Source organism: Populus euphratica, unplaced genomic scaffold (assembly GCF_000495115.2).
Source record: "Populus euphratica unplaced genomic scaffold, PopEup_1.0 scaffold66.1, whole genome shotgun sequence".
In the NCBI taxonomy this organism is placed as follows: domain Eukaryota; kingdom Viridiplantae; phylum Streptophyta; class Magnoliopsida; order Malpighiales; family Salicaceae; genus Populus; species Populus euphratica.
Genome location: NW_011499944.1, coordinates 104,253 through 174,155, shown reverse-complemented (window position 1 = coordinate 174,155; position 69,903 = coordinate 104,253). Strand labels below are relative to the sequence as shown.

Here is a 69,903-nt window from a genome sequence, read left to right as displayed (position 1 = left end):
AATTTGATAAAATTTGGAGAAATGAAAGGGATTGTAAGTTTTTACAAAATTTTGTGCAATGTTTCTTGTAATATTCATTTGAATCTAGTTCCTTGTCCTAAATGCTATTCCTTTTTCGGCTTTGGTGCAGCTCATAAGTGACCCGATGGATGTTCTTGAAGAGAATGCTCAGTTTCGACGGGCACCACCTCCAGTTCGAGTGGATAAGATGTTTGAACAGATACAAACAGCTTTTCCAGATGCTCCTCCTCGCTTTCTCATGTGTCTTCTTCCTGATAGGAAGAACTCTGACATATATGGTTAGCTGATTTATCATCATACATGATCTTTGCCATTGTGTGTATTGTTCTTTTGATTGATAAAACTAGTTAATGCTATGTGCAGTAATTTCTGTTCTTGATAAATTTGGTAAAATTGTATTTTAAGGTCCTTGGAAACGAAAGAATCTTGCAGAATATGGAATTTTCAACCAATGCCTGGCACCCACTAGAGTTAATGATCAGTATATATTGAATGTTCTCCTGAAGATAAATGCTAAGGTGAGATAGCATGCCAATATTGATCATTTGAAATATTCTTCCTTTCTTTTCTACTTACTCACAGCAAATGCAGCTTTTTTTTCTAACATGCCAAAATTTTTCACGTCTGGATAGCTCGGTGGTTTGAATTCTTTGTTGGCTATGGAGCAATCACGAAACATCCCTTTTGTTTCAAAAGTTCCTACAATAATATTTGGGATGGATGTATCACATGGCTCGCCTGGTCAGTCTGACATCCCATCCATTGCTGCGGTAGGGCATATCTGGGATGAATTCTTCTCAAGAGATTGTCTTTTTATTACAACCACCCCTTCAGTTTGTTCAAAGTCACAAACTATTATGTGATGCTTCAATTTTTTTCCTTTTCAATTCCATAGGTTGTCAGTTCTAGAAACTGGCCTCTACTTTCTCGTTATAGAGCTTCTGTGCGTAGTCAGTCACCAAAAGTTGAGATGGTAGATTCTCTTTTTAAACTAACAGCAGATAAGAAAGATGATTGTGGGATTGTTAGGTGAGCAATGCATGCCAATTATATTTTAAAAAATGTTTTCCTATACTACATTGTTGGACCTGGTCTTTTTTCTGTACCTGAATGCCCCTTTGTATAAATAGAGATTTGAAATCCCTTCAATTTCAGGGAATTGTTGTTAGACTACTATAAGAGTTCTGGCCAAACAAAGCCAGCTCAGATAATCATATTCAGGTCAGTTTCCTTATCTTTGAACTGACTTTCTTGGTCCTTGCACTGTTGATTATTTATCTTTCTTCTGTATTCTGTCACACCTGCATTTTGCTAGTTTTGGTCTTAATGGATGTTGCAAGCAAGAGGGCCTTGTTACAATGAAAGTAACGAGGCAAAAGAGATCCGTTACTTGTTTTCTGGAAGCATTGAATATGTGAAGTCTCTGCTTTATATGACAAGGCATTTGAAATGTTTTCCACATTCTTGTCAATTATCACCTTTTCCTTTTCTTCCAATTTTGAAAGAAAGTTACCAAGCTGCACTAAATTTATGCTTTAGCTATAAGCTTGTCTCTTAAATCTTTTTCCATCACTGAAAGCCCACAAATTCATGTTCATTTTTTTTTTCTAATGTTGAAAAAAGGGATGGAGTTAGTGAGTCGCAGTTCAATCAAGTCCTCAACATCGAGCTGGAACAAATCATTGAGGTTTCTTGCTATTAAAATACTATCAAATGATAAAAGGTTATTACTTATTTGTAACCAGAACATAAATACACGTTCTTCTAAGTAACTTTCCTCTTTGTGTTTGTCAGGCCTGCAAGTTCCTTGATGAAAGCTGGTCGCCCAAGTTCACTGTAATTGTTGCACAGAAAAATCACCACACTAAATTCTTCCAAGATGGATCTCCGGACAATGTTCCTCCTGGTTGGCATTCCCAAATTCTAATCGAACCAGCAAGTTTAATTAATTTTGATGATATTTATACATTCTTTTTCCCAATATGCAGGAACTGTTATTGATAATGCTGTTTGTCACCCACAAAACTATGATTTCTACATGTGTGCCCATGCAGGGATGATAGTGAGTTGTTTTTAACTTTTTATCATTGAACTGACTTTATTTTCTGTTTATACTTGCGGTGGTTTGTTGAGGACATCATTTCTTTCTTGAGGTTGGAGATTGCATGTATGAATGGACAAAACATAAATGGCTGATTACTCGATTGACTTGGGGAGGGGGAGGGGGAGGGGGGGCGCGATGGTTTTAGTGTAATGATCTAATTTTCTTACCAATTTGATGTTTTAGGGAACAACTAGGCCAACACATTATCATGTTCTTTTAGATGAGTTTGGCTTTTCAGCTGATGATCTACAGGAGTTGATTCACTCTTTGTCTTATGTGTAAGTTCATATTGGGTTGCTTTGTTATTTAAAATGGTATTTTGAAGCACATTTATGGTAATCTGTTAAAAAACTTTGTAGGTACCAAAGAAGCACAACAGCAATATCCCTTGGTAACGAACAGATCCCTGTTCTGTTATGCTTATGCATCCTTACTTCGAAATTAGGAATTGAAATGCTCGAAACTGGCCATTTTTATTTACTTTTGCTGCTAGTTTTTATATTTTTACACGTTGCTTTTCCTATCTGAAGCTGACAAGGGAATGACTGTTAGTAGCCTTTTATTGATTTCATGTTCTGCACCAAACACCTCATATCCACAACTGTTGAGCTATTTTTATTGCTATAACACCCTTGCAGTTGCTCCAGTCCGGTACGCACACTTGGCAGCAACTCAGATTTCTCAATTCTTGAAGTTTGATGATATGTCAGAGACGTCTTCGAGCCATGGAGGTCTGACTTCTGCTGGGCAAACACCTGTGCCTGAGCTTCCTGAGCTACATCACAATGTCCGCAGCTCCATGTTTTTCTGCTGAAGTTTGGGAAACTCTGTGAACTATAAGTATGGCAAAACTGGATGATCTTTTGTGTTGTGGGCTCTAGTTTTTGTATGTATATAGCATGGGGCTAGTTATGTGTATAGCGTAGGGCTACTTCTTGAATGTGGTTTTAGAACATCTTCTTGTTTCGGGTTAACCTTTGATGCTCTTTCTATCGTTTGCTATTGACACTATCCCTAGTGGACGTGCAAAAAGGGCTTAACCTATCAACCTGCTTTCGGTTTTAACAACCTGTTGAATTTTTCTCTAGCCAATTGGCGTGTGCATGAGCAATTGGTGTGCCCATTTTCGTGGATTTTTGGAACAATGAATTGAGTCACAGAAAAGCTTTGTAAAGGACTTGACACAAATATAGACAAATCGATGGGCTAATCTTGAATCAAGGTTCGATTCTGTACCGCGTTGGATCCGTATGTTAATAATTTTTTTAGCAGAAATATGTCAGGAGTGACATGGGCTTCCTTGTGTGTTTTTGCGAAAACCTCATTAAAGTCCCCGAACTTCAAGGCCAGTCTTGATTTGGTCTTCAATCTTCTTCTTCTTTTTTTTTGTCTCAATTAGATCTCCAATATAGTAATGAATTCTTAATTGGATTTTTTATTCGTTTTTTTTTAATAAAATCCTCTAGACTTGTAATCCTCTTTCCCATCAAAGTAAAAACAATCCATGCCATCTCTGAACTTCAAAATGTATCCATAGGGAATGATAACCCCTGACGTAACTTGAAGAGTAGGATACTTTAAAGCTGAAGGTAAAGTGATAACACCCGATAAAAACTTGTGTATTAAAATGATAATATTTTATTTATTTAGACTATTGATCCGATAGGGTTTGAACTAGGCTTGTCTAGATCAATTAAACCGGTTAGATCAAACTGTTTTATTGAATTGATGTATCATTGGTTTAACTAAAAATCCAATATAAGTTAGATGTCAGGTTCCGAGTCCAGAATTTCCTAGCAATTTGCCGACATCAATTTCTGCATGTTTCCCACAACTTTTGCCGCGACAACAAAGAAAACACTCACTTCTCTTGCAAAGGAAATCAACGCATAACCTGACCAAAACATTACAAGGAGACAGCCTTTTCAAGTGTACAAATAACATCAATCCATATAGTAGAATCAGCAACAGTCTTTCTTTTAGTGCAAGTAACATCATAAAATCACATAAACTTGCAAGAAAAATCTCCAAGAAGCAACCCTACCTCCACCTTCACCAGTGATACCATCAAATTCAGTTCCTATTCGATTCACTGCAGAAATTTTTCCTGAATAAACTAGAAGGCTATCAAGAACACAACTGGATCTGATGGCCAGGATGCGTGGTGTGGGTACTAAAGGAAAAACAATACAACTGCTATGCAATCATTCTCAGATCTTATTCTTTCCTTGCTGAAAGTTTTGTTCTTGATTGGACTAGATTTCCTTGTCTTCTCGGAATGTTCGACCTGTTAATCAAAAAGGAACTGGAAGAAGATTGCTTGATAAAGTTCGAGAGACTCATTACTCGGTCCTCGCTGGGTAGGATTTTGCTATTAGGTTTAGTCCTCTAAATAAGACTGTTCAAATAAAGCCTAAATAAATAACTCAGAAAAAAAATACAATGAAATAGATCGTATGAGCTTATTCTCTCAATGAAAGAGTGATGGGTCAGGCCATCCTCATCACTGTCCATATTACCCGTGTAATATATTGTCTAGGTCTGGTGTCACCACCATGTTACTTGACACTGCGCTTGATTGATGATGGATCAGGGATGAAGAAGAAAATTCTTGCTTTCAGGAATTTGGAAGGCAATTATGACGTGGGAACGTTCAATGAAGTTATTACAGACGTGCTAACTGAATGGAAAATTAAAGAAAGTGTGCTTCTCATATTTGTAGGTGTCGGTCCTCCAAATCATCACATGGTTGGAGACTTGACAAGTAAGCTTTCTGTTCAATCCCACTTCTCGATTGGGATTTGTACTGTTATCTATCTTGTCATGTACAAATTCTCAATCTTCTTGTTCAAGATGGATTTTATGGGATAAAGAATGTGCTTTGCAAGATAAGAGAATCTATTGTATATGTGTGTTTAGAGACTAGGTATGGAATTTCTATTAGATTTTGTGTTTAGAATACGAAATCAAAATGCCAAAGCTCTCTGCATTTAAGTAAAGAATTAGGTTGGAAGTTTACTATCGTCATAGCTTTAATAACAATCACGAATCTCATCACCCTTGGGATTCATCGCCTTTGAAATTGTGCAAGTTTCAAGCCAAACTTGAGGAGGGTGTTAACTATAGTATAAATATCTTGGACCTCACTTAAAGCTTTCAGATGGTTTTTGACAGGCCTGAGCATGTGTTTTGGATTTTGATGCTCTTGCTGGTTTGTCACAACGAACTCTATGCGACCAGTACCAATTTCTTCAGCTTTTATTTCCCATGGACAGCGGCATTTTTTCACCTTTTAGTCCTGTCGTTTCTCTCGTCGATGTTAGAGATATTCTCTCTCGGCATTTAAAAAAGGCGATGGGGTGATGATACTGTAATGTTTCTGGTTTCTCATCTTATCATAGACCGAGTGCTGATGAGAGCAAGATAGGCAAGACCTAGTTCATTTCAGATCTCTCCACATCCCTGCAGTGCAAGAGCCTAATTATTAGCTCGGTTTGTTTGAGATTGTCATCATGCCTATGAATCTGCAGGATTTAAGGTTTAATTCAGTTTGTGTTGTTTATGTTAACTTTCCTGGGTGAGAGCTATGGTTTTTTTCCCTTTATCGTTAGGTAGTTCTATGAATTTAGCCAAAAGAAAACTACCATGTTCACATTTTTTACTCTAGAGAGCACATGAACAGATTTTCAAGATAACAAACAACAACGGAGAGCTTTGAAATGTACATTCAAGACACTGGCAAAGGCAAGGAAAATTGGCAGGTGAAACCTGTAACATTATAATCGTCCAGCCAGATTAGAGATTCGACAACTAAAGTTGGCTATTAGAATGTCATCATGTCTTCCCACTTGCCACTTTCCACTTGCATCAGCACATCAGTCATATATGAATAACAGATATCAGAAACTGGCTGAGCTTGTTCTGCGCAGCTGGGACTTGGGCTCCGGAGGCGGTGCGCATGGCAAAACCTTCTCCACCTCCTGAAACAAAAAATCCCGTTGTGATTATAAAAAAAAAAGAAAAAGAAATTATATACATTTTAGGGTCATAAAATCAACAGCATAGAGGAAGAAGAGCAACAAATTGTTCCAGTTGCCCCATCATTTAAGGCTATTCTTTGCCTAATCAGCTGTAGATAAAATAGAATGAAAATAGACGCGTGGTCTTCTATTTTGATATGATCACAAGAGCCAACAGAAACACAAATAGTTCATCATAGACTTTTCAAGGAGTTTCTCTCTAAGCCTATGGAAAGTCGAGATAGACTAAATCGATACAGAGAGTACACTGGATATACCATGGGACAATGGCTGTATGCAAGACGGGGAGCAGAATTATGGGCAAAAAGGAAAGTTAAAGCTCGGTGAAGAATGGTGCAGAGAGAACATATAGGAATGGATATGAAAACAATTCAGGATCTGATTGAAAGTTGCATTTCGATAGATAAGAAGGGTTCAGAAAAAGAATCTTAAGCTCTACTTTCCTAACAATTCCAAAAGGTGCCATCCAAGATAGAAGCCATCTGCAAGAACGAAAAAAGGACACAGACAAGGAGAAAGGCTTGGCCATTGTGATAAAAAACAAGTGACGATGGTGATGCATTTGCCAGATAAACCCAGAATCTGAAAGAATCTCGGTTGATATCATTTACTACAAAAGATGACTATAACACTTGAAAAAAAGAATATCATTTACTGCGTCCCATTAAGCATTTAAACTAGTAAACATGACTATAACACAGGAAAAAAGAGTTGCACTAGGCAAGCATGAATCTTAGAGAAGTAGACGGTACAAAGATAAAGAAGCCTACCCTCTGTCTTCGAAGTCTTTCATTCTCCTCTTCTAGATGATATACCTTGATCTCTAGCTCGTTTGTATAAGCCTGTTTTTCGTTTCATCAAAATATTTAAGACCCTTTACACATAATTAAATCAACTATCAACCTGTTTCATGCACAAAAAAGCTTCACAAAAGAAAAACAAACCTGCCTCCTTGCCCTCGAGCGGGCAGCAGATTCCCGGTTCTTAATCATCCTCTTCTGCTTCCTTTCAACAGTCTTCTCAGCTACATCTCCCGAAGCAACCCTTTTCCTCCCAGGAGTCTGCGTGTCCGACAAAGTACCCATCAAAGAAGATGGAGATGAGTTCATTTGGGAATTCGGATATGCTGCATCCGCAACAGGAAGGGATTGCTGGACAGGGTGTCCTTGCATAAAGCCTGTCATTATGTTGTTTTGATAGGGTGGCTCCTGCACTGTAGGGTTCTGGAATTGCATCCATTGAGCACTTTCCTGTTGTTGCAGAGGAGCCGACTCTGTAACCACACCTGCTTTAACCAAGAAGTCCTCGAGAGTCATCTCACCAAGAGGAGCATTTCTCTCCTGACTTTCAGCATCTTTCTTATTCTCCTGCTGTATATTTCTCCATACCTCCTCGACAGTCTTCTTGCTCAGACCCCTTGACAATGTTAGGCTCCCTTGTCTGTGCACAGGTGAGGACCAAGAACCCTCAGTGTCCACACTCTTGAGAAGTTCATCAAGATTCATGCTCCCCAATGGTTTCCCCAAATTCCCCAACTGGTTTTGAACCTCATCAAGTGTCAGGCTGTACAATGAGCCTTGCCCAATCAATGTCTCTGGATTTTCTTCTTCAAATGAACCAACTTGAGATCCCATTGGCTGTTTTCCCTTTCACTATCAATTTAATCCAGTTAAACCTGTCATTCATTCCACTCAACAGATCAAGAACAGTTTAAAAATCCATCAGCTTATGTTGTAGCAAGGATCAAACAACAACATTGTCTAGCAAAAACAAAAAAATCCCAGAAAGGAAAACAAATGTATGTGAAAGAAGTGAGCCTGCATTATCAGTTACAAGGCTAGCTATAAATCAAACAGTGTGAAACTTAAAGGACAAGTAAATTTTATCCTAAGGACAACAGGAGACAATCCAAAATCCTGACATAGGGAATTAAGACAAGAAACAAAAGAAGCAAGAAAATCTAGGAAATTTTTAAGGTTTATGTACTTACATTCTGCATGATCTGATCTGAATCTACAGAAGTGACATTTTATTTGGCAGTAAGTAGTGGTGACAGACTGTCACTTTCCTAAACTGATCCCACATTCCTATGGTTGGCAAACTGCCTTTTTCTTTCTTTAAAAAACTGCCTTTTCTTCTCCTCTTCTTTTTAAAACTATTTTTTTCTTAAAAAAATACTTTATACTTTCCATTTTCAGTTCTGAGCACAGTTTTCAAAGGCAGGTGGAAAAGTAATTCGAAAAAAAGCATAAATCACCTTGAAACTTACTGGGATAACTTGGGTCAAATGTTCTTATTCAAATGCTCTACTTTCACCCTTTTTAAAAAAATAAAAAAATTTCTTTTGATGTTGTTTGGATTCAATTTGGCTAAATCAACTAAATCATCAATAACTAGATTGATGTACTTTAAAAATTAGCCCAAATCAAGTCATAATTTGTGTATTCCCCGGATTAGCATATTAAAGTATTTAATGTTGTGTTGTATAGATTTTTTAAAAATATTTTTTAATTAATAATATAGTGAAATAATTTATCAAAATCATAAAATTAAATAAAAAATCAATTTAATATTTTTCATATAAAAAAATAATTTAAAAAACAGAATGCCCCCTACCACCTATAGTTATAATTGCCTTGAAAAAAGCAATAGAAAGCATATTTTTTTAATGTTATTCAGAAGGGAGAGTATTATGCAGATCATGTGGTCCAACTACTCCCCTCTACAAGCCACTGCACACTAAAACATATTTAATAAGCTTTTTAATCACATAGTCTGAGTAGATTTTTAATTAATCGCTGCAGCATTAAAACTATGGAATTAGAAGCATGTGTTGATTGTATATTATTTTATTATATGGCCCGCATTACCATTTCTTTTTTCTTGTGAAATTATGGATCTAGCCATAGGAAATCTAAGGGGAAATTAGTTGCATTTTCTTTAAGTTCTTAGATTATATCTCTATGTTTATATTTTGGAATATAAATGTTAAATCTGTTTCAACCAAGCATTTTTTTTTATTTTTTTATTAAAAAAAACTTGGTAACTCGAATCCATAATAAAATCAGCCAAATAAAAAAATCAAACATTAATTTAAAAATCTGGGACCACCTTTAAAACAATGATAAACCCTTTAGTAAGCACTACTAATTTAAAAGATTAATCGAGTGCATAGTTGTATTGGATTATCGGTTCATTTTAGGTTTATTATTTTTATATAAAATGATATTGTTTCAATTTTTATTAAAATAATCTTTAATTTTAATCAAAATGAATTAAATTAAGCCACCGGTTTATCCTTCAATTTAAATCAGGTTCAATAACTATCATCTATAATGTTGAAACCATTTTTTTTTATTATAAACTTTTTAAAAAAAATTGAGTTAAATCAAAAATAATTTAAGATTCATTTAGTGAGTGTTTATTTTTACGTTACAATTTACATTTTAAAATTTTTTTTAAATTATTTTTCACTTGAAAAAACATTTAATTGATATTTTTAAGTGTTTCTGGATTGTTTTGTTTAATCAATATTAAAAATATAAAATATAAAAAAAATCATTTTAATATATTTTTAATTAAAAAATATTTTTTAAAAACATTTTATACCACAAAATCAAACATGCCAACATGCCAACATCTTGATCACACCAGTAGAGGGAAATACAATAATAATAATAATAATAATAATTAAGGCAGCCGGCAGCAGCAGTCACCCTGGCAAGGTGGAATATTCTTAGTTACAGTGAGGTGGGCAGGCAAATCACACAAGCAAACTCATTCAAGAGCACATGTTGTGAATATGCATCCGCCGAGGAGGGCTGCACGTGCAAATGTTTCATCCTTCATGCACTGCCTGCCAGTTTCTCCATGAAGCGCCCAAAATATATTTCTTCACCAGAAATCAACAAACAAGTCCCCGATGTATGTTTCAATTTTTAATTTCATCCCTTCCATTTTTATTTTTTAAACCAATGCTGACCTGAACCTATCTACCTTCTTTCTTTCTTTCTTTCTTTTTTCTTTTTTTCTTTTTTTTGTTAGTCAGTGCTGTTTGTTTTCAGTTAATGGAACCCATTACCCAGCCCATTTATATTAGAAAGTTAACATATATATCAATTTATTAAACCCAATATAACCCCGCATATTAATTTAGAGATTTGTAAATTCAAGATTTCACATAGATTAAGTTAGATTTTATGTCAAATTAAATAAGAATTTATCAAGTTAAACTTGATAAGTCAATCTGTAACCTAACTGATAATAATTGATATGATAAAATATTGAATAAGATTTAATTTTATTTTAAAAGATAAATCAAAACAATACTATTTTAATTTTTTATAACAAATATTCTAAAATAATATATATTTAAATTTATCTAGACTAATTTTTCAAACCTATAACTAAACTTTGAGTTAGATAATATATCAAACCAAGTTTTACAACTATGTCAAATCATGTATTTTAACAAAAATAAAAAACAAATAAAAAATCCCTTTTATCACGTAAATCAATCTGCTAGTGATACATCAAATTGTGAATTGGTTCCATTAACGAATATTATTAATTGTACTTGGATGGAGGAGCAAGGACACTAATGAAAAATGAAGAATAAGCTCGTAGGTGTTATTAATAGAATTATTTTCACTTAGCAATAAATATAAATCGAGTGATAATCAATAAAGAAATCGTTTAGCCATGAGATCATGTTAATGCTCGAAATCAGCTGATCTTTATATATATATATATATATATTGCCGTCTCCAAACAACCAAATACAACTTTAAAATTCAAATATCCCACAGGTAATTAAGATCAGATGATTTCGAGCATTAACATGATCTCATGGCTAAACGATTTCTTTATTGATTATCACTCGATTTATTCTTTTTTATTGCATAATTTAAGAACTGCCGGCATCCTCATTGAGCAGGCAAGCATCTGCTTTAATTGTCTGGTGGGGTACAGCAGGCCACGAGCCCCTAAGAATTTGCACGTACAAGTTCCGATAACATATGGAGGAATGCTTTTTAAACAAGCATGCACGAGACACCAACTCTGTGCCCAACAAACATTTCCTTCTGCTGCTTAGACATGACTGCCGACTTTACAGACAAAGATCAACATGATCACACTACAAATCTTAAAATACAACTTGTTTAGTTGTGGTTTTCTAAATAAATAACTATCTTAGTACAGTATTTGTGTGGATCAATGTAAGGAAACGAGTCTCCATGGCTGATGAATGTAAAGAAACGAGTATCTCCATGGCTGCTGAAAGAGTGAGATGATCAGCAAACCCAAAATGGTTAGTGACAGAGCTGCTACAGGGTTCGATAATGGACTTCCTTTCAAGAATGCCCATCAATTAAGTCCCTCGTTTACTTTAAGTCTGTTTGCAAAACTTGGAGTGAAGCTAGCACCTCTTGCCGTCGAGCTACGATTTTTCAAGTTTTAGGGTTTCAATTCTAAACTAGAAAACTCTTGTATATTTTTGAAGAAAAGTTAATGATTCATATATCTTTCTTGAAATAACACACCGACTGTTTATATAATAGCAAAAATCAATCGAGTCTATATAGAAAAATAATAAATCAATCCAATTTTATTAAATGTGTAGTGAATTAACCATTAAAAAAGTTTTATATATATAATTGAGCTTCACAAACTTTTTATAAAAAATTTAGCATAATTTAATAGTCATATTAAAAATTATAGTTTTTTTAAGTTATTATATTGATCCGACGCAGCCAACTTTTCTCTTAAATATAGTTTTTTTTCATCTATCCATAAAAATACATGTTAGGTTATTTATTTATTTCAAATAAATTATTATCTAAATCTTCAGATTTATAACTTGGGTGCATAATTTTTTTTTAAAAAAAAAACAACTAATTTTTTTATGGATAATTAAGTAACATTTTGGGGTATAACTTTAAACTTTAAATATTCCTCCTCTCTCCCTCTAGCGTTTGTAAATCTTACTACTATTGTTTGCTTCACAGATTCATGTCCATGGAGTCTATGAAATTCAGGGCTCCCAGCACCGAAAAAAAAGCAATGGTGTCAACAGAACATTATCAAGTTTGTTTCTGGACAATGTTGTGCTCCAAGTTTATTGCAAGAATCAACTATTAAGCAACCTTTTGTTTAATCAAACTTGGCTCTCATTATCATCACAATATTGCTTAGTATGAGAATCCCAAAAGGTTTTGACGGACGGTTTTCTCATACCACCTTCTTTTGCTTATCCTGCCGTTACTTGGTGCCATAAACACATGCAGAGTTTAAGCACTTCCAAGTCTTCCCGGCAAATCCATATTTATCAAAATCAGAAAATTAATTTGAAAAATCCTAGTTTCGTAGATTAATTTGTAAGTTACCAAGCTAATAATTTTTATTAAAACTATATTATTTAATTCTTTTTTAAAAATAATTTTAATACAAGTTTAACCAAATCAATCACGCTTTATCTAATCAATTATATCTTTTTTAATTTAACCTAAAATCCAACCCCAATCAAGCTCCATACACAAAAATACACAAAAACACAAATTCCTAGATTGCCAGGTTTAGCAACTACAAGTTAAACATGAAATTGTGCGCGCTGGTTGGAAAACTTCAAAAATGGATGGCAGCATTCATCAGTATTGATTTTAGTGGTGGGAATATTAAATAAATAGTAGGTTTTTCTATTTTCTCTTATCTAGTTCTGATTTTTTAAGACTCCATTTGTTTATTATATGAAATACCCACCCCGGGGCTTGAGCTTAATGTTGTTAACGATTGTCCAAGACAACGGTAGGCTTGATAATACATGGGCCTGATTTATTATAATTTTTTCCTTCTTTTTTTCGAATAAAAAAACTGCCCTAGTAATTCTATAGAAAATAAAGAGAGAGAAATCAACGAAATCATGCTCCCAAAACGGGCGAGGCAAACCAATACTTACAAGTTAGGCTTGGTAACATCAAGACTTACAAGTTAGGGCTTCAGCCCACTCCAAATAAAGAATGTCTACATGGAATCACAACCTTCTCAGTTGCAAAATACATGCCTCGTGCCGGAATCCTAACTCCACCCACCAATGACACTCAGAAACAGGTAGGCCATTGGCATCTTAATCATCCATCCTGGTCATCTCGCAGCCATGCCTTCTTGTTTGAGAGCACTTTGAGCTCCCACGGTGGTCAAAATCAGATGATACTCCCAGCTTCAACCCAACCCATCCAGACTTCACAATCGCATTCAAGCTCACGCATGAGTACAACGGAGTGCAAAGCATTAGGAAAGGAACTCAGATTTCCTCCAAAAACTGTCCCCGTGTCCCAGTCTAAACTTGTTCTGTTTTTTTTTTTTTTGAGACACGAGAACTGTATACTTCTTAAATCTTTGTCATAACACATTTAGGACGGCAAAGGAGAGAATTCCAAGAGTCTATGGGGGTACATAAGGTGCCTTAACGCAGAACATCCAAATAATGATAACAGGCAAAAAGTTTCTGGAGTTCTCAAAGACAAAGGAAGAAATTCCATGAAAATAATGCTGAAAGTCTGGAGAGGAAAGGCAACCAAAACTTGGGAAATGTGACAGATGTGAAAATTTTGCCCATTGAGAACCATATCAAATCCATTCAGGATCAAAATATGTGCAAAACAGAGAAAAGTAACTAGATCTTAGAAACCTGTGGTAGAACATAATAAGATCTAAGAAACCTGTGGTAGAACATAATAACCTTCAGCTACCTCATGTTTTCGGCAGAAAATGCTGTCACTCTGTTTAGTCCATAATTTTTTTTATTCATATATTTGTGAAAATGGTTAGTAAAATAACAATAAATAAATATTATTTCTTTATCAAATAGGTAGGTCATAACATGTGACCCAAAAAAATTAAACCTAAATACCATTAATTTACCCTTTCAAGCACATATTCTCTGTCATTCATGGAGCACAATATATTGTCATTAGCAAAATGTAACAGAATGATGAAAATGATAAGTAAGAAAATGCAAACAAACCATATAGAGGGCATGACTTCCATGCGTGCAGGCACACCAAAAAGAAGAAACAAAACAGTGCACCTCATATTTCCTATTATACCATTGTCAAAGGTAACAGGAAAAATGCTTCTGACTCGCAAAATTTAACTCAGCTGAACTTAATCAAAATCTAACAGGGAACCCCATGATTTTTAGACAGGACCAATGCAATTCTATGTACTTGTGTACTAAGATGTAAAAACAATACTAACAGTTTGCATTAAGAAAATTAGAGAACTTGATAAGGACTAATTAAAGAACTTGATTAGAACTAATTTATAATCTTCTGACTAATTTGCACACATTATTTCCTTTTATTACATTGTTATAAGGTTGTATGCAAAATGCTTTCAACTTGCAATTTAACACCACTGAACTTAATCAAAATCTAGCAGGGGTTGGACTGCGTGGCTCTAGACAAGGTTTGTGCAATTCTATGTAGTTCTACAATGTAGAGAATTAATAGACTTCATTAGGAGAACTAAAGAATCTCATTATAACAAATTTCTTACCTTTTAACTCCCTTGCAACCACCCATTTTTCTGTGGCTCAGTGACCAGAACATCCATAAAGGCACACCTTGGGCCTCATATACAGTGGGGTTCAGATATATGAAAACAAGTTTAATAAAATAACTTGTGCAGACTGATCATTGAACAGTGATAGAAACAAATCTCAAGCTTCTCTCAGGTAACATCTCTCCCGATAACAGAAGTTCTTCAAATGTTTTGATTTCAAAACTGGCAAATTTTAGACTGTGGAAAGCATTACCCATGGGAGATCAAAAAAAGTATACCACCTTCAAAAGCATTTGATCTCAGAACTATTTCAAAACATACATGGTAACTTTTTCCAAGTTAAACCACAAGCTAAATCATTCCCATACAGTAAAAATTAAAATTTTTCTAAAACAGGATGATTCTGATAGAAGGGTGAGGAAGTTCCAAATCTTGGAGAAGTTGTCAAAACCAGTTTTCAATAAAAAAAAAATGTATGCTTCTATTATAGACTATGTGAGTGAAACAATTCGATCAACTTAACATCCCAATACCATGGAAAACCCACAGTTAAAACAGTTCCACATCATAAAACCACTACTTCTAAAACTGCCCGGTAAAAATTTGTCAAACCATTTTTGCATCACAAGACAATTTTACAGAATTCTGAATAATCAAATTATGTTAAAAGTTTCAAAAAAATCTCCCTCCCCCCACAATTTCCACCCAACCACGTAACATTACTGCAAGCAAAGTAGCAAGGACTAGAGCTCTTAACCTGCACAGAAAGATCACTTCCAGAGACAAATTATAAGCAGCCTGTGCTACATTATCATATTCACCATGCACATCAGATTGTTCTCAAATTTCAGTAAAGGGTGCATCACAAGAAATTGCACCAATAGATCACAGCAAAGTTCCAGTTCTAATATACATCATTTCAGTGCAAATAGATTCAGATAATAAAAGAGTTGAAAATATTCATTTCTAATAAACAAAACCAAGTACATTGGAATATTTAAAGAAAAGCACCACCTGAAAAGTAAATAGTTCAAGCAACATGTATTCCTAATGATAGAAATTTCAAAAGACATTTTTGTTCAACAACATTGACTCCAAAGAGTATACAGAACTTGAAATTAGTCAAATTGTACCCAAAGCTTTTAAACCAAATACTGAATCTCAAAATACATATTTTAAAAATGAAAAGGTGCAGGAAATGGAAAAAATAAGTAGAGAAAACATAAACATCATTTGACATTTTAAGATTCTGGCCTTTGCAGCAAAGAGTAACTTTTGGTCATATTTATAAAGACTTCATTTGCATAAGCTCCATAAACTTCAGAAGAGTCAGCAGGCCAGTACTTAAAAGACTGATGCACCTATTTGGGATCTGCAAAATGAATGAGAAAACATAAAAAACAATTTCTCAAGAAAAGGTTTCGGGCCAGAATCTTTCACAAATTGGTTAAAAGAATCACGGAAATATATATTTAAATGCTGAAGCATGTAAAGAGTTAAACGTAATTGAATTCAGAGGCAAAAAAAGTTCCCAGCAAGATTGGTTCGAACAAGACCTTGCTCACCTCCAAAGTGGAAAGACTAGTCTGAAAAAACTGACTACCAAATAAATGTTAGCATTCACATAGAGCGCATTAAAAACGCTAAAAGTGCATGGATTGATCATTAAATGCATAAGATGCTACAAAATGAACAAACTGAAAATGGTTTCTTGATGCATAGTGCTACAAACCCTGCAATGCCTCTATTGCATCCTCCAATCGTTTGGAAAATGCATGGTAAAGGCAGAGTTGTAACTTTCTTATATGATATGAGGGTTAAAAAGCCATAATCAAGGTGTGAAATCACCCAAAAATTCAGCCAGTGTGGAATAACTATTATTATACCTGAGGGGCACCTAGTGACCCATATAAGGAGCATATTGCCCATGTTGTCCTCTCCCAGAACCACCCTGTCCCGTCTGCTGATTTGGATATCCACCCTGCATAGCTCCCTGATTCGCATAAGTTCCCATCACTCCCGGACTTATGCTCGCCTGGTTCCCATAGGCTCCATGACCTGCACTAGATAAACCACCCTGATTCACAGCTGCAGCAGACCCCAAAGTCCCAAGCAAATTAGTCAGCCCCCCCAATCCAGCACCCTGAGTGGCAAGCAATGCGGTCAGTGCCTGTCCAAGTGCAGGGTTCAGGGCAGGACCAGCAGCACCCTGATTAAACCCAATCCCAGCTCCAGAAGCAGCCGGCGCCATTAAATGACCACCACGACTGCCACCACCAACATAACCACCACCATCATTCCTCTGGTAATGCGAGCTTTGCAAATTATGATGTTGCTGCGGTTGTTTCTGAGCTTTCCCTGGTTTCGGCCCATCTATAGCCTTCTGACAATGCAACATATGCCCTTCAAAACTCTTATGTGGCTCTTCCAACGCTTTCTTAGCACCCTCAGCACTCTTATAAACAAACAAACAAAACCCTTTCGGCTTCCCAGTCGCCTTATCAAGCCCTAAGGGTCCTTCCTCGATCTCTCCAAACTCCGAAAAGAAACTATACAGCTTCTGCGGATCCAAATCTGCTGCCACGTTACTCACATATATCTTCCTCAGCGTATACTCCGAAACTGGCTGCTGCGCTTGCGCTGCCGCAGCAACAGGCCCAACCTGGCCACCACTCGACTGTGGAACCGGACCAATAGACGCCAATTGACAAGCTGTCATCCTATTCCCTATCTTCTTCTGCGGTTCCTTCAGCGCCTTCCGTGCCCCACTCCTTCTCTTAAACAAAATAAACCCATACCCCTTCGATTTCCCCGAAACCTTATCGCACACAGCTTTACAATCCTCAATCTCTCCATAAGGCTTAAACGCATTCATCAAAGCCTCAGCGTTCGTATCCCATCCAAGCCCATGAACAAAAATCTTCCGATGAACTGGATCTTGGTCAGCCACTTGCCGGATTTTCTCCGCAACATCCCGGTGAGCATCCGCTGCTTCCCGAAGTAAATTAATCAGCTGGTCTTTTCCAAACGGTTCAAGAAGTTTCTCAACGGGCTCCTCATCTTCATCTTCGTCATCGTTTTGAATCTCCCCAGCTGAGATCTGAGCGTTTTGATTGTTTTCTTCATCAGCTTCATCTTCGTTTTCTTCTTCCTCTTCGACTTCTTCGTATTCTTCTTCTTCCTCCTCTTCAACTTCTTCTACTTCTTCTTCGTTTTGCTCTTCTTGGAGCTCTTCTTTTGGCGGATCTTGTTGTTGCTGCTTCTTCGGCGGCTCTTCCGCTGGCTCGGTGGATTTGGAGTCGAGCTTTCGTTTTTTAGCCATCGATTCTTTGAGGAGGAAGAGAGAGTGTTAATGATTTGGTGGCTAGGGTTTTCGCTCGCGTCGGCCGTGGATAACGAGGAGAAAAGTATTTATGCATAGGAAAAACCTCGAAATGAACCACAAACTATACATTAAGTTTCGATTTAGTACCTAAACAAAAAACATTTATGTAGAAATTTATGAAATTCTCAATAAAAAACTTCTATCGAAAAAAATTTAATATCAAGTTTTATTTAAAGTAGCTTATTTTGTATATTAATTAAAAAATAAGTTTATTATAAAATAAATCATAATTAAAAAATAAAAAAATAAAAAAATATTTAAGGAAATAATGAAATAAAAAAATAAAATAAGTCTAAAATCGGTATTATCCTAATAGTAGAGGAATATATTTTAAATTTTGCTATAGAATTGTTATCCGTGGCTTTCATTTGTTACTTTTGGATTCGACTTTTACTGCAATTAAATGCATGTTTTTAAAATATTTTTTTATTTAAAAATATATAAAAATAATATTTTTTATTTTTTAAAATTTATTTTTAACATCAACATAAAAAATATTTACAAATATAAAAAAATAATTTAAAATAAAATAATTATTTTTGAAATACAAAAATAAATGATTTTATAAGTTGATTTGTGAAGAAAAATCATTAATTTTCAAATTTAATTCTAAATTGACAAGAATTTTTAAATTTATTTAAATATGTCAAAGTTGATACCGATCAGAAAAATCATTCAAAAATATATTTATTTATATTTAACATATAAATTTATTTTATTATATATTTTATTATATTAAACGAGAGAAATTCAGTGTATGTTTGATTAGTAATATGTGTTTAATATTATATCAGTTTTTACGATTATATTTAAAAAATATAAATTTAGAAAAAAATATTTTTGGTTATCTTTGATATTATATTAAGAAATGACATAATATTAGAAAAAAAAATATTTTATATGTTGAGAGAATTAATTGTATGAGAGGAAGTAAAGTTACAGAGACTAAAATGTAAGTTTTCCAATACATTGGATGTTGTGTCATTTACTTCGTTCAACCTCTCTCATTGTTCGTTGTATATTATTTTTTTCATTAATTTGGTTCGCATTGAAACTTTAAAACAAAAAAAAAAAGAAATTGATATAGAAAATAAATCCGTACAAGACAGAATGAAATTTTAAGGACTAAGGAATCGTCAAGTCCTTCATCTCACACATCTAACGTAGCTTTGACTTAATAAGAATTTATGTTAAAAATATCGAGGAGCTAGAATATTATAATGATGAGAGGACAGTTAAAATATTTAATTTTATTTTATAATATCTCACTTGTTATATATATATTATATATATATATATATATATATATATATATATATATAACATAATATTAAATATGAAAAATAAACTAGAAAAAATTATTCTTTTAAAATAAAAAAATATAATAATATATAATAAAAAATTAAAAACATAAAATTAACTAAGAAAAATACATATATAAAGATAGATTTAGTCAAAAATCATTATTTATCATAAATATCTTTTTATATGAAGTTCATGTAAAAATAAACTTTTGTCATCTTTATATAAACTCTTGTTATTTTTGTATAATTCATTTGATTATGAATATATAACATGATACCTTTGTGCTGCCTAATGCATTATAAATCATTAACACAAATCTACTTATGAATCACTTCATTGTCATGATTTCTAGTAACAATATTTAATAAAAATAAAAATTAATTATAAATAAAAACATGTAAGATGAACACTGCACAACTAACATTGTTCACCCTCTCATAAAACATTGTAGATAACATTGTATATTTTATTCTAATCCTTAAAGTTTTTTTATATGATTTGATCATAGTCAAAGGTTAATTGCTTTTGAATGTTTAGTCAAGGGTGAGATTAAAAGAAATGAGACCGAATTGAAATATACACAAAAAATAAGTGGTGTGTCAAAGATCGCATGAAAAATCTATCTTGATCATCAATCTTTAAATATAAACATAATATATACTATTTAGGTTCTTTTAATTTCTTAAAACATTAATTGTTATACTCAAACTTATTTATATTATTTTTCAGTTGTTTTAAAAAAAAAAGGTTGTCAAATTCAAATGATAAAAAAAAATTCATTATTAAGTTCATTTTCAATCACCAAAATGGATTTTTTTGGTGTTTATAAATTCTATAAAATGAAAAGGACTTCATAATGGTTATTTAGAGTTTCGGTATTATATGAAAAATCAAATTAAAGTTGAGAAAAGTCAAAATTAAATTAATTTGATTTACTATTTTTTAACTAATTTGAGTTGATTGAATGGTTTTGTAGGTGTTATAAAAGTGTTAGTGTGGTGTTTTTAAGTTAAAATAATTTAAAAATTATTTTTTTTAAAAAAAAAATATAAGTTTTTAAATTTTTTTAATTATAATAGTGGTAACCAGAATTTGAGTTTATAAAAATAATACATCGTCTTCCTTAATAGATGACATATCTCCTGCTTATTTTTTTTTTAAAATAGAGATAGATCATTTATTGTTTATCTTTTTAAAAATATATTTTTTAAAATAAGTATGGGCTTATGGGTTCGAAAGTGAAGACCACCAACACTTTTGGATTTTTCATTTTAGTTGCTCAAACATGATGGGCCATGAGGCTGTGAATCTGATCATTTTGATCTTTATTCTGTATAAAAAAAAGTTGAATATAAATTTAAAGAAAAACAATATTAAACTCGTTTTTACAGGCGTACAGTAATTGTTTCTGGTGTATATGCATTGTATAGCTTGACTTTTTCGTTTTTTCTTTGAATTTCATTTGCTTCGCCAGCATATTTGATTCTCAGATACACCAAATCTAAATATCAATTCTCTTGGATTTCCTTTTCTTTTTGCTGGATTTCCATTATCCCTTGACTGAGAAACACATTCACTTGTTTAAATTTCGAAGGTAAATATGTCAATGGAACCACTCCTGTTGTTGATGGAGGACTTCTGACCAGTCCTCGCCACCTTCCAAAAGATGCAGTCAAGCAGCTTTCTCGAGCTGTGGAAAAGAGATCCAGGAATTCACAAGTTGGGGTTCCATCTAGCAATCTCCAAGTAAAAGCCCTGTAATCATTTGTGCCTGGCCATTAAAACACAAAGGTTGTTGATCTTTGTGGATTTTACGTTCTTCCCACTCAAAGCAACAAAATTCAAGTGTAGCCCCAGCTCTTTTCCCTTGAAGAACAAAATAATTGGTTTCATGGCCAGTCTGCTGGTTCGAGATATCTTCAGGAGTAATGGAGCTAATCCATTTGCATTGACAGATTGGCAACCATTCAAAATAAGCACTGCAAGATGTTCCCAGAATGCTATCAATGATGCTTGATTGTCTGTAAAATTGGTGCTGGTGAAACAGAACGGGACAGAAAATAATCCTTTGTCTTGCCTAAAAGACACCAGCAACTTCCAAGTGATTTGATTTGAAGCAATTTGCAGGTATATGCGGGTTCAGAGGAAGAATTTTACAGTTTTCACAATCTTCTGACAGGATGTCATAAATTTCTATGCTCTTCGGTCATGATCAGCGAAAAAATTGACAATTGCCTTGAATCAAAAGGGAGAATGCCTCGAGATAAACCATCGGAAAGTATTGAAAGAAGCATTCATAATATACGAAATATTCTTCAATAATTGAGAGGACCATAATTCAAGACTAACAACATATGCTTCTCCAGAAAGCCACAGCAGCTAGGTAGAGCAAGACATTGAGAGACATACAGGCGCCACATACAGCTCCCAAAAGCTCCCTTTGACCTAAAACTGCAGCAGATATCAGAGCAAACAAACTTTCCACAGCATGAATCCAAAATAAAGACCGACAGGGGGAGGGACAATTCCATGAGCAGCAGATGAACTGACGACGCAATTGTCACAACGGCTGATCATGAGAGATAGCAAGGAGTTGCAGATCCAAGAAGACAGTTTGGCAAAGATTTCGCTGCTGGTAATTCTAGCAGCCACATCACTTGAAGGCTGAGTTGATTCACTTTCTGACTGACTTCATCTCTCTTCCTCCATAGTCAAATCAAGATTTCCACATCCGGCAATACAGATTGACTCTCAAATGAAGTCAGATATTCCATACTTCGGGGCAAAGATCACAGGCTTTTACAACCTACGATATTCAATTTTCGAAGGCTTTTAAGACCTAGCATATCTTGGCACAAACATTCAAGATTTCCGCAATCAATAACGAATAAAGTAAGACCCCGAACACCCTCTTCCACCATCTACACTTCTGCTTGGTGGTTAGGTATAAACATCCAGGGCTGATCATTTCAGCAGCCCTTCGAATCCATCAGAAAGTATAGAGCTTGCAAGTTTTGTAACTTGTAAACAGAATTGGGGAGTCTTGCCATCTTTTTATCCCATGAAATATCGAGATAGATGCTTACTATGATGGAAAACTCATCTCGAGACAACGATAATGCAAGATCATGCATCTTGAAGGCAGAGATGAAACCCATGCACTCATTATCTTGGAAAAAACATTTTAATAGCAACATCTTCCAACTTTCCGTTTCCGTATGAAGAAGATTCAATGAGCCCCTCTTCCCATCCAAAAATATAAATGCCATCTTCCTCCTTTTCTTAATACAGATTTCTATTCCTTCTCGAGGAAAAGTTGCGCATCCAAATATATCATTGCTGATATAGAATGTTTAGCGGATTTGTTCACGGGAGGATGGAGAAGGTAAAATCTAAGAAAACATCCCAACGTGTCAAATGAGTTTTTTGTTAAAAAAAATTATAATTTTTAATCCAATAATTAAATCGAATCAGCTAATTAAAGCTAGTTGGGGCCAGGAACATGCCTGAATTTAGCCTAAAGATTATATTATTGAATTTTCTTAGTTATTTTTTAATTTCCTTTTTATTTTTCTTGTTATTTTGAGATATTCTAAAAATGTTATAAATATATAAAAATAATATATTTTAAAGATAATTTTAGAATAAATTTTTATTTTTTTATAAAATAAAAATGATGGAAAAGTTTCGGTCCCTTCTTTTATAAAATCGTAACCAAACGTGTTAACTTAGCATCAGTAAAACGGAGAATAATACTTTTTTTATTATTAAAAAAAGCCTAATGACAGTGACGTGGCATCATTCCCAGAGACAAAAAGAAGCCAATTGAAAGACCCAATGCGGAAGCGACTAGTGAACAAGCATGAGCTCAGCCAGTGAAAGCCCAGATAAGGCCACTGCTAACAACCCTATAAAGCACCCAAACAGCCGTATCGCAGTCTTGACCTCTCACTTCACCACCACCATGTCCTCCGAGAAAGACGCCGCTCTGGCCGCCGCTGCGGCGCCTCCCTCCGCCGATTCCCCCACCATGTAATTATAAAACACCGCCTCTCTCTTACTTTAGTTAAGGTAAAATGAATTTGAACCTTGTGATTTAATTTTGACCTTTTTCGTCCTTGCAGATTTGACAAAATTATTAACAAGGAGATCCCAGCTAAAGTTGTTTATGAGGATGATAAGGTACTTATTGATTATCCTTTGATGTGTTCAATTAAGATTTTGTTTTGGTTTTTGCTGGGGTTAGTAGAGATTTTACCTTTAGTGGAAAAATGTGTTCTTTGTTAAGGGATTGCATTGACTTTTGGACTTTTGCATGATTAGTGCAAAATTGGGTTTAATTAGCGACTTTAAACACTGATTCCTGTTTATCACGAAGTGGGTTTGCCTGAAAATGATGTTTTTAATAGGTTTGCAGCTCCAAATCTTGGCAATCTTGATAATCATTTTATTTTGCCTAGAAAATGATTGTTTAGATTGTCGGGATCGGCTATTTGTTTTCTGTTTTGATTTTTATTGTCTGTTTCTTTTACTAGGTTCTTGCTTTTAGGGACATTGCTCCTCAAGCACCTACGCACATTCTACTTATTCCAAAAATCAAGGATGGTTTAACTGGACTATCCAAGGTAATCCTTGCTTGCTGTAGATTTCTTGTATCTTGGTAGTTTAGCTTTGACAAATTTCTACACGTGTTGTCTTTTTCTTTATGTAATCGCTTTGTTTTAGATAACCATTTATAAGTGAGCTAAGGCATTTTGTTTAAATCCTCTCACCAGCGAGCTGCATGTGATGAGGCAAATTTCATTGATGCCTAAATTGCTAAACTTGATGTTCGTGGTCAATCAGCTTAATTTGTTCTTGCACCAAGTATGACCACCTGCATATTTGTAGTTAGTTTTGATTCTTGGTTTGTTTTTGTGTTCTAAAAAATTATTGATTTATGGATTTCACAAAAATATATGGTGTTAGAAATTTCCTGTAGTATGAAGTATCAATGAATGCTAAAAATGAATTGTCTTCTTTGTGGCCATGAAACGGAAAAGGATTTGTGTTTCTCTCTGCATTGGTAGTCTTGTAGGATAGTGGAATAAGGAAAGAATATTTTCTGCTCCCTAGTAAATGACAGGGCAGAGATGGAGCCATAATATAAGCATACTTATTTGTTGTTGAAGAAAAAATGCCATCATCTTTTGTTGCCATATTAGCCTACAAATAAACTATGAAACTCATCATTTTTCTTTCTCTAGATTATGACAATAGCTTTCTAGTTATACCTTATGGACTTTCTACATTAGGCTGAGGAGAGGCATTGTGAGATTCTAGGCCGGTTGCTTTACACTGCCAAGCTCGTTGCAAAGCAGGAAGGGCTTGAAGATGGTTATAGGGTTGTGATCAACGATGGACCAAATGGATGTAAGTGGCCTTTCCCTGTGTTTAAAGTGGAACTGCTTCTAATTGAAGCTCAATTTCAAATATTCAAGTGAATTATTTTGGATGCTGTTTTCTTCTTTTCTGAAGCAAGCACATTTTCTTGTAGGCCAATCTGTCTATCACGTTCATGTTCACCTCCTAGGTGGACGTCAAATGAACTGGCCTCCTGGCTAAAGATGGATTTTAAGCACAAGGAGCCGAGCAGCAGGCGAAGATTTTCAATTTATGGCTGTGTCATTTGCCTCATTGGGTAAAACCCAAAAACAGATTTCAAGAATCAGTATCAGGCTATTTATCTAAATAATGTTGAAAGATATTGTGGAGTTTGTGTTAATCAGCTGAGCTAAAATGGAAAAAACATATTTATGGAATCCATCTCGACTAAAAAATTCACTTAGAATGATGGTTTTTATCAATTATTGGAGCTCTGTGAAATTTAGCTCTGAACTTGAAGCTAAAGAGCTCTGTTGCTGCCAAGGCCAATCTGATGGACTAAGCTGCTTGCAAGTTTAGTTTCTCCACCAGATTTTGGGGAAAAAAACATAATGCTCTCCGAATTGAATTTTTGCAGCCTGTCAATCGCTCTCTCTCTCCTCAATCAACTGCCACTGAATTCTCCTGTCTATAAACCCACTGTAACTAAACCGAGTTGGCTGTCCAAAGCGGAGGCCACGAGATGGCCTTTTTTTGATAGACGGCACAAATTTCATCAAAACCCACGTAACAACGTAATCTTATTTCAAGACCAATCACGTACAAGAATACGAAATTCTAGTGATCCTATCATTGGTTCTTGTAATGGTTTAATATCTGTAGCCGATTTAGATGGTGAGATTTTGTAATCCATACAGAAACATAAAAAGATACCATCTTTTTTGTCACACACTACTAGTATTACAAGAAGGTTTGCACCGAACGGGGATATGGTTTTCGAGACGGCATATGGGTTTGGTTACGACGCAGTTTCTGATGACTATAAGGTTGTTAAGATTGAGCAATTCTGATGCTTATGGGAATGAATCTGAAACAACAATTTATAGCCCAAGGAAGGATTTGCTTAGGGTTATTAAAATACCATACCTTGCGCAGAGTAACCATGCTGCGGATGTCAATTGCATTGGATTGTTAGTAGGTTCGATAATTTCAGTGCTTCTCAGATGATGGTTTTCAAATTCACTTTGTATCGTGTATTGCTTTTACTTGGAGCAATGATGGGCACATGCTTTTACACTATGAACATTCAGTATCTTATTTCACAACTAATGTAATTAGATCTGCTCTTCAAAGGCAAACTTGGGATTTGCAATCCCTAGTAAGATCGGTTCAGGATCATGAGATTGTTTGCCAGAAAGCTTTGCTGTCATTCCCTGTGCAGTTTATTGTGATGAGGCCAATACAGTAGTATTCTCATGTGATAGTTTGAGACTTCACCTTGTCTTTAAGCATAAATAACTACCCAGATCACTGCTCTTTTGTGGCATAATCGCTCATTATTCTAACCTTGTTACTTTTAGGGATAATTTCCCCTCAAAAGGCTTCAAGCTCAAATAGTAGGAAACTAGAAGCAAACAAGGATCGAGCATGGCAAAGAGGTAATTGGATGACTTTTGCTATGCCTCATCAAATTGAAGCTTTATCTTAATGTTTCTCAAATATGAGTTAATTGTTATGTAATGAATTGGAACTAAGCTGTAAGTTAAATGCGGCCGCAGTGCATTGTGTAATCTACTCGATGCTACCATGTCCTCATAGGCAATTGGTTTGCTCTTCCTCAAAACCACAGCAATTTACTCAACCCTTCTTGTCACCGTTCCTTGCAGGGCGTACACTGCCGTTGTGCTATTGAAATCAAGTGCATGATGGTGGAGAAACAAGGGTTAGAGTACATTTCCAGTTAGTGTATTTGTTTTCCAGGCATGAGGTACTGTAGGATGCAATATGAATACGACAGTCCTGCCTTTTGTGTTATGAAGTCTTTATCATGCTTGGATATGCTGAACTGGTAGCTATATTCCTTTCGAATTTCTATTCAAACTCCCACCACTAACTATTTCAGAACTTTTCTCGAAGAAATTATTGATCTTATCTCCCTATTTGGTGTAACATCATATTCATTGTTAGCAGAAAAGAATCTTGTTATTGCAGTATTAGATTTGTTCTGTTTTAACTTAGCTGTGCAGCATCCCCTAGGGTTACATTTCTTGGCTTGGTTGATGGAGTGCATCAGTTCTGCTTATGATAATTATCGTGTGAGCATTGCTTGGGTTAAACTTTCTGCTGAATTCTTCATTCCCCTCGGTAAAATCCTGATCAAACTTTAGTATTTCAACCAACAATAGATCTAAAATCTAACTAGATTTAGTAGCCTGGATCTCGAATATTTGCATTTTTTTTCCTGAATTTTTCAGTCAAGATGCAGCGTCTCCCCTTCACCATAGTGATTCACATGAAGCAAACAAATGAAGAACAAATTAACAAGCTCTATCTAGTAGGAGCTGCTGCAATAACATTTGATTATAAGAGCTCAGTATTCAGACATTAAGAAAAGAAAAGAAAGGAACTGAAAAACTCTTCTTTTCTTACACAACCAGCCCTATATAACTGGTGACATGTATGCTTGAGCCATAAGCATCTCATTCTAGATGCACTGCCAAAGGATCCTCGGTTGCCCAAACTTGATACAAAAAAGTGCTACCATTTTTGCATGTCTTGATGAATCCAATCTTCATCACCTTCATCATCACTGCTGATCTTGCTAATCTTTCCCATCATCAGAATTTCTTGCAGTGGACATCTAATGGAGCCCGTGAAGGATTTTTCAACGAGAATGAATGAAGGAGAGATGGCTGAATTTTGAAGGCAAAAAAAGTAGACTGTGAGAGGGGATCTTCCAAGCATATGCTTTAGTTATTTTTTGGATGAGGATCAGTAGTTATCACCATGGGAAGTTAAAAGTGGGGATTTGTGCCCCTCACCCTCCTGGCTGTTTTCTGGCGCATGTTTAATTTGGACAGCTAGACACCAAACCCTCCCTCCAGTAGCATAAATTTCATATTAAAGGGTTAAATTGATAAAATAGTTTTTTAAATAATATAAATATAATTTTTTTAATTATATATATTTTAATAAAAAAAATTATTTAGAAAAGCTAATTATATTTTAATATATTTCATGTTAAATTAATTTTAATATAATTATATAACTAATTTAGATATTTTATATACAATATAATTATGATGTTATTAATTATATAATTAATATGAGTAATTTATAAAAGTAATATAAAATTACTGAAGTAATATGAAAGTTAAAAGATATAATTTAAAATTTATTTATATGAATATTTTTAATTTTTAGTTTTATATGTTACTGTTAAAAATTTAATTTTTTAAAAGTAAATTCAAATTCAAACTTTGAAAAAAAACCACCAACATTTTAAATTTTAAAATTTAAAATTTTTAAAAAATAACTGCCAACATTTTAATTTTAAAATTTAAAATTTTGAAAAAATAACCGCCAACATTCTAAGATTTTAAAATTTTAAAAAATAATCCATCTATAAATATTCTCATATATCTTAATATTTTTGTCTCATCATTTTTTTCTCTCCAATCTTTATTATATTTCAATAACATTCATCATGAATCATTTTAATTTTAATTTTAATTTTTATGATACTTTTGATTTTGATGATAACATTCCTGTGTTCGCTTTTCAAGTTACTACCGCTGTGGTTGTTGAAGAAAAATTGAATAATCAAGGGCAGAAAACAAGGTATCATGCCTCTATTCTTGATCATAATATTGTCAATCATAATAGAAAGGAAGTTGAGTTAAGGTTATTTAATGATTATTTCATTGAAAATCCTAAATTCACTAAAAGTCAATTTCAAAGAAGATTTAAGACGAGTCGTCGTCTTTTTCTTGAGATCACAAATACAATGGAAGCTCATAATCCATATTTCAAATAAACACAGATGTTCTTGGTGTTATTGGTTTATCTTACCTTCAAAAGGTAATTGCAGCTCATGAAATATATATATTTTTTTACATTTGAGAAAACCCCACCCCCTAGAAAGCACACTTTGTGGGTTTAAATGAGCGAATAAAACCCCAGTTGTTCCAAGCTTTTATAAGAGGTACACACCCTGACTCGAACTCGAGATCTGTTGTGCAGATCTCAAGCTTTTTGCCATCACACCACACCTCTTGGGGACCTCACAAAATACTTGCATATGATATTTCTGCAGATCTTACTAATGAATGTCTTCGAATTGAAGAAACCATTGCGATAAAAAGTCTTAGAGCTTTCATTAAAGCAATTGTAGAAATTTTTAGTGATTGGTATCTAAGGGTACCAAACGAGACTGATATTTGTTGATTATTATCAATTGGAGAGCAACGTGGATTTTCAGGGATGTTAAGGAGTATTGACTGTATGTATTAGAAATAAGAGAAATGCCTAATTGAATGACATGAGATATATACTAGTCATTGTCGTGAACCAACTATAATTCTAGAGGTAGTGGCTTCACAAGATCTTTGGATATGACATGTCTTTTTTGAAATGCTTGGATCATTAAATGATATTAATGTTCTTGATCGATCATCTATCTTCGCTGCACTTGCTAAAGGTTATACTGCTCCTGTCAATTATACAATTAACAGGTATGCATATACAATGAGATACTATTTAGCAAATGAGATTTATCCTAACTGGTCAACCTTTGTTAATACAATCCCAAGGCCATTAGAAGTAAAGAGAAAATAATTTACAAGTAAGCAAAAGTCTGCAAAAAAGGATATGGAATGGGCATTTGGGGTGCTGTAATCTCGTTTTGCAATTGTACATGGAGCTATTTGATATTAAGATGAAGAAACACTTGTAAATATTATGAAAGCTTGCACAATAATGCATAATATAATTATTGAGGATGAAGGAGCAATGAAACTTAGATTTGACCATAAATGTAAAATCAATTTTTTTATATCAGTATTATATGGTGAAATACTAGAACTACATGATTTTCTTCAAACTTATAATCGAATCAGGAATAGAGCAACCAACACTCAACTTCAAGAAGATTTGATTGAATATTTGTGGGAATAATATGGCAGCAAGTAGAATCATTAGATTTGAACTTCTTATGTCATCATAAGTTTCAAGTTTTTTATGTTTTTTTTTCATTATGGTTATTATCTTTTAAGTTAATTAATTTCACTTATTAGTGTTAAGTATTAGAGGAACTTTAAAAAAGTATTATGAATTTGATATCAATTTTATAACAATATATTTAAAATAACTAATAATTTTCTACATATTTAATTAAAAATACATTACTTTACAATAAATCAATCAAGTTAATTAAAAATCAAACCCCTCTTTTGCATATTTTCTAGCTTTCTATTTAGAAAATACACTAGAGATATTGGATCCAAATTATAAATATCCATTTTCATAATTTGCTTTTCTTTCTCAATCCTGTCCAATTCTTGTTTCTCTTAACTTTGTTGAATCATTATAACTTTTTGTTCTAACATAATTTTCCTGTCTAGTTTCTTTTGATCCTCAATTTCAACTAGGGTATCTCTGAATTGTTGTAAGAGATTTGTTACAGTTATCTCCCCAGCTTTATCTTTTTCTTATCTCCGTTTAAGTCGTTCATTTGTAGCCTTATAATCGATTAGTCTATCTTGATAAATCAATAGTTCACTATCTTCTCTTAAACTAACAGAATCAGATGTAAATGGAGTTGATAAAACCAGACTTGCATTGACATGTCTTTTTTGTTTCTTGTTTGACCTTTGATATTGACTTGTACACTTAAATTGTCATTTGAGTTTTTTTTCTTAAAATAACCCAACCATGTTCTAGTTGAAATCGTTTGCTAACGCAAAAGGTATACATTTGCCGAGCATCATTAATCTGGTAAAAAATTAAAAAAAATTCAATAATGTTAAAATATGTGTTAAATAATTTAACATGAAAAATAAATATTAAAATTACCCTTGAATCTTCAGTCATTCCACTTTGCCGATGATTTTCAATTTGAGTAACAAATCCAACAAATTCACCAACTTTTTTATTTATTTTTTGCTATCTACTTGAGATGCTTATTTGGAAATGATTATTCAAGCTTTCTCCATTCTCTACAAAGTAAGCATGTACTCGAGCCTATAATTATTTTTATTTATTGTTCAACTTCTTTAATTGGATCCTTGCTTGTATTTAACCATGTAGAGACAAGTAAACAATCTTCTTCTGGTGAGAAGTTTTTACTTCTTTTTTATTTTTTTATTATATGAACATTTAAATTCAAGCATGTTAAATCATTAATTAATTGATTAGAATCACTTGGTTGAGAGAAAATATCTTCTGACTCGCTCATAAGAAAGTTGGTAAAAGAGTTTGGAAAATTTGAATTTATCTATATTAAAAAACACCACTCAAGTTAAAACCTTATAACAGGGTGTAAAGAAAGCTTACATTCAATGTCAAGCAATTTTATAGTTTCCATACATGCGAATTAATAATAAGAATTGTCTTGTACTTGTTATAACATTAATCTAATCATACAACTATTATAATTTAATCATTTTTAAGCACTAAACGAGAATTGATATACTAGTTTAGTTGTATTTTTAATAAGACAAAATATAATTAATCTCAAATTAAAATAGATAATCAAAAATAAATTTCAGATATGTCCCTCCATATTTTTATTAATATCTGCTACCATCATTATTTCCTTTCAATTTTGTCAAAAATAACAATATAAATAAAACTTCTCTTTCTTAACCCATATCAAAAACATAAAATAACAAAGAAATAAAAATCATCGCAAATAATAAATTAACAATAAAAGATCTAAAGAATTAAGAGAAGTAAAATAAAAAATATAAAAAGTCTTTAAGCAAATATACCCTTTGATTGTAGCTAATTAACTCAATTGGTGTTATTAATTAACCGTGGGACAATTGATTCTTATTTTTCTAAATTAAAGAGAAGGGTAAGGCATAATGCAGGTTTTGAAATTTACATGTAAGTTTACTAAATTTTGTTCTGCTTTTAAAAGAAAAAATTAAACGCTTTCTTTCTTCTATTTGTTTAATTTTTATAAAAAAAAAATTAACTTTGGCCAACGAATACGAAATAAAAACGTTGACCAATGGATATAAATCAACGGAAAAAAAAGTAATCAACACTATTATTTACATTTACCTTTTACTACAAAGAAATATAGAAATGGTAATTACTATGTTCAATAGCTATTTTAGCTGTCTATGTAGCTACCTGGTTGGAAATGCTCTAAAATAACATTTAGTAAGGGAGCCAAAAAAATATTTTTAAAAAAATATTTTTAATTAATTTTTAATTATTTTAATATGTTGATATTAAAAATAATTTTTTAAATAAAAATATTTTAAAATAATAATTATTATCATAATATCAAATAAACATTATCTAACTAACAACATAATAATTGTGAAACCAACTTGGTTTTACATGTTTATTTGAAAATTTTACCGTTTAAAATCTAATTTTAATTAGAAGCGGTCAAAATTAATCAACTTATAAAGTGATCCACAATCTAATTATCTTGTAACCAAAGAATTAAAAAAATAAACTCAAACATAATTTCAAATAAATATAATAAATCAAAACTGTTAATCATATATAGCCCTTTTCTAAGATAGACTCGAGTATAGTGGTGACAGCCGTGATTCGCACAATACACCATTTAATAATAGTCTTCGTGCAAAAAGCATAAAGCATCGTCTACCTATTTATAAAGATGAGAATACAATAAAAAACTCGAATCCAGTACAGTATAATTACTGGCAGACGATTCTCGAATTCTAATAATCACAGACACACACGACTGCTTTATTATACCTGCATTGCATGTTTTAAGAAAATTGTTTTTACAGCAGTATAATATTTTTATACCCTTGAAAACCCTATATACAAAGTGAAGTAAAATGCAGTCAGCATAGGAAGGTCCCCAGTTATTTACAGTGTAGCTAGGACCCCAGTTGAAACTTCCTAGAAGCTATCGTTCTTGTGTGCCCTCAAGTCAGGGTCATCGAATAAATCCTCGTCATTGGCAAGTTCATTCAACTCATCAAGCATTGATTGGTTAACCCTTTTTCGAGACTGTCTTCTATGCTTCTTGGGCTCCAGGCGTGGTTCTTCTTGCTGGACACCCATGTCTCCAACCTTGTACCTGCGATACTCAGAATTCAGATAACTTGAACAAGAATATGGGTAAAAGTAGGCTACACTGACAGCAAACCAAGCCACAATAATGGAAGTCAAGCCTAAATTAATAACGATAACAAACTACAGGGGGCAGAAGCATAGAGGAAGGTTCATTTGCTATTAGTAATTAGTAATTAGTAATTAGTAATTAGAAGCATAGAAGAAGGTTCCTAAATTAATAACGATAACAAACTAGGGGGGGCAGAAGCATAGAAGAAGGTTCCTTTGCTATTAGTAATTAGGTTATAAACTACTGGTAGGCATTCATTTTAAGAAAAAAATTTGCCGACTTCTTACTTCTTACTTCATATTTTTGCTTCTACAAATTAGAATTTCTTACTTTTCAAATATAGCAAGGTTAAGCTGTTTGAAAATAGATAAATTCTAAGGAAATCTAGTGCTAATCATAATCCTATGAGAAATCCTTGGAGACATGAAAGGAACAATTGAAACAAAAGACAAGTAAGGAAGATCTTTCGTTACATCTGGAGTGAAACCTATAGCAGATGCAGTTTCTGTTAACTCGGTGATTCACATTGTCATGATTTTCTCTTGATGCATTAATGTTCAAGTGACAAAAGATACTAAACCAGCTATTTTCGTACCCTCGTATTACTGTGCATAAGTTATGGTGCTTGTTACAACATCTACTCACTGCAGGGGTATTTTCAAAACAACTGGTAAACTAAACACGTATTACAAGCAAGGTCCCCTTACTCATTTACTATTGAAATAGACGTACCTTACGTTATCCTCCCTTTTGGTTCCAAATGTCCTTAACTGAAATTCCTCCCTGATTTTGATCTCATCAAGAAGCTGAAAATACAGGGGATACCTTTCCCAATCCCCTTTCACTATGCACCCAGGTTCGCCAGCATGCAAGCAATCTTTGAATGTGCATTTAGCCGGTTCATTGACACTAAGCACTGTCCTTATCTGTAATAAACAACATCAACGTAGAAACCAGGTGTCAACACAGCAACGATTCAACAAACACAAACCAAGCAAAACATCTAGTGTGAACAATCAAACAGCAACGAACAACTCAAACCTCAGGAAAATACTGTGCAAGAGATTGCTTTGTTACTTTCAACAAACTAGGCTGGCTAAACCCAGGAGTATCAGCGAGATAACCTCCTCCACCAAGTGGAAGCAAAGAAACATTACGTGTAGTGTGCTTCCCTCTACCATTTCTCGTCGAAACTTCCCCAACACGCTGGTCTTCAAACCACTTGCTACCCATTATCTAGTAAAACCACATGAACAAAACAGAGTCATCAAACACATGCACAATTCACACATGCACACATTCTACTCAAACCTACAGGTTCAAACCAATTATCTGCTTCATCATGGGAATTGGGTTTATTCCTCAAAGCATTAATCAAGCTAGATTTCCCAACTCCACTTGGACCCAAAATCACTGTCGTTTGATCTCTCAAAACAGAAGCCAAAGTATCAAGCCCCATTTTCGAATCAACACTGCAAAAGAGTGGCTCATAACCCCAACTTCTCAACCTAGAGTTCCAATCACTCAACACCTGCACAAATCCAAAGAAAAAACCCATCACAACCAATTAAAATCAACAACAGGAAACAATCATTAACAACTAAACATTCACCATTGACCATCTTCATAAATAAATCACAAAAATCAGATTCCACATCAACAAAATCAATTGCACCAACCACAATGATCATTAACAACACAGCACCTACCACGTTCCAAGATACTTACACATCATGATCAACAACATCAACAAAAACAAACCAAACTCCCTATCCACAATTCAATCAAACACCAACTTAGAAAACCATTAACAACCCAACGCCAACCAAATTATCGAACAAACCCAAAATCACCAGATCAACAATCCACATTCACAACCCTCAATTCAACTAAACCAATTACAGATCATCAATAACTCCACATCAGCCAAATTCCGAAAAAATAACAGAAGATTCGAACCATCAAAATCACCAATAACCAACCTCTTGATCAACAAGTTCCACTTTATTTAATGCGAGCGTTATCGGAATCCCAGTAGATTCAGCCTCAATCAAAAACCTCGTCAACACAAATGAATCCAACCGCGGCTGCTCAAGCGAAAAAAGAACCAACAAATGATCTACATTCGCTACAGGAGGGTCTAAAATCTCCGAACTCCGTTGAAAAACTTTCTCAATCATTCCTCTCCTATCTGCCCAGTCAATTGACCCAACCACCACCTTATCACCCACCAAAACTCTCCGTTTTATCTTCTTCAACACAGCACGAACCACGCATAGCAATTCACTTCCATTTTTACTAGAATCTTCTATCTCTCTACTTCTAGAAGGTCCGGCGGTGACAATCACGCGCATAAAGTTCGCTTGGGAGGCGGCGACGGTGCCGATGGCTTGAGAATCGGAGAGCTCGGCAGGGGTGTGGTTAGGGGAGAGGATCGGAGAGAGAGTCGAGAAGTCTTTTTTGTGATTTAGGATTTGCATGGCTTTGAGGAGGTTGTTGTTCGGTGGAGGTTTTCCGGAGAGATTGGGCTGGTTTTGGTGTTTGGATGAGGTGATAAGGAGAGAGTGGTGGTTTTGGTGGCGGCTGAAGGTGGTTATGTGGCGGAGGAAGGTGGGCGTGCGATGGCGGAGGAGGGAAAGGGAAGGGATCGGCATGGGTGGAGTAGTTACACGTGATTTTTGTGGGAAACGGAGCTTGTTATGGATGTTGGGATTTTATTGGGGAGGTTTAGGAGGTTAATTATGTGTTAATGGTGATTGATTAAACTAACGAACACGATGATTAGTTTACTGAAGAGTGAAGAACAGTCTGGTAGCAGACTAGCTGTTAGGATTTTATCAGGTGGATCAAGGAACTGTGTTGCAATGCCTTGATTTAAAGTCAAGGACTGAGGAAGTTCAGACACGTGGTTCCATCAAGGAATTTGATTTTAAATACAGGTTTGGGGCTTATGCTTCGCTGCCGCCGTATTCAAATTCAACGACTATATTATAAAGAAAGCAAGCATCGCTAGTTTTTTCTGCATGCAATAAAATACTAAATGAGAATTAAAAACTTGACCAATGTATTAATGAAAATAATACACTATTATATATATTAATAAAAAATATTGTGTGGCTTGTTTGTCTAAAGTGAACTAATCATCTTATTCAAATAATTCAAATAATGATTTTATTAAATAAATATGAACATTGTTATTTTAACTCCTACCTAAACCTATATCAAAAGTGAAATAGTACTTTAATAATTAAATTACAAAATATCTAAGAAAAAAAGATCAACTCATGCCAAACTTTGAAATAGACAACCTTATAATAGATATGACCACATAAATTAACTCGATTAAATAATTTAATTTATATATATATATAAAGGATTAAATTACAAAATATCTATAAAAAAAAATATTAACTCATGCCAAACTTTGAAATAGACAAACTTATAATATATATGACCACATAAATTAACAAGATTAAATAATTTAATATATATATATATATATATTCTTTTTAGTTGAGTCTTAAATGAATTTAATTAATTTTGAGGATAAAATTTAAGAAATAAATAAGTTAACTCAATTAAATAATTTAATTTCTATATATATATATATATATTCTTTTTAGTTGAGTCTTAAATGGATTTAACTAATTTTGAGGATAAAATTTAAGAAATAACTCAATATTTTCGTTTAATTTTATAAAAAGCATTTAAGTTAAAATTTATTAATGTCCAAACATAATTAAAGTAGTTAAGAGTTAAAAGTCAAAAATAAAATAATTAAAATAAAATAATTTAGATTAATTTGCAAAAATAAAATATCTAACAAATCTAGTTAAAGTAGATAGGGTGTGGTAAAGTAATTAAAGCGGATAAAGGCTTCGATTATATTAAAAGTATAGAGTTACAGAAAATCAAGTTAATTTTACTGAATATTCTTCCTGCTAATGATTTCCACAATCTAATAATTGAAATATTGTTTAGAAATTTTTTGCAAGAAACCTTTCCATAAAATAAACATTACTTTATTTTAACTAATAACGAAAGATCCATGTCAACTTACATCTATTTAATACCAAAATTTATAATAGAAAACTTGTAACTTGGAATTTAATTAGAATTTAATTAAATTAATTTTAATATTAACTTGGATAAGGTTGACTTAGCTAGGTTAACGAATTTTTTTTTAAATAGTATTATTTTAAATAAAAATAATAAATCTAATTATTTATATATTGATATAACAATTAGAAGATTTCTAGTATTTATATGAAATTCTTTTAAAAAAATATCAATAATCAATTAAAAAATAAAAAGAAATATATAGAAATAAAACTACATTTTAAAAAAAATCAGATTTCATCTAAATTTGCCATACTGATCGGTTTGCCATACTAATCGGTCTTTCATCTTATTTAAACTGATTTAATTATTAAATCAATCAAATTTTAAGTTAACCTGCTAAACTAATCTGAGTTTAATAACAATGTTTAAAATCTCATGTATTTATCATCCCTTTAAAATCTCATGCACAGAAAGATAGCAACGCTTAAATTCTCATAATAAATTTGGTATTTTTTGTGACGTCTTAAAGGAATGGACTAGATTGGAGCAGAAATACAAAAATGGAATTGGTGGTCATCTGCCATGGAAGCCCAGATGGTAAATAACTATCAAAACCGCTATCACTTGGCTCCTTCAACAAAATCCAAATGAAGAGTTGCTATCATCACAATATGGCCATTGGCATCAAGGCTTGTTTCTGATCAAGTTTGATGGGCAGCTACGATGGATGTTCGGATGCCATGGATCCATGAAGTGCCTGAACCGATCAATGGAAGCTGCAATGGATCAACAATATTAGCATCCAGTAACAGTTATACTAGCTATGAAACAATAACATGGACTGAAATGATGAAAGATCATGTCAGGAGGGGGAGAGCAAAATACATCAGTCAACATGCACCGTCACCATCTAAGCTGAATTACAGTTTAGTAGTTTGTTCTCCAGTAACTGGCGCCTCCGGTGGCGAAAGTAGGCGAATTGAAGCAGTATCTAGTCAAGACATTAAGGTTCGACAGAAAATAGAAGACAATCGGAGTAGTCTTATCCAGGTTGACAATCAAGAAGGGAAACAAAACAACTATGAGTTAACAAGGATACGCAAGTGTCGAGCAGCACACAACCTCCTGCATCCACCAGCCATGGCAGGTTTGCTCTGATCTTTGACCATGCCACGCTATCGACTAGTATGCTATTGAAAAGGTGATCAATGCCAAAACCAAAAATGAAAAAGCAGAGATTTAGATAAATATTATAGAATTCACTGGTGAGACCATACATTGCCAGCATGAAAGTTCAGAGATGACTTGAATCAACAAGACTGAAATCAAAGATGGTAGCAGGATGGGAAATTATATGCACCTTGCTACATAAGTGATATTCCCAATCAAAGCGAAGACAAACATTAATGGATTAAGCCCCTGAATAGCATAGAAATATAAGTTGACATTGTGGGCTGGAGAAACATGTTAGAGATATATAGACTGCACAATTATGCTGTCGAAGTATATCAGTATTTAATGAAGAACACTGAAGTTACAAAAGTCAATATGCTTTACCTCAACGTTGCCCCTCTTGATCTGCAAAATTGATAAACCACGAAATATGATTCAGTGTAGACATTTAGAAGACAAGCATTACTAGTTAAAATTTGATCTAGAGAGAGCAACAATACACCGCAGAAAGTGCAAACATGCCAGGAAAATAAAAAGGTGGGGGGGGGGGGGCATGTATTTCTGTCACAGTTCAACCATTTCTAACATATTTTATCGACTATTTCCTGTTAAATGATAATGACCTTCTGGCATTGGGTAGGAAAAAAAAAAAAGGAACACTGAATACTGATAATACTGGTATATTTTGTTGGGAAGATCATCTCACATTTAGGAAAATTTGAGGAAGCCGTCCACCCATGTAAATAGCAGCCATCGACCAACCAAGGAACGTTCCAATTCCACTTCCATCACTATAATTTTCTTGTGACATTCTGCTACTCGCCTGAAGTCCGAAAAACAAGATAAGAAGATATAAAAAGAGAATATAAAGAACATTTTTTTTTCAGAAAAATTATCTGTAATTAAGCAACACATGAAAGCCAGTGACCGGCTCTAGAACTATGTTTTACTATCATACATATATACTATCCTCCATCTCACATGCCATCCTGCATTTGGTGAATCATCTCTGATGCACTACAAGCATCTAGCTGGATGTCTAACTCAGAAAAAGAAAGAGCAGGAAAAGGGGGATATTACATTGGAGAGACCAGTAACAGAAAGACATGAAATCATCTTTTCTCCACAAAGATTGACAATTTAATTCACCAGGATTACTTAAATGAAACTAAAATTTAATTTGGAATATACCTGCAAGATCTTCCGTCCTACTTGAATCACAAATCCTTGATGTTTATTCTCAAAGGCTCTGGCAAGCCTGTTGTTTGCTGATTGATGAAGATTAAGTGTTCCTAAGAGTGTGAATACAGACACCTGAAATAAAAAGTAGTCCGTGATCATCATAGAAAGTCATTTTGTGTAGAGTTTTTCAGTAAACATGACTGCATGATTGGTATATATACTAACCACACATAGCATGGTTTTGGTGTTCAAATTTGGTGCAGATTGTGTGGTTGCATCTCCACCAAGCAATGGCTCTTCAATCGAATTCCTCATCGAAAATGATGGAGAAGCCATTCTTTGTGCTAAAAAGGATCCTACTGCGGGAGTATGGCTGCTTGAAAGAGATCTTGCTGACCTGAAAGAAAATTACATTTGAGACAGAACCATATTGTATTGAGGTTCTGATTCATAAATCTAAGTCATAACAACAAATTCAAGAATAGAAGTTTACATGTAGTATAGCTCTCTTCCAGGGGAACTTTTTTGAAAAAGTGTTGGAAAAGGAATCGGTAAACTCGAACCATTTGTGCCATCAGGAGAGGCGGTTTCATTTCTCTGTTTACCAGCATTGTTGACTTGTGCTCCATCATCACTATTTCCTTGTCTAATTCTTCCAGCCTCTTCAATCTGACTAGAGATGGGGGCCTGGATCACAATGAAAAGCATTAGCAGTGTATAACATCTGCAAATACTAAACAAGAATCTGAACAGCGTATTAGAAACGGAAGTGCGAAGATTTATTAGCTACCTGCAGAGTCAATAAATAGCGTGTCTGACATCAAATCTATTTGACATATATTTCCATTTATATTTAAGAAAACCAAATTAATGTACATCTGATGAATAAAGAACACATGGTTAAAGAAAACGTGCCAATGGGACAGCCAAATTTATGTTTCAAAGAATTTCCTTATTAAACTAGACCTGGCATTCGTAAATTATAGAATAAAATGCAGCACAAACTCAAAAAAATCAGTCTTTCACTCGAGGCCAGGCTTTGTCTCACAATAGTTAACACAATTTTTTGCCTTCCAATTGGTTTCCTTTTGACTCTGTCCAAGAATTTTGATCTTTCACTCGATAAAATACGTCCTTAATAGTTGAAAATTGTTGTTTCATTATAAGAGAATACATGTAGATAGAGTTCTTACCTTGATGCATCGTCTGTTACGTTTCAGTCGATGATAGATGTGACCATAGTAAATAGTTTGTGCTGTCAGAATTGAGGTAGTAATTGTATACAACTGCAAAACAACAAAGCCATGTAAACGAATCGTTCAAGACAAAAAACTAAATCAAAAGGCAAGTTGGCCATATAAGAAAGCTTTGGTCTTTAGCAGATATCCTTACCACCGCCATGTAGTATTGGGTTGGAAGCTGTAAAATCAAGGACAAAACTTCAGTTAAACCATCAATGAATTCAAAGTGAACAGGTATGATATATAACATTTGTAGCTTTGTGCAGACTTAAACCTCATGATTTCACAAACTAATAAATCCTAGAAATTCAAACAAGAACTGCATGTACAATCATTTAGAACAGCACCGTTTCTGGGAGTAAATGACATAATAACAGGTTATTCGAAATCCCAGAAAGGAAAATGGATAATCAAGACTAGCAATTAGCAGTACTAGAGATAAAAAAGAAGAAAAAAAGACCACTTACAGTAGCTGGTTCCAACATACAGCCAAAAACATTGAAAAGATCCCTAAAAATCAAAGCATTACAAATTAACATATCATCTAAAGGTTAAAAACAAAAGCAAGAGAATAGATATATCTCTCACCCTACAATCCATGTCAACAGGAAAGCAAGGGAAAGTCCTTCAGTGGATTTCTCCTTGTAGTTTGTGATGATTTGAGGTATCTCAGCAACTCCCCAACTTAAAACACTAATCACACCTAAAGTTAAAGAAACCCCATCTTTCATGCTGCACAGACAATACTTCATGTAAATTCTAGCCCACTGTGAACAATACTGGGGGCACGTTGGCATGGTGCTTTTGAAAAGTTCCATTATTGGTCCCTCTCAATCTAGAAGAAACCTGAGAGAGAGAGAGCAATGAAGAGAAACATCAGAACCCAATTTATTGACAGATTTGAATGATATATTTATAGAAAGAAGATCAAATTATACTATTTTTTTTAAGAATAGTTTATATGAAAAGAGAAACAAAATCATATACTAATCAAAATGCTTGTCTCGAGTCAAAAGCATAATGAGACAAATCAAAATAGAAACCTGAGCTCTATACCTACCGTTATAACTTAACCACTGTCGAATAATACCACTCCACATTTTTCTATAATTAACTAATTCTAATTTAATAAAAAATTCTTTCTAAAAATCAATACTTTTCACAACAAAACAAAAATCAATTCATTGAGAGAGAGAAAATCCCAGATGGTTGAAACATTTTACAGACTCTTCAAGGTTGTTAAAGAAAGGGCAGGTTCGGTTCCAATACCATGTCACAGCCATTAGGACTCAGAAACATGAAAGAAAAAAAAAGGATGCATGAACGAAAATGTCAAAGAGCCCATGTCATGAAAAGTTCCAAAAACAAGCATCACGTGACACAGAGATAAAAACTGCAGCAGAAAACGTTTTTCAAAATATTTTTTATATTATTATATTAAAATACTAAAAAATTATTAATTTGAAACTATCTATAAACCAGTGTTTAAGTTTTGTAGGCTTGTAGCTGTCCTGGGCTTGAAGAAGTAGGTTAACAAAAGCTTAAATTGAACTAATGTAAAACTATGTAATATTTTTAATTCGATGATTATAAAAAAAACATAATTTCAGCTACATCACAATACTTTGTTTATTAACTAAATATTTTCAACACCATGATAAGGGAAAAAAGGGCATACATACTCGTTACAGTATATAGTTCTTGGAGAGAAAAAATATAATCTTGATAATAGTAAGGTGTTTACAAAGACAAGGAAAACTGCATGCATTTTCAGTCCTAAACAAACAAACAAAAAGGCATTTAATTATAGAAAATATCAAATAATTTCCATGATCTAAGAAAAAAGAATCCTGGACTATCTTTTAGTATTTTTTTAAAAATATAAGATCTGAAAATATTATTAATCATGAAATAAAAAAGAATGGTGTGTATACGTGAACAAATTAATAAACTTAATTACCGTCACTGTCACAGCTATACGTACAGATGCAACACCAGAAACTGTTGATTGGGTTAGGCGTGGTGAGGGAGAGCGAGGGAGGAAGGAAGGGGAGAGGGAGGGAGGAGGCTTCGAGAAAACCGAAAGGGGGCAGGAGGAGGAGCAGCAGCAGAGGGTAGACGTGTAGTGCTATGCTGAAGTATGAGAAGAAAAGAAAAGGTCTTTTAGGATTTCTATGGCCGATGTTGTTTGAGTGGCTGCTTACCTGGCTACTACTTCTATTTTCCTCTGGGGTATTAATCTTTTTTCTGTATTTAAATTATTAATCCGTCATTGACCCTTCAGAGGATAATACTTAATTCCCTTCCCAATTTTATTTTTTTTTCTTAATGGGAAATTGGATGTTGAGAGATTATGGCATGGTGAAAAGCCACTATTATCTAATGATTTCATTATACTGTTTAAACTTCTAATTTAATTCGAAAATAATCTCAACAAAGTATATCTGAATCAAAGAATCTCCGAATCAATGTGCTTAATTAGGCAAAGTTTTCTAACTTTGTCGGAGATCTGGTAGATGGAACCCAAGATTTCAAGCGTGTTTTGTTTTGTCTTCGGAAGGTGATGACCACATCTTATGGGAAAACAGCGGCTTGTTGGTGTCTCGGCCTTGCGCAGCTACTGCCATGCATGCAGAGGAGCCTGAGACATGAGTGGGCCTGCAAGCGGTCAATATGGGGCCATTTTCAGTCATTGTCAGTGACAGTAAAGGCTTTGTCTCTTAATAATTATTACTATATCATTCCCCGCTCTACATAGTACATGAAATTATTTTGTTTAATGTAAATTAAATTAAATTAAATTAAAAAAAAAACTTGAGTAGCTCATTTTATCTTATTAAATTCAGATTTGGATATGAGGTAAATTTATATAAAAAAAAATTATAAAAAATTATAAAATTTATTTTTAATAAACTTAATATTAAAGGTTAAAATTAAAAAAATAATATTCCATTACTAGTATAAGTTTTAATAGAAAAAATTATAGAGTATTATTTTAAAAATAATCTAATATTGCAAAATATAATTGAAAAAAATCTTTTAAAAAATTAAATTAGTAAAGGATAAAGTTAAAAAAAACTGAAAAAACATCAAATACTATTTTAATGAAAGATATTTTTTTTGAATTAAGGCTCTCGTGATTTAGCCACTTTGTCAATTGAAAAAAAAAAAAAGGATTATTCAGTCACAACTCTCTAGAGTTGCCACCTTAAATGCAACGTTTTGCTTAACAAATCAGGAAACAAAAATTATGTCAGAATGCCTTCTTTTCGAAGAAAGGAAAAGAGTAAGATAATTTCTTTGAAAAGCACTTTGCCTGTAAAATTGTTTGGCGTGCTTTTATGGAAACTTGCGTCAGTGGATGAGGTTGATGATAATCTGGCAAACAGATCGAGCACTACCGCCTGAGAAAGTAGAAAAGGCTGGATATGCTCCTCGATCATTGCTTCTTCTTTCAAAAAATCTCAGTCCGTGCTATCTCGATTTAGCCCCACGAAATGACTCATCGGGCTAATCAACTCGCCGGGTGAGTTGGGTTTATTAAATATGAAAAACACACGATCCTTTCAAAACAGTGATAATTAGCAGAATTTCCTGTTCTTTTACCTTATTAGTATCTTAAGTTCAATTGCGGAAAACAAGGAATCGTTGACAATGACCATGTAAGAAAACTCCATCAGTCTAGCGATATAATCTTAAGACAACATGCTTCTAAAAGCAACACAAGTTGACTTAAGCGGCATAATCTGGCGAATAACATGCCAGATCTAGAGTGAAACAAGGTACATGCATGGTGATCCTGCTAGGAATGTTGCAGCAGCAGCAGCATTACTCTGTGTTACCTGACTCCATTGTCTGGAGCAGTGGAGCTGTGACCACTGCCAGTGTTAGATCAGGGGGATTGTGATTCGCCAGACCTCTTACGAATCTCCCTGTACTCTTGGCATTTAGCACACAGATGGCAGAAAAGGCTGGTAACAAAGTCACAGAATTGCGCTTCCTGCACATATATAAATGGCTTTATCCCAAACAGTTTATTATCATGTGCAGCTCGCAAGAAAGCAGTTAAAACACCGAAATGGCTTGCTTGTCTTCTTCTCTTGAAGTATGTGGCTCAACTGAACCACTGGTAAGTCTCAGATCACTGAAGAGTTAGCAAACAAATTTTATTGTTTGATGATTTTTTTTTAAGCAAAAGGGTATCTTTTTTTGTTATGTGATTTCTTCTCAGTGAACATTACCGAGTGTTTTTGATTTTATAGGTGGGAAACAACTCAAACAAGGATCTAGACTTGGCTCAACACGACGATATAGAAATGGCATGATTTGTTTTGTTAGTTCATTGAGTGTTTAGGTCAACTTTTCTGGGGTTTTGTTTGTTTTGACAATTGCTTAGGGGATTTGCTACTCACATGCCTTGTCAGTTGCTTTACTGTGTTTTGTTACTTTAAGAGCGGAGCTTGAATTGGAATGAAAATCTTGACTAGAAAATATTCATTTTTGTTGGCTGTAAGTTGCTAGGAGTAATATAGCAAGAGAAAGAGAGATTGTTGCCACCACTAGAAAATAGAAAAACGCCTTTCCGTTGAAAACTTTTATCACCGATGGATCACCAACTGAAACACTTCATCGGACAAAGTTTTGTCTAGAATTTCTATCCGTCGGTACTTTCACCGATAATTGCTAATACCAACAGAATATTGGTGTCAAAAAAATAAAATACATTGATCAATTTTTCTCGGTCATTTTCTCGGTAAATGATTTACTGATGAAATATTTTGTCGTCTATTCCATAAAAAAAAAAAAAAAACTAACTATTGCCGCTGGGATTGTCAATGGAATATTGGTGACCGAATTTCCATCGGAGAGCAGCGGCAGAATATTCGTCAACGTTTCCATTACTATTGCCAGTTTTCTGGTACCATGCAGAGTTAATGGACAACATAGGAAAGGGTAAGCAAGGAGTTGTATCTGTTTCAAATGAATCATTGAATGGGTGGACAGTACTGAATAAGTTAAGGTCTAGGTCGTCTACTTCGATTATATACATCGCGTTTATGACGTGGATTATCGAAAGGAACGAAGAAACCAGCTGTTTTGAAGCTTTTGGTCGCCTAGAGCAGGACATGGTGAGCAATGCCTTGCATAAGTTTCTGTGGACTTGCTCAAGCAACTTGGAAATTCTAGTGTTGGGAAGTTGGATTCTTTGACTATGACCATGAAAATGTAGTGACTTCAGTCTGACTTATAAGCTAACTCATATTCTAATAAAAGATAGCCACTGTTGTGAACAACGCAAAGAGTATGTTCGGATTCTGTTGCTCGTGACAGCATTTTGTTGTAAACAGAAAATTGAAGCGGTTGCTGGAAGGTGTTCAATTGACAATGTCCATCAAAAAACCGGTGCCGCTCAGCTGGAGATACCAGTATCAGACAAGAGTGCTTGCGACAGTGATACTTTAACAGAGGACCAAGAATATATGAAGGAAATAAAGGAGCTGCATGCATACCTTGACATGGTAAACTTTTTGCTCTCTGGAAATTAAGAATTCTTATTATGTTCAACAATTTGCTCTCTGCAACAATATATAACAAGCACAAAAATATAACCAGCTGATTTTTTCCACCGGATCAGTGTTGTGATTTTGATCCAATTAGCAGGAATTTTGATAATCGGGTGATTAATGTTATCTTAGTGTTGGGTTTGTTGTTCATATGATATAACAAGTGATCCTGAATCGTTAGGTATAAATCTAACATAATTAGATGATGATCTATTCTAGATAGTCTGTATATAAGGTTTAACAGATGCATTTCTAGACTAATAGGACAGGTTCAAGTCCAAGAAAAAATATGGTTGTGTCAGACCAGAATAATAGCTCAAATTAATGCAGATGGAAGTTAAAGACACAACAAACATAGAACACAGATATTGTTGAGCAAAAAAGACTATAGATATGAAGTATAAATTCACAAGTTTATTCTCTCTGAAAGTAATACTTAATAGGTTTACAAAACCTTAAGAACCATGCATTTCAGAGGCTGTTTTAGCTTTTTAGGATAGGAAAGTAGATGCTAATACTTTATCTTATTCTCAGTTCATTGCCAAACGAAACTGTATGATACAAAATAGATGACTTGGTGTTCCATTTCGGAGGACTAGAAGATCGCCTGACATCCTTTATGGATACTATATATCACTTGAGGGAGTTTTCAATGTCAATCACAAATCGGTATTTCACATCATTCTTTATCAACCTCTCAAGTGCTTCATTCACAGACTGAATTGGTATGACTTCTACTTTGGGGTAGATTTTGTGAGTACCACAAAAGTCCAGCATTTCCTGTGTATGTTTTGTGCCTCCTGTTGCACTTCCAGAAATGGATATCATACCTGCCGAAGTAAGGAAAAATGCAAACCCAGATTAATGAAATCAGGATTCTGACACTTAAACTGACATTTCCTTTCATTTTTTTCCTTGTATAAATCACTTTACCAACAAGCAGCTTCAGAGGAGTGAGCTTCATTTCACTTGGAGCGCCCACGAGGACCAGGACTCCAGCGGTCTTCAGAGTTGTAATGTATGGATCAAATGGATGTTCACCTGATGCTGTGTCAATAATGAAGTCCAGGGATTTATCCAGAGCCTGCAAATAAGGATCATTAATCCACTAGCAAATCTCAATCCCTGTAAGCTGCTAGAGAAAACTCATCGGACTGCGTACCTTCATTTGCTCCGTGTCCGACGAGACTACAAAGTTGTCTGCTCCAAGCAGATTCAAGGCTTCCTCTTTTTTCGATATGCTTGTGCTGAAAACTGTGACATTCATTCCAAAAGCCTTCCCAAACTTCACAGCCATGTGACCAAGGCCGCCTAGTCCAATCACCCCGAGGGATTTTCCAGGTTGGTTCATCTTGTGACGAATCATGGGAGTGTAGACTGTTATGCCAGCGCACAGCAATGGTGCTGCTAAAGCTAGTGGATAACCGTCAGGTATTCTGTGGCAGTATCTGTTAAAGACAACAAGAAAGTTATTTTATGTATCATGTGCTTCACACACTGCGAATTCTAAAGTCCAAAGGTATGCACACCTTTCGTGAACAACAATAAAACTGGAGTACCCTCCTTTTGTGATGGTGCCATCGACATCAACACTGTTAAAGGTGGTAATAACTCCATTTGCACAATGCACTTCGAGCCCATCGTTACAATACTCACAATCCCTGCATGAATTGATAAATGTTCCCACTCCGACATGGTCGCCCATTTTGAAGCGTTGAACATCAGATCCAACCTCTTGAACAGTTCCAACTATCTCATGACTGAACAAAATAAAACATCATAAGCATGTCAATTGAAGGAGAATGAAAAACAAGAAATTCCCCGTGATATTCCCTTCTCATCAGCACAAGTTCATCACTACCTTACTAAGACTGAGATATTATATCAAGGAAATATCTCATTTCATAAACTTAATCTAGTAAGGTAATAAGAAATAATTTATATTATTCTTTTACACACCCTGGCACAACTGGGTATAATGACTTTTTGAATTTGTTCCTGGTATAGAGAACATCTGCATAGCAAATTCCACAGTGTGTTATTTTTACTGAAATGTCATCTTTCCCAACATCCCTGCAGAAGTTTTCACAGTCAATTAGTAGTTGAATATATGTTAATAACATCGAGGACTATGAGTTCTTTCATTGCCATTATCGTTATATATGATATTCATACCTTCTTTTAAATTCATACGGGGACAGAACTCCTGATTCATCTTTTGCAGCCCAGGCAAGGCAATTCTCACTCTTATCTGAAGCCATCCTCCAGTTCTCTCTAAGCAATGAAGCAGAACTTCAACAATGACCTGCATAGAATTTACTCATCACGTTAATTCAGATTCAGTGAAAGAATCAGCAACTGGAAAGTTCACCGAGAAATACAAAGAGAAATCTAGGAGATTGGACCTGTAAGATGCTCTAGAGCTAGGATAAATGCTCAGCGCAGAGCAGGAAGAGAAGGGATAAGCAGCAGCTGTGGATAGGGCCTTGCATATAACGAAGTGTATATATAGTGATTCCAGGAGGCTTCTATGGGGGATCAAGACTGGAAATAAAATAAATGTGGTCACAGTTTTGGATCATAAACGTCATGAAAGACTTCATATTAAGGCAAGAAAGTCTGTAATGAAGTCGGAAAAAAAGTTGAGTAAATCGTGAGTGGCTCCACCCGGAACAGAACAACTGATGACATATGTGGTGATGTATCCGCCATCATGTGACGCAATATCTGATCTCATGTTGGTCCTAACTTCCACCAGTTGTTAATTAATTGGTGATATTACTGTAGTAGACATGTTCAAAGATGCAAGTGAAAACGAATATAATTTTTTTTCAAAAAAAGAATTTCTAGTTTCCTTTCTCCCCTTGACCAGTTCTCTAGTTTTTGCGTGCCTTGTGTGTCAAATAAATATTTTTAACTCCAAATCAGCGAGGTGATACCTCAATAATAGTTTTATATTAACCTCTAATAAATCTCCTCAATAACAACTTTCCAGGCTTGAAACTTATCTTGCACGAACCAGATGTGAAAATCAAATTCGTGTTTGATGTAATATCAAGAAACTATCTTAACTCAAATAAAAATTTAAATTGATAGATAAAATCTTAAAAATAATTTTATATTACTTTTTAAAATAACTTGAGACTGCTTAATGAAATTGAAACTAGCAGTCCTGCTCTTCCAATCTGTAGAATATATATTTCATCGTAGCATAAAAAGCATAGGCTACAAATCCAAGTATTTTTTGCTATTTATGTTTCCTTCATAATTAAATTCCTTTTGTCCTGTTTCCGTCAACAAGCTCGTTTAGTTCGTCCGGACTTCTTTTAAGGTTTGGACCTTTCAATCTGGAAACTTTAGCCAAAAACAAATAGTCTGAATCTTCAAGTTGTCTTTGTCACCTGAATAACTAAGAAACTGAAATATCCTTGTTTCTGTGATGGTGCCATCCACATCATTGCCATTGAATGTGGTAACTAGCCCATTTGAGCTATGAACTCCAAGCTCTTCATTGCAGTACTCACAATCTCTGCGTGGCTTGACATATTTTCCTTCTCTAACATCATGGTCACCAATTTCGAAGTGATGAATCTCTTATCGAACAATCCATGGCTGCACAACAAAACATAACCATGTCAAGTGAAAGACAAACGCAGGAAATTGATCATCGCAGTTCTTTTGCAACTATAAGAATCCAGTTCTGGCAAAAAACTAAAAATAAAAAACCTAAATTTCAGCAGTTATGATCTGCAAATAGGGCTCGTCACATCCCAGGCACTAGGATACGTTATGTTTTCAAGTTTACTCCAGGTGTAACGCACATCAATGTAACAAATTCCACGTAGAGTTATTCTTACTGCATAAAGTCGAGTTTGGAAAAAATGGTGTACGAATTGAAAACGGTTACAGAATTCTTGACTAAACAGGAGAAGCGATATAGCACAGATGACACGAGTTGATCCACGATCCATTATGTGACACATTGTCTGATCTCAAACAATTCCCAACTTTCACCAATTTTTAATTAATGCTGGGGAAATCACAGTTGCAGAATGGTGAAGATGCAATGAAAGAAAATTCCCTGTTATATGTTCCTGAAACTAAATCAGATGAGAAAAATCTGTTCTTTTGTTGAAGAAATTTCAATCTGTTTTTCAGATTCTTTTCAGTGCCATTTCCTCGGCAAAATACTATCGGATCGAATCACAAAAAATGGCTCACGGTCGAAGTTTACTACATTAAGAGAGTTCTTTCATAATTGTTTTCTTGAAACTCTCCATTGCCTGTCCATCATGTGGAATTTGAAGCTGATCTTGACACTGCTGAAGCCATTTGAAAATAACTTAAGAGAGTTTTTTATTTCCTTCATTGGACAACATAGCAGAGACAATAACATGCATGATTCTGGTCATTGGCTTCAAGATGAAGCTCCAGCTACCCACAGGAAACTAACAATAGCAGGGACCACTATCAAAGGTGATTTGCATCTATCTGAATTATTCATATGTTCTAGTAGCATTAAAGGTCTGCAAATTAAACTGCATAAACCATTTATTTAGGTGCTTCTTTTCCAAGTTTGGCCTCACGCATGGCAACAAACTTGTTAACCAGCTTGTCTCTATCCGGCCAGTTCTCATGGATGATTGGAGCATTTGCAAATTCCTGCTTCCATGCCGCTAAGGATGGAAACTTTTCCTGGTCTATCAGTATCAGACCTAGTATCTCCTCAAAGATACCAAGGTAGTAAGCAAGCCATCCTAATGCAATATCCGCTAGCCCAATAGTCTCCCCACCAAAGAATTTCTTTCCTCTTATCTCTTCTTCTAAATATTTCAAGTTCTCCAAGGATGCAAGGACCCCTTCTTCTAGCTCTTTTCCCTCCTTCATAAGCACATCCCCCACAATTGATTGCAAAACCTGCAACCACGCGCAAAGCAAGGTTGCTTCAAATCAATTCATGTTTGATCAAGTTCAGGCAATTCAATCATATAAATCACTGATTATTATGGAAGGGACAGAGGACCTAAACAATTACCTTATCATCACCAAACTTGGCCCAGAAACGAGCATTGGCTTGCTGGTGAGGATCTTCAGGCAACAGAGGATTTTGCTTCCATGTCTCGTCGATGTATTCTAGAATGACAAGTGATTCACAGATGACTTTACCGTTGTGGACAAGCACGGGAACCTTCTTGTAGATAGGATTGTATTGCAAGAGTAAAGGGCTCTTGTTGGAGAGATCTTCATATATGGTATCTGTTGCGCATACTGGACCAAAAGCAAACATAAATAAAACACAAACAACAGATTTACGTGGTTTCCCAAAATCGAAAACACAAACAACAGATTTACGTGGTTTCCCAAAATCGGGTACATCCACGGAGGCAGCAGATTGTATATTATTGGAGGAATGATACAAACACTCAACTCAACCCAGTACAATCCCACTTAACCGGGTGTTTCACTCTTACACTCGGTGTTTCTCTCAAATCTGTATTTTCTCACTCTTACAGTTGCACTCACCACACTTTCACCCTTTTGCTCTCACCACAATTTCACTACACATATTACATTGCTCTCTCTTTATCTCTATTTATAGGAGAGCCTTGACAACTTGGTTGAGGGTGGTTGAGGGTGGTTGATGGTGGTTGAATGGTGGTTGGAAGTAGTTGATAGAGCCTTGGCAACTTGGTTGAGGGTGGTTGATGGTGGTTGAATGGTGGTTGTTAAAGGAGAGGGTGGTTGATGGTGGTTGAGAAAAAATGTTGACAATTTGCTACAAATCTCCACCTTGGCAAGATTTTTTCCATCCAATCTTTGTGATCAATCAATGCTGCCTCTAATGCGCCATATGGCGCTGCACCCTGAAGGTGCTCAACACCGAGAGATGTTGACCAAGTCCAAACAATGTTGGAACTTGATCCCTGAGACACATTTTGTGAGCATGTCAGCTGGATTATCTGCGGTACCAATCTTCTGTAGCAGAATATCTCCTTCATCCACAATTTCTCGAATAAAATGAAATCGAACATCGATGTGCTTGGTGCGGGAATGATGAACCTGATTCTTTGCAAGACAAATAGCACTTTGACTATCACAATGGACATTCACGTGCTCTTGAACAATTCCCAAATCTTCAATCAACCCATGTAACCATATAGCTTCCTTGAAAGCTTCTGTTACTGCCATGTACTCTGCCTCAGTTGTTGACAAAGCTACTGTTGATTGTAAAGTTGACCTCCAACTTACAGGCCCTTTAGCAAGTGTAAACACATAGCCTGTTGTGGAACGACGCTTGTCTAAGTCACCAGCATAGTCCGAATCCACATAACCAACTAAATTTTGTTTGAGTCTATCATCCCTCTCAAACTTCAAACCAATATCAGTTGTGCCATGAATGTACCGTAGAATCCACTTAACTGCCTGCCAATGACCCTTTCCCGGATCATGCATATACCTGCTCACCATACTGACTGCATGTGAAATATCTGGTCTCGTACAAACCATTGCATACATTAATGCACCAACTGCATTTGCATACGGAATTTGAACCATATGCTTGCGCTCTTCCTCTGTGCGTGGAGACATTGAAGCACTTAGCTTAAAATGAGAAGCTAAAGGTGTACTTACAGGCTTGGTCTTACCATCTACCCCAAATCTCTTTAGAATTTTCTTCAAGTATTGGGTCTGTGTCAAACAGATTGTGCCTTTTCTTCTGTCTCTCTGAATCTCCATGCCAAGAATCTTCTTAGCTTCTCCAAGATCCTTCATTTCAAACTCAATTCTCAGTTGAGCTTTCAGTCTGTCAATCTCCACTTTGCTCTTTGATGCAATCAACATATCATCCACATATAAGAGCAAATAGATGAAAGAACCATCAAGAAGTTTGCGAAAATATACACAATGATCAAACTGACTCCGTGTGTATCCATGTTCTATCATGAACTTGTCAAATCGCTTATACCACTGGCGAGGAGATTGTTTCAATCCATACAGTGACTTATTCAGTTTACAAGCCCAATTCTCTTTCCCAGTGACTTTGAAACCATCTGGCTGAGACATGTAAATTTCCTCTTCCAAATCTCCATGTAGGAAGGCAGTTTTCACATCAAGTTGGGCTAACTCCAAATCAAACTGTGCAACCAAGGCTAGCAGAATACGAATTGATGAATGCTTAACAACTGGGGAGAATACCTCATTATAATCTATCCCCTCCTTCTGAGCATAGCCTTTTGCTACCAATCTTGCTTTGAAACAGATGTTGTCTTTTCCTGGATTACCTTCCTTCTTAGCATATACCCACTTGCAACCAATTGTCTTCTTTTCCTTAGGGAGTTGTACCAAATCCCAAGTCTGATTCTTGTGGAGAGATTTCATCTCTTCATCCATTGCCTCTTTCCATTTTGCACTTTCTACACTCTGTACTACCTCTTTGTAGGTGCAGGGGATTCCATCATGAATCACCGGAAGTGCATAAGCCACCATGTTACAATACCGAGCGGGTTTCTTGATAACTCTTTTCGGTTTACTCGTTGCAATGGATTCTTGTTGTGTGGTTGCTGAAGTTGTTGCATCCTCTTCATCTGAACTTTCATCTGAATCTCCTTCAGTAGAGATTGTCTGAACAGTCTTTATAGGAATGACTGAAGTCTCCAACGCCACCTGTTATGCATCACCAGACTGTTTTTCCTTCTCCTGTGATTTCTCTTGTTGTAACATGCCAGACTCATCAAAAGTGACATCTCTACTCAAAATCACTTTCTTTGATTCAGAACACCAGAGTCTGTAACCTTTTACTCCTCCACTAAAGCCCAAAAATATAGCTTTCTTGGCTCTAGGATCTAGCTTGGACTCAGTAACATGATAATATGCTGAGCAACCAAATATACGCATAGAGTCATAATCATTTGCAGGAGAGCCTGACCATACCTCTAAAGGGGTTCTTCCATTTAATGCTGCTGAAGGTAACCGGTTAACAATATGACGAGCATAGCTTAATGCCTCGCCCCAGAACACTTTGCTTAGTCCTGAATGTGATAGCATACATCGGACTTTCTCCACCAATGTGCGATTCATGCGTTCTGCTACTCCATTTTGTTGTGGTGTTTTGCGCACAATAAAATGTCGCTTGATCCCTTCATCCTGACAAACTTTAAAGAAAGGATCTAAAGTGTACTCACCACCATTATCTGACCGAATAGTCTTAACTCTCCTTCCCGTTTGAGTCTCCACCATTTTCTTCCATTTCAGAAAGATATCAAGGACCTCATCCTTGTGTTTCATCATGTACACCCATACTCGTCTTGAGAAATCATCAATAAAAGTAACAAACCAACGATTACCTCCAAGAGATTCATTCTTTGAAGGTCCCCATACGTCTGTGTGAACATAATCAAGAATCCCTTTTGTATTGTGTACCGCAGTGCCAAACTTGACTCTTGTCTGTTTTCCAAGAACACAATGCTCACAGAACCCATGCTTCCCAGTCTTGGCGCCTTTTAATAGACCTTGCTTGACCAATCCTTGCAAAGCCTTTTCACCAGCATGCCCTAAACGCATGTGCCAAAGTCTGGAATTATCTGCTTCATCATCTTCTATGCTTTTGGAAACAGCTGCTGTACCGGTAACAGTAGATCCATCCAGGAAATATAAGTTTCCTTTCCTCGTGCCTCTTAAGACAACTAATGCACCACGGATTGCTCTCAGGACTCCACCATGCATGATAATCTTATAACCATTGGATTCTAGGACTCCAAGTGAGAAGAGATTTTTCTTCAGGTCAGGTACATACCGTACCTCTGTCAGTGTCTTGACTACCCCATTATGCATCTTCAGATGGATAGTCCCAATCCCTTTGATCTCACAAACATCATCATTACCCATCAACACAACTCCTCCATCGAACTCCTCGAGTCTCGAGAATAAGTGCTTGTTAGGGCACATGTGATAGGAACATGCAGAATCAAGAATCCATTCACCAGAATGGTTTTCTGGTGATGAGACCATGAATGCAGAGTCTCGTTCATCCTCATCTCGTGCAACGTTCACAGTTGGTTCATCTTTTTCCTTATTGCCCTTGATCGGACAATCTTTCTTCCAGTGTCCCTTTTTATGACAAAAGGCACACTCATCTTTTGCAAGATATCGTCTGTTTGATGATTCTCCTCTGGATTTTGAGCGAGATCTCCCTCGCCCTCGAAATCTTCTGGGGTTTGTTCTGCCTCTAACTGTCAATGCTTCTGACGTTGACTCTTTGTGAACAATCTGATCCTTCTTCCGGTACTCATTGTTCACCAAAGCATTGGACACATCAATGAATTTAATCTTTTCTTTACCATACAGTAAAGTGGTGACGAGATGGTCATATGTGTCAGGCAGTGAATTCAATAACAGCAGAGCTTTATCTTCATCATCAATTTCCACATCTAAATTCTTCAAATCAGTTATCATTTTATTGAAATCATTCAGATGCTCATTCATAGAAGTACCTTTCTTGTGCTGAAAGCGGAAGATCCTTTTCTTCAAGTAGAGACGATTCTCTATACTCTTCTTCATAAACTTGTCCTCCAGTGCTTGCCATAATTCCTTTGCAGAGTTTTGTTCTGAAAAGGCGTACTTCTGATCCTTTACAAGACAAAGTCGGATGGAACTGCAAGCTAACCGATTTATCCTTTCCCAGCTTTTATCATCCAAATCCTCCGGTTTATCTTCTAGAGTGAAATCCAAATTCATTTGGACAAGCATATCCATGACTTCACATTTCCACATGCCAAAATTACCCTTCCCATCAAACTTCTCCACCTCAAATTTGGTACTCGATACCGGGATATATTGTGGAGGTATACTAGCATTTCCCACTAATCTTTCTTCTGGAATATCAGCCATTAGGATGTCTTTGGATTACAAATAGGCTCCCGAAATTGTTAAAACATGCACTTTTATGCTCAAAAGAGTCAAAACAGTAACTTCGGTGTGCTGTTTCACAAAACGAAAACCACGGTTGCGTCCGGAATGGTTGAAAATGCTAGGAACCAACTTGACTCGGCCTAAAACCGGTCAAAACATCACTGAGTTGGCCAAAAAATCAATCTGACCGAGTTAACTCAGGGAAGGAATATTCTGTCACGGAATATTCTCTTACTGTCAACGGAATATTCTTATTCTGTCAAGAGAATATTCTGTCACTGTTAGATGATGTGTCTGATGACATGGCAATGTGGACCCTCTGTTGATGACGTGGATGTTGACTCAGTGCCACGTGTCGGATGACGTGGCTGTCTTCTCAGGTGAGATTTCCGGCACTGTCTGGTTTTTCCGGCAGATTTCCGGCGAAACTTCGGCGAGCTCTACAGGGCTCGTTTCAACTCCGATTTTGATGATCTTTATATCGCCGGACTCGTATCAACGAGAGGAATCTCCACAGGTGGTCAAAATCAAGATCTGAGAACTTTGAAAATTCTGCAACTTTGAACAGAGAGCTGAAAAAGGTGTTTTTTTCAGTGTTCAAGCTTCCCTAATGCTCTGATACCAATTTGTTGCGCATACTGGACCAAAAGCAAACACAAATAAAACACAAACAACAGATTTACGTGGTTCCCCAAAATCGGGTACGTCCACGGAGGCAGCAGATTGTATATTATTGGAGGAATGATACAAACACTCATCTCAACCCAGTACAATCCCACTTAACCGGGTGTTTCACTCTTACACTCGGTGTTTCTCTCAAATCTGTATTTTCTCACTCTCACAGTTGCACTCACCACACTTTCACCCTTTTGCTCTCATCACAATTTCACTACACTTATTACATTTCTCTCTCTTTATCTCTATTTATAGGAGAGCCTTGGCAACTTGGTTGAGGGTGGTTGAGGGTGGTTGATGGTGGTTGAACGGTGGTTGGAAGTGGTTGATGGTGGTTGTTAAAGGAGAGGGTGGTTGATGGTGGTTGAGAAAAAATGTTGACAATTTGCTACATTTTCTACTTCCCAAATTTTCTACTCTTGCTTCACCCATGATATTGAGCTCCACTAGCAAATTAATTTAGCTTGGGCTGTGGAGGGTTTTGATCCAAATCTAGCGAAGCAGTGAGATGAAAAATATGGACCAGGATGTTCATTTACTTTTATAATGATTGGTATCTGAGATGCTTGAAAATTTTAAATGCACGAACATTCATGGAAAAACCAGGAGCTCCATCTTTACTCATCCTTCACTGTCCTTATAATGTCGTGCTTGCAAAAGCGTAAATCATCTGTTGCTTTGTCCATCCAACAAGCGCGAATAATGGTTGTGCTAGATGGACATTTTTGTTGCGCCCAGTCTCTGAAGCTCGTTATGCTTGAACTGCTTAAATAGTCAACCATGCTGTCGATTTAACCAGGGGCCTTTCACCTACGAAGAAAAAAATAGCTAAAAGCCATGAACATTTTTCTTTTCATTATGGTTTATTTTTCAGGAGCAGAAACGTCTGCAAGAGCAATTTGCTGCAGACCAAGGGGCATTTTATGGTTCAAGGTAGGGGTGTTAAAAAAAACCGAAAAACCGATTAAACCGATAAAATTGGAAAAAAAAACCGATTAAACCGATTAAAATTTTGAAAAAACTAGCCGGTTCGGTTCGGTTTCAGTTTTATAACCAAAAAACTGAAAAACCGAACCGAACCGAAACCGGAAAAAAAACCGAGCCAAAACCGAGAAAACCGAGCCAAACCGGAAAAACCGAGCCAAACCGATTTGAACCGGTTTTCCCTTAAAAAACCGAACCGAACTGAAACCGGTCGGTTTGACCCGGTTTCGGTTTTTTTTTTCAAATTTTTTTTTCCGGTTTGATTATTTTTTTTAATAAAAACCAAACCGAAAATAAACACCCCTAGTTTAAAATGAGCGATTAAAAAGCCCTTGGGTCTGAGCATCAGTGCCAACACAACGGCTGGAACACCGACTGCACGACGCGGGGTCACTGCTTTTGGCCATCATGCAGCTCAGCTGGAAAGCAACGTAGAGAGAGCAGGGCTCATAATGTATCGCTGATAAACTATGTCTAGCAGAACATAGTAAAGTTATTACTTAATTTATAATAATATTAAAAAAAAACCAAATATCATTCACTTTATACAACGTTTTACTGACAAAGCCAATTCTTGCTTCCTGGATTGGAACTGTGTAGACATACCAACATGGGGTGATTCTACAAATTTTTTCATTGCTATACTTGTAAAATTTCACTGTTAATGCAATTGAAAAAAAAAGGGGTCATAATTTTATATATAATTATAATTTCATTGCTATTCTTTTTTTGTTTTGCCCTTACACTCTCCTTTCTTTTTCGGTCTCCATTTACTCGATGGTGCTGCTTTATATATAATTCTTTTTATTATTGTCATAATTTATTTCTGGATTACTTTTTAAAATTATATATTTTTTTAAAATAAAAAATATAAAATAAAGATTGACAACACGAAAAAAACATGTGCATGAGGATTCCAAAAAATACATAAACACCAAGTTCTGCATGGAGACTGCCTTTGAAATAATATCCAAGTCCTTATGTGAGATACCTCGAAGGATCATATAATTTGAAGGGTCGAAATAAATATGCGTTGAGAATCTTCTTTGCCTCCTTTTTCGGCCAAAACATAAAGTCTTCTTCCAAATCTTATTCATCCTTTTTTCAGCCAAAACATAAAGTCTTCTTTCGCCATTAATTAATTAATTTTTAAGAGAATGCCGCCATTAATTAATTTTTAACCTCAAGGCAGTGCCTACCAAAATGGACCTCATAAAATTGAAATCTGCACCAACTACTAAAGATAAATGTGCTCCCGTTGTTGGGATGATCTTTTTGCATTGCCCGAATTTTTTTTTATAATCATTGAAAATATATTAAAAAGATTATAAAATCAATATCCAAAGTAAAATACAACGGCATGATAAAAAAAAAAATTAAAGAAAAAAAAAGTCTGCTACAACATGAACGAAAAAAACCAGAAGAGATTTAAGCAAATAGATTCTTTAATAAATAAAGATTTATGCTCTAACAAATTTAGTTTAATCATATTTATATAATGAAGAGCTACTTTTACTGCGTAATTTAATGAACAATGAGCTTTAAAAAAAGAGGCCACATAAGGATTGGAACTAAAACATAGATAGAGGGATCATGGCACCCCCAATATCGAAATTTTTTTCATTCTATTCATAAAAGATTTAAGACTTTTCATCTTAATTAATAGGGAACAATTAATGGGTGGCAGTACATATAGATTGTACGTGAACACGAAAGAATTATTTCCTTTGCAGTGAGATTTAATTAAACAAAGGCTCCCATGTGCCTAGTAGTACACGCTCAAACCTGGACAATCAATCCCTTAATTAGGGGAGGACCAAGAACAAACCACTAAGCTTAATGCACATGAAACATCCAGATTTTTCATTAAAAAAAGGGTAAAAAAAGGGCATCCGACATAAAGTTCATATGACTGGAGTGAAAGAAGCATAGGCTAAGATGTCTGGATTTTGTTCGAACTTGACCATTTCTTCGTTGGGCAATGCAATCCGTACTTCCATTCCCTCACCATCCCTTGTATCCAATAGCATGACCCAGTTGGGTGAAAGCCTCAAAGAAGTGCCTACCCAAATGGGCTTTCCCCATCCAAAATCAACCTCATAAAATCGAAATTTACACCAACTACTGAAACCAATTACACTCCTAAAGTTATTAGGATCTTCTGCCATCTCCGCCATTCTTTGTCTCATTGAACTGAAGAAGGTGCCGTCTGCGTAAACCTGCCTCACATAGTCACTGTTTATCATGCTTATTGACTCATGAATTTTTCCAGCTAAACCATTACAGTCCACCACTTTATTTTCCCAATTTGCCACAGCCAAATGGACTATATTTCCAATACAATGTTGTGGCAGGGGTGGATCCATTATTTTCCGCAAATCCACGGCAATTGTTGCGAGTTTATTTACCTTTTTAGACTCACTATCTTCTCCAACAACACCCCAAATAAGGGCTGATACAGCCTCGAACCGGGTTGGACGATTCAAATATGGCCCGTTGCACAACTTTCCTCTTAGCGCAGCTAGCTTAGGACCCTCAAACACGAATCTTTTCGTAGATATATTTAATGAACTACGAGGTATAAGATTGTATAAGAATGACATGCCTAAAAAATCTTGCGGAGGGAAGAGTGAGGAGCAATCAACAACCGTTTCTGCATTATTATCATAAATACCACAAGAAATTGCAGCCCAGCATTTAACAAAACTTGCCAGTGAGGATGCATCACCTATTCGATGGCGAATGCGAACACTGATTGCTATCCCACCACAATCAAAATAATTCACTTGGGCTGCTAGCATTACCTTGCCGCTTAGCTCATCAATGTTTTCGTCAGGCTTGCATGACTGTAGCTGTTCCAATTTATCCATGTCTGGCTGCTGAAGTATCATGGACATGTTGCCTGCTACATGGGCTTCAATATAAGAGGCTCCATCATCATTGCAATCAATGGATGAATCATCTTTTATTCGTCCAGCAAAAGGGTAGAAGAGTGTTAGCGTTTTAGCGAAGGATTTCTTTAGATAATCAGAGTTTTTGCTGGAAATTTCATCTGCTGGGGAATAAAAAAGAATGACAGGGATATCCGCTGCAAAAGCAGCAAGCTGGTCGACAGCTGAGAGCTTATAGGTTTTTAGGTGGCGAGGTGTTGGAGCAGAGGGCTTGATGATTTCCTGAGAAATAATTTGAATTTCCATGTTGTTCCCTTCCTAATTTGAAAGAAAAGTGGTGGTTGAAGATAACTCAGTGATTTGATTCATTACAGAACATGAAACATGAGATTATAAAGCGAGAGAATATCCCGTCACAAGAATAACTAATGCATATTTTAAAACTATATATATATATATATATATATTTTGGTTGAAATCCTAATCGTACCTATTCATATTCAAATAAAATGTTTACATATTCTAATGGAATCGTTGACAAATAGAAGAGGGGAGCAAAAAAAAAATATTTACAGCTTCAATAATAATAAAATAAAAAAGTACAACAAGATCATTGATTAATTTTCCATCTGAATTCAGTAAAGGGACCTTAAAGAGAGAATTATAATAAAGGTAAGAATTAATTTAAGCCAACAACTTTGATTTTTGGAAAACAGAGCTGTCATTGTAGACTATGATCTCCAATTATTTGCTTCGTCTACATTGAATTATCAAAATATTAAAGGATATAGCTAAATTAATCTATCTATACTTATAAAATATTATTTATGGGAATAATTTTTTTACTTATTTTTAATTTTAATTTCACTCTTTAACAAAAAAAAAATTTATTAGTTTTTTTATTTCATTATTTAATATTAGATTATTTTTAAAAATTATGCTTCATAATTTTATTTATTAGGTTATACATTAATCCCATAAATTTATTTTTTTGATTTTAGCATTCAATATTAAATTTATTAAAGGTGGGGTTTCATATATTCTTTTGATATATTTTTTATTAACTTATCTTTATCTCATTATTTATATATTGAGTTTAACAAGTTAATCTAATTTAACTTGAATAATTTTTTGTACACGTCATTTTTAATTAATTATTTTTTTTTATTTTAGCTTTTAAAATTGAGTTAGTTAAAAATAAAGTGTCATAATATTTTTTATTTTTTTTTATAAAATTATCTCGATCTCATTTATAATTTATATTATGAGATTGAAAAGTTGACTTATGTTGACTTTTTATTTTTTGGATTCTTAATTTTTCAATTGAATAATTTTTTAATTGAATTTTTTAATTTATTTATTTATTTTTTAAATTTTTTTCTCAAATTTATAATATAAATTATAGATTTAATACGATACAATTCAAATTTTAAACCATGTTTGAATTTGAATATTTTTTTATAATTATTTTTCCTTCTCAAGTTGATACCCACATTGATTTAAAATAATACAAAAAATTGTCTGAGAACACAGATTGGCTTTTAAAAATTACGTGAGAATATTTTACAAATATTTCTTATTTACGTGAGATTTTTTCCACGCGTGGAGTGCTAAAAGTCTCTTAGCTGGTCGGCGAAATGAAACCGAAGTCCTTGAAATCCAATTGTGTTTACATCCTACCTGCTTCGCACGTCCACTTGCCCAGATAGCACTAATTTGTTTTACTGTAGCACTAATTTGTTATTTTTTTTAATTATGTGTATTAATTTCCCAATTTGTTGGTCAAAGCAATTTAAAAAACAAGAAGTCAACAAACATATATCATATAGTCATGTTCGATCAAAGATGGGCATTATTATATCGATCAAGTGAGCAAATGCTAGGAGGTCCATCGTCGGTGATTTGGTTTTATTATTGTTGGCATTAAAATATTAATGGTGTTATTCATTTATTGCTATTAATATTGTTATTATGGTTATAATAACAATATTATTATTATTGATAAATATAAATATAGCACCGCATGGCATGCAGCATCCATCCATTTATGCCCATCAAGCCAGGGACTCCAAAAGCATGACTAAACAGCGATGAGAGCAGGAGCGAGCAAGATATATAGCACAGCATGGCATGCAGCATCAACCAGAACACAAGGCACATGGCATAAGTCAACCATCAGAAACCAGAGGGACGACCAACCAGAGATCAATATCAGCCAAAACTGGTAAGGAAATGCATGGTTCTGTCCATGGAAATGCAAAACCATTAAAACACGACTTGGAATTTGCGAAATAGAACATCAGCTAAAGTGCAATTGTCTTCAAAAATGCTTTTGTTTCTCAAAAGAATTAACAGCAAACAAATAAAAGAACAAACAAATAAATAAAAATTTGCTAACTTGGACAACCGGAGAAGTTTGCTAAAAAAACACGAACATAAACAGCCGGATGGAAATTCGTCAATTTCCTTTCTTCGTCTTTTTCTTCTTTTTTTCCTTTTTTTTTTCGCACTTCACTATTTTTCTCTTCTCTTTTCTTTTCTTCCTGATTTTCTTTTTATATTTTTATATATAATTTCAATTTTTTTAATTACAAAACAAAATAAAAAGATTGGTGGCAGTTTTGTAAACAAATAAAATAAAATAGATGAGTACAACTAGTCACGGGTCGAGGAACGGACCCTTAGGTCAGGCTACGGGCTAACACACGGACCTATGGATGTAAAACAATGTCGTTTAATCACGATTTAAATACCCTTTCTAAGACTTTTCCCTTCTCTCTCTCTCTCTCCTTTTTTACTTTCTTTCTTCTTCTATGATTTCTCTCTCTTTTCTCTCTTTAGACCCAAAAAATGACAATGGTGGCTTTGTGTCATCCGTCATTGCAAACTGCCACCATTAAAAAAGATTTCCACCTAAAAAAGAACCTTTATCGAAAATGCACCCCCTCAATCCAAAAACACCCTCCTTTTACCCTAAACTATTAGTATTGTTATAAGGGTTATTCTCTAAATTTATTTTTCTTTCAAAATAAAATAAAATAAAAACTAACAACATGGACAAAATAGGTCAAGAAGGATTCCATAAAATATATAAAACTCAACCTATAATTTTGGATGAAATTTGAAGTTTCCTTATACCCAATTATACCTAATATTGAAAAAACAATGCAGATTTAATGTCAAATTAAATGATTATTGGATAAATTTGCATAAAAATTAAGTTTATAGATATAATTAAATTTTATACAATTTAAAATAAAAAGGGATACTTATATGCAAATAGAGCATTTAAAACAAAATAAGTGTTCATGAACATTTCAAAAGGGTTAATTACAAGATAACTAATGTACTTATATGCTAAGTTAGACTTTTATAATTACATCAAGGTTTACACAAAAGCATACTGCATAAACGTGTTAATTTCATTATGCTTAAGTTAGATATTTATATAGGCTTAACAAAGTGGAGTCTTAAACATTGATACCCTTTAGAAATCGAGTCTTATCAATTGTTCCCGGGCGTCCCAACACGGACATCATTAGCCCAAGCTACTCATATAATTCATTTCCCAGTAATCCTATTACGGATGCCATTATTCATAGCTAATCTTGTAATTCATTTCTCGGTATTCCTATCACGGATGCCAATAGCCGTAGCTAATCTTGTAATTCATTTTCTGGCATTCCTATCACGGATGCCATTAGCCGAAGCTAATCTTATAAATACATTGGACTTTATTTACATTGAACATGGTATTTATTGTAATTGCATTCACCAGAAGAACTTTAAATTGCATAAGTGCAAATAGGAGGGAAAATCATGCATGTGCTTCGTCTGTCTCGTGACCTCCCCTAATAGAAGATTCAATCCTAGTCGCTCCTTCTGAATCACAAGAAAGTTTTTGGTTATGATTCCTTCAAGTCGATTATTATAGAGAATCCATATTCATTCATTACAAATATGTTACTTTCTATGCATGTTCATTTCCTCATAACAACATATATACATATATCATGTATATTTTCAGAGTGAGTATCTCAGCGTGCAAGTGTTCGCATGACTCAGTTCTTTTATATTCTTACATATAGTATTCATGTGAAAGTATAACTGTTACTGTCTAGATATTGAACTGTTACTGTCTAGACATTGAACTGTTATTGTCTAACTGTTATTGTCTAGACATTGAACTGTTATTGTCCAACTGTTACTGTCCAACCGTTACCGTTTAGACATTGAACTGTTACAGTCCAACTATTACTACCTAGACATTGAACTATTATTGTTTGAACACTCATCAGATTTTTAACTATATCTAGAGTTCTAGAATTCCATTTTAGTGAGATTGATTTCGTTGGAAAGCTAAGACACGAGTCTACAAGTTCTCTAAAGGGAGGAGAATCCAATTCTGCCTCCAAGATAGTTAAAATTACTCATCAACTAATCAGTCCTACTGCCCTACATAATCAGTCATGACTCAGTATCAGTTGGTGACCCATAACTGGAGTGTTACAGCTCCAAATTGAGCATGACCAATTTTCTTGGTTAACTAACATCCAAAACTACAATTTCTATGAGGAACCCGACTCTAATTCCCTCATCCTCCTACCCGAAAATCTCATCAAAAGTCAGGAGAAAAGTCTATTTAGATTCATAATCCCCTTCCCTTCACACAATACTTTCACAAACTACATTTTATATGTAAATTGTTTTGGTTTCATACCCGCATCACATGTCACACATGAATTAACTTAATTTTAAAAACAAATATTTTTTTTTCTAATTCATGTCTAAGAACCCTAACCTGTAATTCAATATCAAAGCATCAATTCATTATCGAATTTGAAATGAATTTTAAAATCATGTTTAAAACACCTTACCTAGTATGAATTAAGATTTTGATCTTCAACCAGTTGAAGATTTTCAACTCCCTCCTTTCTTTCCTAATGACATCCGACCCTCCTTCTCTTCTTGTTTAATTTTCTTGTTAATCCCTTGCTCACAAGTGTTTATTCCATCTATAAACCCTTAATCTTGGATGAGTTCTTGAAATTTTAGTGTTTCTCTCTTGATTTTGCAAGAATGGATACAAAACTCCCTATTTTCTTTCCTTATGGTTCCTGTAGATTTTTGATGAGGAGAAGAGTATTTATAGTCTATAATTTCTCTTATTTGTATTTAGGCCCCATTTCCTTTAAGTGTATTATTCTCTTCAATTAAATCCAACCCTCAACATTACTGGGTTTATTTATAATGTCTTGGATTATTTCGCCCGGAAATTTATATTCAAAAATTTCTAAATTCCTATTTTTATTTAACCATATGCATGAATTTATTTACTTTTATTTCTCATGTAGTTAGTTTGCAATTTAAGCAACTTTAATTATATTTTTTTTCGGGGTTTACACAAGGACCAATCTATAAAACATGTCGAACTGTAGGGGCTCAATTGATTGAAATCAAGGGTGAAATTAAAGAAAATTAAAAATTTAATGGTTAATTGAGGGTCAAATTGCATAAATCCAAAACCAGAGATCATATTGAAAAAGACGCTTAAATTAAGGGCTAATTTTAAAATTCAGTAGTGGCAAAATTATATTAAATTAGATGTTTGGAGTTAATTTTAGGTGAAATTCAAGAAAATCAAAAGATGAAGGATCAAATTGAACTTTGGCAAAATTTCCCTAATTTAAGGTCAAAATGGTGTTGTTTTAAACAATAAGAAAAAAAAAAGAGAACTAGACTATTCATGGTTCACTATTCATTGTCTTCTTATTTTGACCTAAAAAAGATGATTAAGTGGCTACTATTCAAGGACATTTAATGCTTCATCTTTTCACCAAACTTGACAAACCATACACCAACATGATGACCTAAATTGGACTACACCGTAGAGTAGACCCTACCGGCCAACCTTCCCCACAGCTACCGCGACGTCGCCCAAAAGTGGCAAACTTGACTAGCCTATAGCAACCAACTTTTTTAGGCCATGATAGCAACTTTAAACCAATGGTTGAGATCCTTCTGGGTCGAATCAAGGGTTAATATTTGGCACTAGTAAAGACAACATGTCCCTTTTCTATAGCTTATAAATAGGGGTGGATTACATGCCCCAAGCATGAAGAAAATCAGGTCTAAAATTAGCTAAAAATCAGCCTTCCCCTTTGTTTTTTTTTCCTTCCCCAGCCGACAATTCTCTCCTTTCTCCTTCTTCTCCACTACACCCTAAGCCATAATGACCTCATTGTTGCCTCCTTGCCCAACAAGTGAAGATAGAATACCAAAGGCAGGTAGAGAAATTACAACCATTACTGATTCCACATTACTATGGACTTCGTAATAGGACTACCAAGGGGTAAGAAGGGTAATTATTGACCGGGTAACAAATTTGACCTTATTCTTACCCATGTAAATTACAGATTTCATGGATAAGTTGGCCAAATTATACGTGAATGAGGTGATTAGACTTCATGGGATGCCAATATCAATTGTGTCAGATCGGGACCTAAGGTTCACATCGAGGTTATAGCCCGACTTATAGCGAGCTTTAAGGATTGAGGTGAACCTAAGTATAACATTCCACCCTCAGATGAATGGTTAGTCTAAAAGTATCCATACACTCGAAGATCTTCAAAGGTCATGTGTGTTGGAGTTTGGGGAAAGTTGGGAAGATCTATTGTTGTTAGTGAAATTTATGTACAATAATAGCTACTGAGCTTCTATTGGGATGACTCTATATGGAGGACTATACAAAAGAAAATGTCGCACCTTGATTTGCTCAGATGACGTAGGAGAAAGGAAACTCTTGGGGCTCGAAATGGTACAGCTAACGACTAATAAAGTGAAAACTACTAGGCAAAGAATAAAGGAAGCCCATGACAAACAAAAATGTTATTTGGACATTCGGAGGAGACCAATGGAGTTCCAAATAAAGGATAGAGTATTCTTAAAGCTAACATTGTAGATGAGCGTCATTCGGTTTATGATGAAAGGAAAACTTCTCCCTAGGTACATTGGCCCATTTGAAATTATGAAAAGGATAGGGTTAGTTGCTTATCGATTGGAATTATCGGCACATCTAAAGAAGATCCACAATGTGTTCCATGTGTCTTTGTTATGAAAGACGAAGGTGGATCCTTCACGAGTGCAACCATCAGTCCTTATTAAAGTAAGAGAAGGTTTTACACTAGAGATAAAGCCAATCAAAATCATGGATCGAAGTAAAAAGGTGTTGAGCAATAAAATAAAGTAAAGATTATAATAGTAAATATAATAATAATGTAATTAAATAAAAATATTATGAAAGATATAAGGAGCATGACTCAAATTATGAAAAATAAAAGAAATGGGGCTAAAGTGCAATTAAAAATAATGAGGCTATAAATACCCCATTTCTTTCTCCTTAAAACGGGCAGCATACACTAAGAAAAAGGTGCAGGATTTTAGATTTTCTATCAAAATTTAAGAGAGAGAGAGAGAGGGAGGGAGAGAGAGAGAGAGAGAGAGAGAGACTAAACTTAGCAAAATTGTACAATCTTAGATAAGTTGTTAGAAGAAAACATCACTTGATAAAAGAATTGGTAAGAAACAAGTGTAGAAATTGTGAAGAAAAAAAAAATGGGGGCCAGATGAATGCAAAAAGAAATGGGCTAAAATTTTTCAATCAATTGAGAAGTGAAATTCAAATTATCATTAAGAGGAGCTGTAGGAGGGATACAACAACAACAACAAGGGAGTGTGAGCTGAGCTTTTGTAATAGGTAGATGATCTATACCTATACATTTTTACATAACGATGATTTTAATTATCTGTTTGATTCTTGGATTGTAAATCTATGGGTGAACCCAGAAAAAGAGGAGATAAAGGAAAATAAATGAGGAATAAAAATGGATTTGACTAATTGGTTTGGTTAAGAACATGAATTATATTATGGGATTGCATTGATAATCGTTTCTTGAACTTGATTAGCCAGTCCCGAGTACGGAAGCTAATGATACTAGTAAGGTTTACTAACATCGACATGACCATCCTTAAAAACAAGGGACAATGCACTTGATTAACTATTCAAGATAAGAATAGTTAATGATATTGACTAGTGATATCGACATCGACATTCATATGAAACATAATTAGCTATTTCTGATGTGAAAGTTAATGATGTCAAGAATCTTGACATCGACATTCTTAGAAATATTCCAATGTGTTATGGAAAAAATTGATTGACCATTTCGGGTTGGAAATGGTCAATGACATCAATCATTTGCGTTGATGTTGGCATTATAATAAACTTAATTAGTTGGTCTCGACACGAGTGACTAATGACACTAATGAAACTCATTAGTGTTGGCATTTCCTTTCAAGATTTGGAGAAGAAGTATTATGATAGTATCCTTGACGGAGGATGATTGAAAATGTTAATGAAATGAGGTTTAACACCTTAAAGGAATTATCCCTCCAACCCTAAAGTGGTGAATATTGGTTAAAATAGTGGAATAAAAAGGGAGGAGGGAATTATTTAATAATTCTTAGAACAATGCACTTAGAAACATTGGACGGGAATTGTATGAAATGATGATAATTCATAGCATTGAATATATGTATGTATGTATTATTGTTTTCTCTTCTCTAAAAAATTATTGCTTTTAATATAATTATTTCTAAATATTATGTTGTTACAGGTTCATTATATTTATGACAGGAGTAATATTCCAGATCTTCTAGTATTTGTGTTATATAAAAAAATTAAATGAACATCGATGTGTTTTTCCTTTCAATGAACTATATGACTTGAATTGTTGTAGCATACTTTAAAGCAATGTCTGAATGTAAATTGTACTAATATTTCTTTTATTTAAGAATTAAAATTATGTCTGACCTTATAGGATGAATATTTGGAATATTATGTTTGTAATCTTGAATAATATGATGTTTGAGATGTGGTATGATTGAAATGTGTGTAAGTAATGAATAATGGATGTGTAACTTGAGACCTTTTAGTATAAGAAAGACTCTACTGAAATTTCGGTATGAATGCGAAAAAAAAACTCACCATGTTTCTCCCTTTTTATGATTGACGTGATAGTCCCAGAAATGGGATTGTTACATCACC

The 69,903-nt window shown here is 34.6% G+C and overlaps 8 protein-coding genes across 14 annotated transcripts in view; 2 read left to right on the top strand and 6 right to left on the bottom strand.

The window, feature by feature from the left end:
- Positions 1-3,236, top strand: part of LOC105137307 (protein argonaute 4A-like) — an 8,248-nt gene extending 5,012 nt beyond the window's left edge. For both annotated transcript variants that reach the window (XM_011043009.1, XM_011043010.1), the window contains exons 12-23: positions 1-33; positions 131-299; positions 427-539; positions 654-791; positions 917-1,050; positions 1,177-1,242; positions 1,645-1,708; positions 1,816-1,927; positions 2,010-2,083; positions 2,309-2,403; positions 2,485-2,516; positions 2,764-3,236. The exon at positions 1-33 is cut by the window's left edge and continues 81 nt beyond it. In XM_011043009.1, coding sequence (XP_011041311.1) covers positions 1-33; positions 131-299; positions 427-539; positions 654-791; positions 917-1,050; positions 1,177-1,242; positions 1,645-1,708; positions 1,816-1,927; positions 2,010-2,083; positions 2,309-2,403; positions 2,485-2,516; positions 2,764-2,939 — 1,206 coding nt within the window. In that variant the 3' untranslated portion in view covers positions 2,940-3,236. The remainder of the gene's footprint in view (positions 34-130; positions 300-426; positions 540-653; positions 792-916; positions 1,051-1,176; positions 1,243-1,644; positions 1,709-1,815; positions 1,928-2,009; positions 2,084-2,308; positions 2,404-2,484; positions 2,517-2,763) is intronic.
- A 2,572-nt stretch (positions 3,237-5,808) lies between these two features.
- LOC105137304 (ABSCISIC ACID-INSENSITIVE 5-like protein 2) lies at positions 5,809-8,228 on the bottom strand. 2 transcript variants are annotated; one of them, XM_011043006.1, is made up of 4 exons: positions 8,156-8,228; positions 7,110-7,840; positions 6,936-7,007; positions 5,809-6,105 (listed from the first exon to the last, which is right to left on the bottom strand). In XM_011043006.1, exons 2-4 carry the CDS (start codon positions 7,797-7,799, stop codon positions 6,025-6,027), a joined length of 843 nt encoding a protein of 280 aa, XP_011041308.1. In that variant the 5' UTR covers positions 7,800-7,840; positions 8,156-8,228; the 3' UTR covers positions 5,809-6,024. The 2 variants fall into 2 exon arrangements, with proteins under 2 accessions (XP_011041308.1, XP_011041307.1); XM_011043005.1 differs by lacking the exon at positions 8,156-8,228 and having other exon boundaries at positions 7,110-8,098.
- Positions 8,229-13,531: 5,303 nt separating this feature from the next.
- LOC105137303 (UBP1-associated protein 2A-like) lies at positions 13,532-18,130 on the bottom strand. 2 transcript variants are annotated; one of them, XR_844536.1, is made up of 3 exons: positions 16,614-18,130; positions 13,884-16,099; positions 13,532-13,852 (listed from the first exon to the last, which is right to left on the bottom strand). XR_844536.1 is itself a non-coding variant. In XM_011043004.1 (2 exons), the coding sequence occupies exon 1, from the start codon at positions 18,047-18,049 to the stop codon at positions 16,625-16,627; it is 1,425 nt and encodes a 474-aa protein (XP_011041306.1). In that variant the 5' UTR covers positions 18,050-18,130; the 3' UTR covers positions 13,532-16,099; positions 16,614-16,624. The 2 variants fall into 2 exon arrangements, 1 of the variants encoding a protein (XP_011041306.1); XM_011043004.1 differs by having other exon boundaries at positions 13,532-16,099.
- Positions 18,131-23,247: 5,117 nt separating this feature from the next.
- Positions 23,248-25,306, top strand: LOC105137302 (14 kDa zinc-binding protein-like). Its single transcript, XM_011043003.1, has 5 exons — positions 23,248-23,449; positions 23,542-23,599; positions 23,953-24,042; positions 24,712-24,829; positions 24,954-25,306. Exons 1-5 carry the CDS (start codon positions 23,280-23,282, stop codon positions 25,019-25,021), a joined length of 504 nt encoding a protein of 167 aa, XP_011041305.1. The 5' UTR covers positions 23,248-23,279; the 3' UTR covers positions 25,022-25,306.
- Positions 25,307-32,610: 7,304 nt separating this feature from the next.
- LOC105137301 (uncharacterized) lies at positions 32,611-35,968 on the bottom strand. The gene is made up of 5 exons (XM_011043002.1): positions 35,102-35,968; positions 34,435-34,650; positions 34,161-34,355; positions 33,852-34,045; positions 32,611-33,074 (listed from the first exon to the last, which is right to left on the bottom strand). Exons 1-5 carry the CDS (start codon positions 35,771-35,773, stop codon positions 32,894-32,896), a joined length of 1,458 nt encoding a protein of 485 aa, XP_011041304.1. The 5' UTR covers positions 35,774-35,968; the 3' UTR covers positions 32,611-32,893.
- A 1,846-nt stretch (positions 35,969-37,814) lies between these two features.
- LOC105137299 (uncharacterized) lies at positions 37,815-42,781 on the bottom strand. Of its 4 annotated transcripts, none has more exons than XM_011042997.1 (14): positions 42,738-42,781; positions 41,366-41,623; positions 41,245-41,287; positions 40,929-40,955; positions 40,730-40,822; positions 40,030-40,223; positions 39,762-39,933; positions 39,546-39,668; positions 39,061-39,177; positions 38,739-38,759; positions 38,542-38,600; positions 38,281-38,371; positions 38,067-38,172; positions 37,815-37,957 (listed from the first exon to the last, which is right to left on the bottom strand). In XM_011042997.1, exons 2-13 carry the CDS (start codon positions 41,593-41,595, stop codon positions 38,092-38,094), a joined length of 1,251 nt encoding a protein of 416 aa, XP_011041299.1. In that variant the 5' UTR covers positions 41,596-41,623; positions 42,738-42,781; the 3' UTR covers positions 37,815-37,957; positions 38,067-38,091. The 4 variants fall into 4 exon arrangements, with proteins under 4 accessions (XP_011041299.1, XP_011041302.1, XP_011041301.1 ...); XM_011043000.1 differs by having other exon boundaries at positions 41,366-41,612; positions 42,738-42,765; XM_011042999.1 differs by lacking the exon at positions 42,738-42,781 and adding an exon at positions 42,047-42,062.
- A 3,954-nt stretch (positions 42,782-46,735) lies between these two features.
- Positions 46,736-48,934, bottom strand: LOC105137298 (probable cinnamyl alcohol dehydrogenase 1). Its single transcript, XM_011042996.1, has 7 exons — positions 48,747-48,934; positions 48,517-48,646; positions 48,301-48,414; positions 47,871-48,101; positions 47,504-47,789; positions 47,275-47,425; positions 46,736-47,171 (listed from the first exon to the last, which is right to left on the bottom strand). Exons 2-7 carry the CDS (start codon positions 48,600-48,602, stop codon positions 46,975-46,977), a joined length of 1,065 nt encoding a protein of 354 aa, XP_011041298.1. The 5' UTR covers positions 48,603-48,646; positions 48,747-48,934; the 3' UTR covers positions 46,736-46,974.
- A 10,690-nt stretch (positions 48,935-59,624) lies between these two features.
- On the bottom strand, positions 59,625-61,187 carry LOC105137297 (vinorine synthase-like). The gene has a single exon (XM_011042995.1). It carries the CDS (start codon positions 61,101-61,103, stop codon positions 59,811-59,813), a length of 1,293 nt encoding a protein of 430 aa, XP_011041297.1. The 5' UTR covers positions 61,104-61,187; the 3' UTR covers positions 59,625-59,810.
- Positions 61,188-69,903: the final 8,716 nt, after the last annotated feature.

What these genes read in the sequence shown, in the direction of transcription:
- LOC105137297 (XM_011042995.1), bottom strand. Translation starts at nt 61,103, where the DNA reads ATGGAAATTCAAATTATTTCTCAGGAAATCATCAAGCCCTCTGCTCCA.
- LOC105137298 (XM_011042996.1), bottom strand. Translation starts at nt 48,602, where the DNA reads ATGGCTTCAGATAAGAGTGAGAATTGCCTTGCCTGGGCTGCAAAAGAT. An exon ending in CCGTATGAATTTAAAAGAAG is followed by an intron (nt 48,415 to 48,516) that starts GTATGAATATCA and finishes AAACTTCTGCAG; the next exon opens with GGATGTTGGGAAAGATGACA. An exon ending in TCCTCTGAAGCTGCTTGTTG is followed by an intron (nt 47,172 to 47,274) that starts GTAAAGTGATTT and finishes TTACTTCGGCAG; the next exon opens with GTATGATATCCATTTCTGGA.
- LOC105137299 (XM_011042997.1), bottom strand. Translation starts at nt 41,595, where the DNA reads ATGGAACTTTTCAAAAGCACCATGCCAACGTGCCCCCAGTATTGTTCA. An exon ending in GTATGTTGGAACCAGCTACT is followed by an intron (nt 40,956 to 41,244) that starts GTAAGTGGTCTT and finishes TTGATTTTACAG; the next exon opens with CTTCCAACCCAATACTACAT. An exon ending in AATATCACTTATGTAGCAAG is followed by an intron (nt 38,372 to 38,541) that starts GTGCATATAATT and finishes CCTTTTCAATAG; the next exon opens with CATACTAGTCGATAGCGTGG.
- LOC105137304 (XM_011043006.1), bottom strand. Translation starts at nt 7,799, where the DNA reads ATGGGATCTCAAGTTGGTTCATTTGAAGAAGAAAATCCAGAGACATTG. An exon ending in GCTCGAGGGCAAGGAGGCAG is followed by an intron (nt 7,008 to 7,109) that starts GTTTGTTTTTCT and finishes AACGAAAAACAG; the next exon opens with GCTTATACAAACGAGCTAGA. An exon ending in AAAGACTTCGAAGACAGAGG is followed by an intron (nt 6,106 to 6,935) that starts GTAGGCTTCTTT and finishes TTTTTGTTTCAG; the next exon opens with GAGGTGGAGAAGGTTTTGCC.
- LOC105137303 (XM_011043004.1), bottom strand. Translation starts at nt 18,049, where the DNA reads ATGGCTAAAAAACGAAAGCTCGACTCCAAATCCACCGAGCCAGCGGAA.
- LOC105137301 (XM_011043002.1), bottom strand. Translation starts at nt 35,773, where the DNA reads ATGCCGATCCCTTCCCTTTCCCTCCTCCGCCATCGCACGCCCACCTTC. An exon ending in CAGATAATTGGTTTGAACCT is followed by an intron (nt 34,356 to 34,434) that starts GTAGGTTTGAGT and finishes TGGTTTTACTAG; the next exon opens with ATAATGGGTAGCAAGTGGTT. An exon ending in AAAAGGGAGGATAACGTAAG is followed by an intron (nt 33,075 to 33,851) that starts GTACGTCTATTT and finishes TGAGTATCGCAG; the next exon opens with GTACAAGGTTGGAGACATGG.
- LOC105137302 (XM_011043003.1), top strand. Translation starts at nt 23,280, where the DNA reads ATGAGCTCAGCCAGTGAAAGCCCAGATAAGGCCACTGCTAACAACCCT. An exon ending in TCCGCCGATTCCCCCACCAT is followed by an intron (nt 23,450 to 23,541) that starts GTAATTATAAAA and finishes TCGTCCTTGCAG; the next exon opens with ATTTGACAAAATTATTAACA. An exon ending in CAACGATGGACCAAATGGAT is followed by an intron (nt 24,830 to 24,953) that starts GTAAGTGGCCTT and finishes ATTTTCTTGTAG; the next exon opens with GCCAATCTGTCTATCACGTT.